This window comes from Numenius arquata, chromosome 24, assembly GCF_964106895.1.
Source record: "Numenius arquata chromosome 24, bNumArq3.hap1.1, whole genome shotgun sequence".
Taxonomy (NCBI): Eukaryota; Metazoa; Chordata; class Aves; order Charadriiformes; family Scolopacidae; genus Numenius; species Numenius arquata.
Genome location: NC_133599.1, coordinates 7156193 through 7225264, shown reverse-complemented (window position 1 = coordinate 7225264; position 69072 = coordinate 7156193). Strand labels below are relative to the sequence as shown.

The following is a 69072-nucleotide window of genomic DNA, read 5'->3' as shown; positions in this document are numbered from 1 at the left end:
AGGGGCGGTAAAGCGGGGACACCTGCTCATTTGCCAGGTAAATTCCCCAGGGAGCAGAGCACAACCGAGGGCCAGAGGCCAACCTCTCTGCTTGGCCCCGCAAAGCTGTTGTCGTCAGCAGGGTGTGGTATGTGGGGGCCCCATCTCCACGCCACCCCCCTGCTCCCTTTCCCCACCATGCTCCAGCAGAGCTATCTCTAGGCAACCTAGCCCCAGCAGGGAGCGTATCTCCCCTGCCGAGCCTGGTGTGCTTGTGCTGGCACATACCTCCCATACCTGGACGAAGGCATCACCAGGAACGCTAACCCTTTCCTACTCTCCAGACAGCAACGCCCACCTGGACGCTGGCCTCCCATGGTTGCTGCTGACCTCCTGACCCAGTCTCAGCACCCTGAGGATCCAACACTGTGTAGGCACCGCTGGCACCCATCTGGGGAAGGAGCCAAGAGCCTCCATGGTGCCAAAACTCGTGCTTCCCTGCCTCTGCATGTGTCATTGCTGCCTGAGAGCTGCTTTACTCCATAAGCAAGCTGGAGGGCAACTTGCCTTGTTTAAACCCTGCTGCCCATAAGCTGCTACAACCCCTCTTGCACTTTGATTGCACCTCCTTCTGGCAGTCCCTGAGGCAAGGATGCTCCCAGTTGCCCCAGCAAAACAGAAGTCAAAGGGTCTACTGCAGGTGGGGGATTTCGCAGTGGCTGTTTGCCTCCCCTAGGCAGCGCTGAGGTGGATCAAACTGGATCCCTGCATATCTCCAGGAATCTCAAAGGTCCACCACGCTCCCTGCAGCATCTTCCACTTACACCTGCAGCCTGACCAGATATGCACTGGCTTCTGGTGGCTGCTCCCAGCCAGTATCCACCCTGTGCTCAGGCCATGGTGATGATATATGTCCTGCACTCAAACCTGGTACATGCAGAGGTGTTAGGAAGGGAGCCTGGGGACAAATCAACTCATGCCGTATGTACCGGTTTGCACTGGGTAATTGCTCTTCTGGTTCAGTAAAGATGTCCCAGTCCACACTTCACATGAAACATCCCTGGAGGAGGAGGGTGTCTCTTCCACTGGTGGCTGAGACCATGTCAGAACAGACATGAAGCTGTCCATGCATGTCGGGCACTGCAGCTGCTGTGTGCCCATTTTGGCATGCATGTGAATGTGTGTGCCTTAATGGGTGGGAGTCTGCATGCAGCTGGGGCCCCAAGTTGCCTGCAGGTGTTTGCATGTTCTCCTGCCTCTGTGTGCTCTCTGCAGGGATGCGTGCATGGAGAAGGGGATTAGCTTATGCCTGCCCAGGAGCTGCAAGTCCTACTCTCTCCATAGGTTCTCATCGCAAGGATTCACAAGATCTCCTCACTCTTCTCTCTGCCAGGTGTTGCTTAACCCACCCTAAGAGCTCCTTCTGGATTATCCTTCAGTCTGCTGGCTTCAGGCAGCAGCCCATGCTACAGGGTCTGAGACCTGGATGTATCAGATAGCCTGGGACTGGCTGAAGTAAATCTCTCCCCTGAACCAGCCTGCCTATCCTGACCATGTCCAGAGACTCACATAATCCAGATCCAAGCTCCCAAGAGCCCTCTATCTTGCCAAAGGCCAAAGTTCACAGAGGTGTGTGAACAGGACACCCTCAGCTGCCCAGCCTCTCTGCTGCAGGTCCAACTCCCTACAGACCTGCACAGCCCACGGTGGAGCAGGACATCTACAGAATGGGGAAAAATCATGAGCAGGATTTTTTTTGTGCCTGAGACCAGGGAAGCTTATGCCTCCATGGCCCCAAGGAGGGACATTTGAGCAATGTATTAGAAGTAGATGAAGCATGGAAGAGCACAGAGACAGCCTGAGCAATGCCATCAGGACACACGTGGCTGTTAGGGATGCTGGGGTTGCACTCATAGTATGAACAGTGTCGTTTTTGAAGGTCCAGCAAGTGGTCCAAAGAAGAAGAGGGGCAGACCAACCTTGAAGTGTGGCATGAGATCATGCAGGTGTCTCTGGAAGACACTAAGGGCGATCTATAGGTACAGGCAGTACCTGGTGTACGCTGTACTCCAGGCCCTTTGCTAGGCAGAAGAGTGGGATGGAGTCTAAGCTGCCCAGGGGCATCAGGAAATTTTTGACTGTTTCCTGGAGAGGTGGGTCCTAGAAGACTTGAGGGACTGTTAGCCCAGGCTCTCTTTGGCTGTAGGTACTGACCACTGACCCTGTAGCCCAAGAGGCTCTACCAGGTGCTAGCTTTGCCAACCTGAGCACAGCTATCCACTACTGGCACCCTCCAGCTGGTGGTTATTTTGCAGATGATTAATGCTAAGTGCCCAGATTACAGGGTTGGCACTGGTCCCTGAGGGCAAGCTGAGTTGGCTTGAGCTGGGGATGCAGCTCTGAGTGCCAGAGCTCTGCTGCAGTGCTGAGTCCAGAGACCATGGCACAGAGGCAAGCAGGGAAAGACAGGCAGGGAGCTCAGGGCACCTGGAGAAGTGCTGGATCTGGCACCTTTGCTATGTTTCCGTCTCCCCAGATGTTATTGCTGTTCCAGTATTGCGAGCTCCTGAGTGAGAGGAGTTTATGGAAATCCTTACTTGGTGTTGAGACCATATTTAGGTCTTGTGGCTGATGAAGGAAGCCTGCTCCAGGGCACCTTCCAGCACCAAGCACCCAGTCTGGAGCAGGTTTCCAAGCCAACAGGTGTCTTGTTCAGTCCCAGGCAGCACTGTTCATGCTCAGCAAGGCTGCTCACGGCCACAGGACAGCCCCACACTGGAAAAAGCGGTGGGTGAAAGTGCCCAGGATGATACACACCAGCATGTGCAGAGCATGGCTGCACACCACAGCTGGCCTGTGGTGTGCTAGCCAAGGACTGGGGGGATCCCCATGGCAAGCAAACCAAGCAGAGGAGGACAGGGCTTCGTGGGGTTTACCTGCCTGAGACAGAACCTCCCAGCAGCCTGGGAGCTGAGCCTGCCCATCACCTCCAGCTCTCCAATCTTGGGGTGCGCCTTGACCAGCTCTGGGCACGCGGGAGTGAGCCGGTAGCTCTCCCCAGCCCCACTCCCCTAACATGGGTGGTGGGGTGAGCCAGGAGGGAGCCCTCCTGCTGCCTTTGGAGGCTGTTCATGCCTTCCCCCCTAAACCCGGCGCTGGCCTCCTGTACCATGCTGCACGCAGGACACTGGCCCAGGAGTTGCACAACGGGCAGGGCTGAGCCCCAGCACCTGCTCCACAGCCACCAGCTCAGGGGAGACAGCCGAGACCCCCATCAGCCCCTGCCTCTTCACCTGCCCAGGGGTTCTGGGGAGCAGTGCCATGGCTGGGGTCTTGGAGCAGCCCAGGCTGGGACAGTTTTGTGGACCTCCCCAAGTGCTTGCAGCCAGCCCAGTGCCCTGTGCCGTGAGTCCTGGTGTCACGCTGCACCAGATGGGTGGCAGCACAGTTGTGGCACACTGCCATGGTGGCTTGTTTCTATACCAGGGAACGGCATCACTTCACAGGAAGGAGCTAAAGTCCTCCCTTGCATGACCTTGGCACAGCTGGCTCTTCTCAGAGGTAATGAAAGGTGTAGAAATTGCCTTGGCGGTCTACCAGCACCAGTCCTAGCCTGGACCCCTGTGATGAAGGAGCAGGGGGACCAGCTGAGCACTGCTGTGAGGGAGACAGTGCCTGCTGGCTCAAAGAGGCAGAGCCAAACTCTCCAGGGCAGAGCAGGCAGCGTGCCTGCATTTTTTTCCTCCCTGCATTGCTTTGCGAGCTGCATCTGCACCGTGCTTTGGTAAGAGGCATTTCAATTCCCCAGCAGCTTTGTCTGGGTGCACATCCTGGGGGTACCCAGGAGGAGCGTACTGCCGACTCTTTGCAGGATGGAGGAACCAGCTCGGAGACCCCTCTGGGAAGCTGCCCATCCGACAGGGTGTAGTGAGTGATGTGCTGGGCCCTGCAGAGGATGTGTCTGATGTGTCTGCCCTCTCGCAGGCTGCTGGTAAACTGAGTCAACTGCCTCCTACCTGGGAGACATTATAACATGGGTGGGGAATCTGAGGCAGGATAGAGGTGGTGACTGACTCCCATCTTCAGGTGGTGCTGTGGAGGAGCCAGGACCCCGCACCATGCTCCGTTGCCCACAGGAGGAGGGGACCCCCCTTGGTGCCACCATGCAGAGGAGAGGGCAGGCTGGTGAGCGGGACAGCGAAGGGAGTAGCCTGGAGCATGGGATGACTCAGCTGCAATGTGGGGGGTGAGGCTCAGGCTCTGCCAAACCCAGCCTTTCGCAATGTGTTTACCAGGACCGGGCTAGCCGGTGCCTTCCAGGATGGGCAGCCCATCCTCCTCAGCCCTGAACCTGCTTGCCAGGCTCAGCCAGGCAGAGGAGGGACCGTATCCCCACCCTGACCTCGCTGTCTCATGGCAGGGAGCTGGGCAAGGAGCCTCTGGACAGGTCTCCGCTCCAGTGCTGGTGCTGGCACCCTCCCCCTGCCCGAGGGGAAAGTGATGTCCCACAGTGAGGTTGGGAGCGTGCTCTGAGGGCAGCTGAAAACTGCTGGGTGCACTGAAACATGGCCCCAACCCAAATGTAGGTGGTGGCACATCAGAGCATTTATATCCACATGATGTCATGTGGGAAAGAGACAGAAGTTCCCCTGCTTTCCTTACACCGTCTGCTAATTGCTGTCCCAACCAACCGGCCACCTTCTGACAGCTACCAGGTTACGTGTCCTGAGTGGGCAGGACGCAGATAGAGATGGGCAAGTCCCTTTTTATGGATGCTTTTAGAGAAAAATATGCTGTTTTGAAAAACTTCCTTAGAGGAAAGCCAAGGACAACAGATCCAAATTATGACTTTTTTCATTTCAGCTTCTTGTGAAGTTTGAGACGGGAAATGCTGGTCAGAAGCAGAAACACCAATATTTCTTTCTGCAATGAGCTGGAATCACAGAATGGTTTGGGTTGGAATGGACCTTCAAAGACCATCCAGTGCCACCCCCTGCCCTGGGCAGGGACACCTCCCACCACACCAGGTTGCTCCAAGCCCCCTCCAACCTGGCCTTGAACCCCTCCAGGGATGGGGCAGCCACAGCTTCTCTGGGCAACCTGGGCCAGGCTCTCACCACCCTCACAGCAAAAAATTTCTTCTTAATATCTAATCTAAATCTATCCTCTTTCAGTTTAAAACTGTTACCCCTCATCCTATCAATCGATTTCCCCACTTTCTTCTGTGGGTGAACTAAGCTTTGCTGCTGCCACCACTGCTGGAGATCAACGCCCAACAGTGCCACTGCAACCCACTGCAACTGGAAATGCCTGCTGTACCACGGGAAGGAGTGCCTGGCACATGGAGGCCCCCAGAATAGAAGCCCTGGAGCCATCAGTGGAGACCTCTGGTGTTTTCAACAGGTCCATGTTGATCCCTGCCACACTGGGTACAGGACATTGCAGAGTGATGCCATCATCTCCTGAATGCTGCTTGCACCTGGCCAGCCGGGACCTTTTGTCACGCCATGCAAATGAACAGTTTTCAGCAGTTAACCTCAAAACGCAGTTCCCAGGTAAGCCAGTTTGGCTCTGGGCAAGGCTGGGCCCTCCAGAGAAAACCACGTGTGGGCCTGTCTCCTGCTGGCCTCTTTTCTGGCTGGTTTCCATTGTGTTGATTCACGTCAGTTCCCAGCGCCAACGGCTGGGAAGGGACCTCTGTCATTGCATTGTCCCTGGGATATTTATTGCTTGATTACCGCGCTAGGCTCAGGCTGGCAGGAGCTCACACTACAGGCAGAAACTGGTGTCCACAGCCTGGCAGGAGCGGTGACAGGGGCAAGGCGGGCACCTGGGCAGCGCTTGCGGCTGCCGGAGAACTGGCTTCTCCAGCACCGTGGGGCCATGGGGACGGCTGTGCAGTGCCACAGCTGGGCATCGCTCTCGGTGCCCGCTCTGGCTGTCCGGGGAGGGCTCAGCCCCCCTCACTGCCCTTGGGGCTCCTGCTGGGCTCCTGCTCTTCCCCGCCGGTGCCCGAGCCTTCACCCCGGCTGCTCTGCTGCCCCAGCTCCACAGCAGGAACATCAGAGAGGGCAGGGCCTGCACATGAAAGAGAAATGTCTTTACCCACCCCATGCCAGGAATATCTGCCCACAGGGTGTGTGCACCCATGGGCATGGCAGGTTTTACACCTGCTGCTTCTCAGGGACAGGTCCCCAAATGTGCATCCAGCCCAGCCTGATGCCCCTTCCCCTCCCAGGACCAGCCCGCAGCATCTTGCCCTCGGCTCTGCCTTGGCTTGGGCTGACCTGCAGCCTGCCCGCGGCAGCAGGACCTGGCAGGCTTCCCAATCCTGCAAGATATAAAGCTCTTGCCCCCATCCTGGGGTAAGAGGGTGTCCAGGGAGGTGGGGGAGGTGTTGCACGGCACATCCAGAGGCCACCCATGCCTGTAAATCAGTAACAAAGCCAGCAGGTCCTTTGCTGCTCCTGTTTTCCCACTCATGTGACTCTCCTGTCTGTGGCCTCTCCCCTGGGATGGCGGTCAGGAACGGTGTCAGTGTGACTGTGACTGCCATGCACCCCCAGGCTGCCACCACCGTGCAGTGCGGTGGCACTGGGGCATGCGCCCATGTATGAGGAGCGGGGCATGGGATGGGATGGGCTCCTTTCCTACAGGGGACCATCCTACCCCATGCTCCCAACGTTGAGTAGCAGATGGCCATGGCAGGGCACGCTAGGGTCTGGGACACAGACCTGAGCCTCTTCTCCTTCTTGCAGTCCTCATTTTGCGGTGCCCCTCATTCAGTACCTGCTCTTCCCTGACCACTTCTCACCACCCTGTGAGTACCTGGCGTGAACCCAGCTGGTCAGCAGCACCTCAGGGGTCTCTGGCACATGGCACCCCCTGGGATACATCCATCCCTCCAGCAAGCTCCAAGGTCTGAACTAGAGTTTTATTTCAATTATCGTATCCATAACAGTGAGGGACAGAGGGGGGAAAAAATGCCCAGTTTCTATGGCAACCAGGAATAATCTCCTTGGAGACAGTGCCATGTCAATCTCCAGTGCAGACCCCGGTGATATCTCAGTTCCCTCATACCGGAGACAGTATGGTACTTTGGCCACACAAACCAATTGAAAAGTCTTATGAGATCTGAAGCAGAGGTTGCAAACAGCTGGGTCTCTCATCCGGGGATGCGGAGCCCTCCCATCCCCGAAATGCCTTCCCTCCTCTCTGTACCAGCTCTCTTTGCTCGCTGTCTTGTCATGCTCTGCAAAAGCCAGAGCCAGGAGGAATTTCTGTAGTTTCACAGCTGGGGGAGGGGGACAGGGACCTGCCCTCTCTCAGCTGGTGAGTCAGCAACCAAGCCTGCACCACCACCAGCTCTTTGCTGCAGACGAGTGGTCCTCACCTGCAGTCTCACCCCAGCTCAGGAGAGCCTCTGCCTTGTCCTGAGCCTCTCCAAGCTCTGATGGTGGATGATGGAGCACCATTCACCCTGACGCACAGTGGCAGGGGTGTTCCTGCATGGAGATCTCACTGGGGCGTGCTGGCAGACCACGACTTCTGGGAGAAGGCAGCATGTGCTGCACTGTCTCATACCTACATGGGGCAAGTCAACATGGGGATGCATAGGGGTCCACCACCCATCCCTGGAGCAGCCAGAGACTTAACGGCTCTGAGGCAGCTCATGGCACTGTGTGGCACAAAGCCCTCCATGCCCACAACCACAGAAAACCCTGGAAGGGGTTACCCAGAGAAGTTGTGGAGACATCATCTGGGCACAGTCCTGAGCAACCTCTTTTAGCTGACCCTGCTCTGAGCAGGCGTGTTGGACCAAGTGACCTCCAGAGGTGTCTCCAACCTCAGTCTTCCTCTGATGTCTCGTGAGGAACCTTAGGGCTCTCTGAGGGGAGCCACCCATGGGAGGTGTCCCCCTGCATTCCCATGTCCAGGGCCACAGGGTCCCAGCAGAGGTGGGGCCAGGCTGGGGAGGAGATGACCAGACACCCTCCAGGTGTGTCACAGGTCAATCGTTTCAGTTTCAGCTATTCTCACATCATTTTTTTCCAGCAACAGGAAATTCTGATCCCCAAGCATTAGTACCCTTTATTAGTAGTCACTTCTGATTGGCTCCAGTGCAGCACAAGGTGGCTCCCAGGGCCAATCAGAACACAGCTGCTGCTCCCACAGGTGTGGCCATGAGAGGCAGTCTCTGATTGGCTGTTTGCATCTCTCCTGAGGGTTCATTGCTGAGAGCTTGGCTCTGATTGGCTGCTGGTGCCCCTCCTGGAGGCTGATTGGTTCTCACCACTGGTTTCTTGCTGGCTGCCCTGTCGCCCCTGGGTGCCCCAGTCGAGCCCCCCGCCCAGCCCCTGGCCCCGCTCTCGGTGGCCCCGTCCCAGCAGCTCCTGGGCCTACCCCTTGCACAGCCCCGGCCCCTGCCCGTGGGGTGGGGACAGCACCACTGGGGCTGCCCCGGTGCCCTGTGCTCGGCCAGTGGGGCACGGGGCAGTGGGTCTCCATGGGGCCAGCTCCTGGGGCGAGGGCAGAGCCTTCCCTCGGCTCGCTCCATGGGTGCACTCCATCAGAGCAAGCCCAGGAACAAACATCGCCCGTGCAGGAGCTGGTGTCACACCTTGAGGATGTCCCTGCTTCCTTCCTGGGGATCGCTGTCTGCTGGGAAGGGCCACCAAAATTTCAAGCATCAGTTCCCTGTCCTTCCTGCTCCACTCTGTGATCTCGGACCGAGCCCCAGAGCCTGAGAAAACACAGCAGTACGGGTGGAAAATTCCCAGCTCCAGTCCTGAGAGCTTTAAACAATATCTCTGATTCCTCAGGAGAACGGTGGAAGGGAGCAGCTCCACAGAGCTCCAGCAGAGCATGGAGCAGGTCATAAAGCACATAGGTAGGCAGAGGCACTGGACAAAGTCAGAGGAAATGGGCATGAGGCATCACTTGTGCTCCTTACCTCTCTGTTGTTGAATCTCCCTTTGTAGCACTAGGTCAGCTGGCGTAGCACATGATAGCAGAAAGGTCCTTTCCTACTCCATCATACCCGCACTGGGGGTTTCCTGAGAAGCTCTGTCTTTGTCATTATCAGATATGTACTGACTTAATCAGCAATGATTTGTCACCATAAGGTCATTCTGTAGCTTTTAATGCCATCAGCAGCACTGGCTCCAGAAAGGATTCCCCCTGAGACTCAGCTGGTGAGCTCAATCTTTAGAGAGCATTTCACTGCCAAAATCACTCTGACTCTTCCCCATAATGTACTGCTCACCACATGCCGTGGATCCCCTGCTAGTCAGCAGCACCACCAGAGTTCCCCAAGCCTCTGTGTGAAGACATTTTTCTGCATGAAGGCCTTGGCATTTTTTCTCTCCATTCATGTAAACTAACATGTTCTGAAATTTTCTTCTACCACCATCCCCATTTGAGGGACCTCATCTAACTTCTTCACTGTGAAGAAAGAGTCCAGCCTGGGAAACCCCTGGGTGCCTCTGCTGGGAAAACAATGTGAAGGATTCATCTCACTTCTCTTTACAGCTTATCTTCCATGAGTGTTCCTGTTGTACTCCATCGTTTGTTAACTCCAGCCTCTTTGGCAGGCAACCACCTTTTGTGTACTTAAAAAACATGTTTGAAAGTTAGTTGTTATGCCTTTAGCAAGTTGTTTCTCAAAAAAAAAAAAAATTGGCTTGTCTTACTGTGGTTTTACATTTCACTTGCCCAGATTTACACTCTTTGCTGTTTGCCTTGTTTGGACATGGCTATGGCTTATTCAAAGATATCACTTTACTTCCAACAGGCTCCCATACTTGCTTTTTAAAAACATTTGCTATAATACAGCTAGAACCTCTTTGGCAGACGGTGTATATTTACTCTGTCCCTTCAGTATCATATTTACATAATGCCCATGCTATTGGTAAATATATTACTCTTTTGGCTGCCTTTAATTTCTTAATTCCCCTTTTTGCTTAGTTTCTTAATTTTAAGATAGTCCCTCTTCTTGCACATAACTATTGCTGCAGGCTTTATGCTGCTAATTTTCCTGTCCAAGACATTGCTATGGTCATCAGAATAACGTTTTGGACCAGGTTTGTTGTCCTGCTTGTTGAGTTATGTAACAGATATACTGAGACTGGCATGGAGAAAGTGTGTGTGGGAATGTCTGGGTGTGAAAGCACCGGAAGAAACCCTAAAGAGGAAATTATGAGAATGGCCTACACTGATAACCAGGGGCACAATCAACATCAGGCAGATGCTGAGAAATCTGGTGTTTGCATCAGCCCAGATCATAGAATCATAGAATTGTTCAGGTCAGAAGGGACCTTAAAGATGGATATCCATCACCAGACCAGGTTGCTCAAAGCCCCCTCCAACCTGGCCTTGAACCCCTCCAGGGATGGGGCAGCCACAGCTTCTCTGGGCAGCCTGGGCCAGAGTCTCACCACCCTCACAGCAAAGAATTTCTTCCTGAGATCTTATCTAAATCTATCCTCTTTCAGTTTAAAACTGTTCCCCCTCATCCTATCACTCCACTAATGGCTGTGCTTTGATAAGGCCTGGGTGTAGAGGACTCGCCAGCAGAAGACTTGTGCTTTGATAGCAGGAAGATGGCAACAAGCTGCAAGCACATCCGTTACATCTTCTGCCTCCCTCAACACCATGATGGCACCTGTTGCCAGAAAAAGGGCAACAGCCCTGCCTGAAGCTCTTGGAGGGTGATGTGAGCAAGGATCAGAGGCTAAAGATGCTGCCATGAAAATGGTTGATTCCTAAAGGGTTTTAAAGACCTGTCCTCACCAGTTTGCTGGAGCCAATAAATAGGATCCCATGAGATACATTGAAGACCCATCTGCTACCATCCCTCATCCTAGGTGCCACACACTGATAACCTGACCAGACCCCTTCTGTGGGTTAGTGGGGGCATAAGCCAAACTGGGAGAGTGGCAACATGAGAGAACAAGTCAGTTTGGTTTAAAACCAAAATCCCCTTCCCCAAGGACAATGTGCTTGGCCCAAAGGCTGGGTACTGCTTGAGTGGAAGTCCCAGCCTGCATCCCATTGGCATGGCCTTGGAGGGCTTTCCTGGGGCTGGTCCATACCCAGGTTGTGTGGGGCTGAGATGCCTTGGTGTCTGTGGGTATTCAGTCTCTGCAACACCACCTGGTGACTTGGCTGGGTGTATTCCTGGAATTGAGGTGCATTCACTCAGCACTGTTGTTTGGGAGCTGAGAGAGTTGAAGGTGTGCTGGCCAGGCTGATGATGCTGCTTCTAGCAGCAGCTAGGGACACAGTCTTGGAGGGTAAGGTTGGATCCTACCACAGCAGGACCCTTTTGAAGTCCTGGAGAGCCGCAAAGAGCCACCACAGCGGCTGCCAGCTGGAAATTGTGCTGCAGAAGGCAATGGCTGGTGCTGTGCAGTGCTCAAATCTACCCAGACAGATGGAGGTCTTGGAAAGGGGGTCTCCTGAGGGCAGTGTAGCTGCATCGGCTGGGGTTCCTCCCTGCCAGACAGCATTGCTTCTGCATCATAGAGCCCAGGAGTGCCCTCCTTACCCAGCACTTGCTCTCCTTACCCTGTCTCCAACACTGCAAGAAGAGGATAATGCTTGAGAGAGGATCCATGCTGCCAAACACACTAATTCTGCTGAAACCCAGCACATCTCTGGCTGGAGAGGCTCACACAGGAGAATATCCCTGCTGTGTCATCCCCACTGCAGGGAGCTGTGGTTTGTAGGGAAAGGGGTTGTACAAGGGTACACATCGGCAGAGGTGGTGTGTGTGTTCACAGCAAGGTGCAGGCGTGGGCAGGAGGGCTTCTGACCATCCCCCACAGACTCAGGGCTCCCCCGGCACAGTGCATATTTGTCCTTCCACTGCCACTCCATCCCGACTGCATTCCTGCAACCTGACTCACAGGTTTGCAGATACCACCTACAGATACCACCTACGCCTGCCCAGCAACCCGGGAGGGCTCAGCTCCTCCTTCTGGCACAGCAGGTTGGCAGCATTCTGACATCCAAGGTCAGAAATTTTGGGATTAGGGAAAGAGGGAGAGAGAAGAAGGCTTGGAGCTACAGTGGGTGCATCTTGCAGGGCTCCTTGCTCCTCTGGGAGGAGGAGAATATTTCCCCTCTGTGTCTGGGCACTGCTTTTTCCTCTTGCAGTTCCCCCAGAGTTTATCTGCTACCAGGCTGCTCTCATGTGAATGCCCTGAGTGTTGTGCCACTGTGCTGACCTTGGGCTGGCTGGGCACATGGCTATTGAGACCTGGTTCCCCCTGCAGTGACTGGTCAGGTGCTGGCACCCAGTAGTTAACGGCCTTGTCACTTCCCACTCACGGAGTGGGAAAAGACCAGTGGGTACAGAAGGGTCCATCCATCCTCCAGGCTGAGCTCAGAAAACTTCAGCATCCTCAAAAGAATGACAGGAACAAAAGTGAGAGAACTGTGATAGGGAAAAAAGTCATTTCAGCAAACAGAGTGCCATTTCAACAAACCTCATTAAAAAAATGCCCAAAGATACGTTCGAGTTAGGGACCAGCAGTATCTCTGCCAGTGGCAGAGGAGATGAGATGGACAGAGAAAGGCATCATAGACTAAAAACTATGTTGGACAGTGAAAATCACAGACTTGTCCCCAGGTGCCAGGAACTATTTGGGACTGAAACTCTACCTCAAAGCAGAAATTGTCTCCAATGAACTACTGACCTCCTAACCAGGACTGCAGCACTGATCAAACTGGAGATCTGAGCAGAAACACAGGAGAAGCAGTGACTTACTTTTGAGCATCTAACAACACTCAGTGCCAGAACCTGGTGATGGGGGATTTCTATTTTAAACAAACCTGACTCAGTCTTTCACTCTTCTTGCTGGTCTCTCCCACCCCAATGTGTTTGCACAAGGGGTATGGCCAGGCCTTCAGGAGTCAAGTCCTCTCTGCATGGGATCCTCTCAACTGGAGATGACAAACTAGGTTTTGGGCAGGTTTTGGACAGGCATCAACAGTTATTATGGCAGGATCTTTCACCTCCAAACCTTGCTCACTTTGTCCTCTGCAAGAGTCAGGCAGAGCTGCTTTTTGTCAGTTCATCCTCATTTTGGGTGTCTTTTTTGGCTGCTGTCTGTCAAAGTGGTGGGATAGGAGGAAGCCACAGGGTATCTGCTGGCATCATCCTCCTGTTACAAGAGTACAGGCCTCCTGAGCTCAGTATGAACACTGCGTTTCTCAGTGTTTATCAGTTTGCCTGTGGTCACTTCCACTGCTGGTTATTGATACAAGCCATTCGCAAAATCCCTGGTGTTTTTTCAGGTTCTTTCACATTAGGATGTTTCCATCCATACTTCAGCCAATTTTATCTTTTTGGTTACAGTCTACACTATGATCCTGCCAAGACCCTTGCTTTGTGCTCGCCCATACTAGCTTCAACCTGGGATCCACTGAAACCCATCTGAGTAGTGTTGCCATTTGATAAAGGAGCATTTGCATTACTACAAGGCATAAGAGGGCCACTCTGCAAAAAAAGCAGCACATTTAAGAAGGCTAGATCCGGTCCAAGGGTTTGTTGAGTGCCCAGCAAATTAGCAAAAAATTCTTCAAGTGAGGTTTGGTAGTTTAGGTTGAAGAGATGGGAGCTGGTTTGACCAGGTGGGGTTTTAAGACCTTTTTAAGCACAATTCTAGGTTAAAAGTTATTTGAACGATGTCCTTCCTTACTACTTTTGGAAAATGTCCTATTAAAATCTTCCAACTACTTTCCTCAACATGTTATTTCTAAACCCAGCACATTTGGTGAAATAGGCTGCTGCCCTGTCCCAGTGAAGACAGAGCCCTGCGTGCCCCATGTAAAGGGAAAGGACATCCTCACACAGCTTTTCCCACAAAAGTCTGACGAGTTGGTGCCACGATCTGCTGGCAGGAGTGTCCTTGCACCGCCTGGCAGCGTCACCATCTGCCTGGCAGCCGGCCCTTCCACTGGCCCCGGAGCCTGGCATGGTGCTAGCTCAAATACCTGCCCGCGGCAGCTTATCTGCCAGTCTGTAGCAAGTGCTGGGAGTAGGGACACGACCCCAGATATTCCCACATTTCATGGGTTTTCCACACCCACAACCATGAGCTTGCAGGACCCAGGCATGCAGGGCAGGAACGGCCTGGCTGTGCCCTGCTGGCTCTGCTCAGCGCTGGCTCTCTGCTCCCCCCTCCTTTCTTTGGGGGCTCACTCAGCACCCCACAGGTAAAGGGATGCCAGGTCCTGAGGTGCTGGAAATCATCCAGTGCTTTGCCACACATGATGCTCATGGGGTATCACCATTTGCATCCCACTCTCTCTCTTGCCCCCTCCGCCTTTGGTCTCTGCTGGCAGCCCCAGGGTTGCCCCCATACAGTGAGATGATCAGATCTTCTGCAGTTTGGAGATGGAGATGTCAGGTTTTTCAAGGAAAAGAAACAGCATCTCTAGTTTTAGGCCAATGGGCCTATGGCTGTCCAGCACCAAGTGGCCAGGTCCCCAGTGGGAGACATGCCTGTGGCACGCTTCCCTTCAGCCTGAACGTGCCCTCTCTGCCTGTACAGCATCTACCAGGAACCACCTTGTCTGTAAGTGCTCACCAGCAACAGAAAAAGTCAAAGCATGTCCCAGGGACTCTTTCTCCCCATCCTGAATGTGCGACATGGTTTAGTGATGGGTTTTGTCAGTGTTAGGTAGATGGTTGGACTCAATGGAGGAAAGGAAAGGTCCCTTCCAACCTAGACAATTCTATGATTCTATGCTTGCAGCATTCCACTGCTGTATTTGGTGTATCCCCAATCTGGGGGCTCCAGGATCCCATGGCTTGGTGCTGTGGCCTTGGGGAGCACAGCTCTTCACTGCTCACAGGGATGCAGGGTCCGGGGCTGGCTCTGTTACCAGCTGGTGCATCTGCCTCAGTGGAGCAGGCGGGGAAGCTCCCAGCATGACAATCAGTACATGGCAGCCAGCAGAACGTGTCCATGGCCACGCTGTCAGGGACAGGGGGATGAGGAGTCTGCTTCAGGCACGAGCCTCAGACAGCACCAAAAGGGTTCTTTGGAGATCGACAGCTTCTCCCAGGTCCAAATGGTCCAAATCCTGGGAGACTTGTGACATCTGCCAGCCAAGCAGTCTGTCTTACCAGCTCCACAACAATTCCCCAAAGCTGTGAGTAGCAGAAAGATATCCCCCACCTACAGTGACAAGTGCCATCGGCAGCAGGCTGCAATTACTACTGCATCACCATGTCCTCTGTGCTCGTGAGCCAGCTGGCCTCACGTCACCTGTTGAGCTGCCACACCTGGGAGATACCAGCTGGAGTGGCTGTGTCACCTGGTGACTCAGGGCCACTGGCTTCAGTGTGAAGCTGGAGCTACTGCCCTGAATCTAGGGGAGAACATCTTACAAGCTCTTGGCTCCTGCCTTACTGCAGTGTTGAGAAGATCCAGCCCTTTGTGGGCTGCTGACTGGTGGCCGTGTGGGTCATTGTCTCAGTGCTGAGCAATTCACTGCGTGAGACTGAGTCACAAGGAGAGCGGGGAAAACTTCACAGGGAGCCTGGGGTTTTCTCCATCCCTGGGGAGAGGACAATCTCTCCCTCTTGCTGGCCAGCTGCCACGGCCATGGCTGACACCTCTGACCACAGGCAGCAGGGCTTGGAGCTTTAGATGGACCATGCCAGTGGCCTCAGGAATACTGTTTCACTGAATTTCACTGAATTTCACTGAATTTTTAGAGTTGGAAGGGACCATAGAGATCATCTAGTCCAACTCCCCTGCTACAGCAGGATTGCCTAGAGTATGTCAGAGCATGTTACTCAGGACTGCATCCAGGCGGGTCTTGAAAATCTCCAGAGAAGGGGACTCCACACCCTCCCTGGGCAGCCTGTTCCAGGGCTCTGCCACCCTCACCGTGAAGAAGTTTTTTCTCATATTTGAGTGGAACCTCCTATGTTCCAACTTGTGCCCGTTGCCCCTCGTCCTCCCACTGGGAACCACTGAAAAGAGTCCGGCTCCCTCCTCCTTCAACCCACCCTTGAGATACTTATAAGCATTGATAAGGTCTCCCCTCAGCCTTCTCTTCTCCAGGCTAAAGACTCCCAGCTCTCTCAGCCTTTCTCCATAAGGGAGATGCTCCAATCCTTGAACCATCCTTGTTGCCCTTTGCTGACTCTTTCCAGTAGTTCCCTGTCCCTCTTGAACTGGAGAGCCCAGAACTGGATGCAATATTCCAGTTGTGGTCTCACCAGTGCAGAGTAGAGGGGGAGAATGACTTCCCTCGACCTACTGGCCACACTCTTCCCTACGCAGCCCAGGATTCCATTGGCCTTCCTGGCCACAAGAGCACACTGCTTGCTCATTGTCATTTTGCTGTCTACCAGGCCCCCCAGATCTTTCTCTTCGGAACTTGACTCCAGCAGGTCCACGCCTAACGTTCTTCTTCCCCAGGTGCAGGACCCTACACTTTTCCCTGTTGAACCTCGTGAGGTTCTTCCTTGCTCAGCTCTCCAGCCTGTCCAGGTCACACTGGATGGTGCCACAGCCCTCTGGAGTGTCGTCCAGCCCTCCCAGTTTGGTATCATCAGCAAACTTGCTGAGGACACACTCTGTCCCCTCGCCCAGGTCATTGATGAATATGTTGAACAAGACTGGACCGAGTATTGACCCCTGGGGGACACCGCTGGTTACAGGACTGTAACGGTGTAACCAGTGTAACAGTGTAACCAGTGTAACGGTGTAACCAGTGTTACACTGTTTGCACCTCTGTGCTTCTGGATGGCCTTGCTAATGCTGCTGGTGTTGGGGTAAAGCAGCTCCAACATCGATGGAGCCCATCTCACCAGCCCGTGGCTGTGTCCTTGTGGCTATAACTTGGGCATCCCAAGATGCAGGGAGTCCAGTTCCTCCTCCGCAGGATAACAAGCTTGGTAGGAAGGTTTTTCCCTCCCTGCATTATCCATCGTCCTGCAGACATCCCAGGCAGTAGTGCAGCCCTGGAAAACAGGACTTGTAACGCAAAGGCTTAGGTGATTCCCTTCCCATGCTCTGCCCTCTCCTGAGCCTGCTCTGTAGATACCTTCAGAGCGTGCAGTGCTGATTGTGTACATCTCTGGGTCCTGCCCACCCCATCATCAGATGAGGCCTGGCCACACAACATCAGCACAACCCCAGCACCACGTTGCCCAGCACTTTGCAGTGGGCACAGGTACCAATCCTGCATGACACAGCACAGACAGATGCCCGTCCCTCCCCAGGAGCTCCTCCCTCCCAGTCCCTGGGCACTGTCTTCTGCCCCACTTCCTTGGCCACAGCGATGAGGATGTGACCAGCTCCACGGGACACCCATGGTCCTTGGGGTCTTGGTTTGGCCCTGCCTGTTTGTGTCTCCAGCGAAGGATCCTCTGGCCCCAGAGAGTAGGTCTGTCAGGAGGGGGTGTCTGTCTGGCAGGGCATGGGCACAGCCCACCCAGATGTATGGACAGGCTGTGGGCAGTGTGTGCTGCCCTGGGGACACAGCCATGCCTTGTGACCAGGACATCTCCAGGGTGGAGGACAGGTTTCAGGGCATCTGGTCTGCCATGATGGTGGCCTGGGTGGGGGCAGCACCGGGAGCCCCCAGCCCTGCTGCGGCTTGGAGAAGGAAGGGGAGTTGCAGGGGGCACAGGGTCCCCAGCCCCAGCCCTCATTTGCATGAGCAGAGCAGGGAATTTCCCCATTTTTCCTGTCAGCGAACAGCCGAACTTTCTGCACGGTGACCTTCATCCCCACCCAGGGTGGGGCGCCCACAGCAGCTGCCAAGTGTCACTGCAGTGCCCCACTCCCCACCGGCAGGCTGGGGACCAGTCTCTCTGGGAGGGGGGGCAGCAACACTGCGTAAGCTGTGGGCAGCCAGAGGGGGCAAAGACGAGGTGTCTGGACCCTGCCCCTGGCACCCACACACTGCTGGCTCCGTGCACAAAAAGCAGGGAAACCGCCCCTGCCAGCCCCCCCAGCATGCCCCCCAGGGAGGGAAGGGTCCCCCGGTCCCCAGCCAGGCATCGGTGGGGTCGGTGCCCAGACAGTCCCCGCTGCCCACCCTGCTGCCAGCCCCGGGTGCTGACACCTCACCCCACAGGAATGGGCAAGCAGTGGCACCAGCTCCGCAGTGTCTGATGGCCAATGTTGGCACAGATGAACATTTCTGGGGGTGCTCAGGACCTCACAGCATCAGGCCTGGCCGCTGTGGCCAGGTGCTGCCCATGGATGCAAGAAAGGGCAGCACCTGGTCAGGATGGCGAGGATGAACTGTCTGGTTTGAAGGCGGGGGGGGGGCACCAGGAGAGGCCACTCAGGAGACCGAGTCCAGATGTGGGGTGGGGCAGGACGTCTCTGACTGGCACCCCTGCAGCATGGAAACACTGCAGATGTGGCCATCCCTCCCCAGGAGTTCAAGCCCTGCCAGGCTGCTCCCTGCAGGCAGGACTGCCTGCACACCAGGTCTCCCTGGATGCACCATAGCTCTCACAAAGCTCCCAGCCCATCTGTGCCCAGTGCTGGGCACAGACTCCCTCCCGCAGGAGCTGTGCCACTGGACCACCCTGCTGCCAGCCTCGAAGCCCAGCAGCCCTCAGGGGGGTCCATCGCCCCTGCCCAGGGGCACCCGTCGTCCTGAGCAGCGCACCCAGGCACAGACTGACAACAGGCCAGCTCCCTCCTCGCTGCTTTCCAGGGAGACAAACCGTGGTATTCCCTGTAAGCACAAATCATCCTGACTTTTGCTTGGAGACCTTGAATGGTTCAGGCAGGGCATGGATGGAGGCCAGCACTGTGCCTTGCTCAGGACTGCTCGGCATCCGTCCTGCTGCAGGCAGGTTATTTTCCACCAGTGTTTCCCCAGCGCCCGTGTTTTGGCAGGCCAGGTGGGTTGCAGTCACAGGTCACCCAATCTGCCTCTCCCTCTGCCGACACAAGTGGGGATGGCAGCCCCAGCACAAGCCACCTAACACAGGCTCTCTGCCCTCGAAGCTCCCCCAGACCTTCCTCCTGCTCACCTGGAGCCCCAGCTGTGCTCTGAGAGCAGTCAGGGATGCGAAGCACCCTGAAAGTGACCCTAGGAAACAGGAGGTGACAAGCCCACAACCCTGCCCCATGGTGGTTTTCACCAGTTCTCCAGCTGTCGTCCCCCAGAACTTAGAGGGGATGCTGCAATAGTCCCTGTGTAACTGTCACCCCAAACCCAAGCTCTATATGGCTCTGAAGCCCCAGCTGCAGGGGGCCAGAGCAGGGGGACACAGCAGTGAAGGAGCATGAGGTTGACCCCAAAGCAGGGAAAAATGGAGGAGTTATTACTAGAGCTGGAGGGCCTGCATTGAGGCAAGTGGAGAAAACAAATATGGCGTCCCCCCCAAAAGAAGAAGGTGATGGACTTGAAAATGGTTTATTTTCTACATTAAACTTTTGAGTGGTTTTGCTCCAAGTTGCATTTTTGCATTTGTGAGTCCTCGTGCATTTAAAGGGAACTTGAGGGTGAATCATCAAATGGGATCCAACAAAGGGGCCAAGCTCAAGGCCTCTCCAAACGGCCTCTTGCTGCTCCCAGACCATCGCTCATTTTATTCCATGGGAAAATACTGCCTTGCCCTGACCTGAACTTGACTTGGGTTCTTGGTTCCTCCCCCTGAACACAGTTTGACTGCCCTGTCGCAAATGGAAATGCAGCCCCTGCTCACACGAGCCGTTAACACTTCCCTGCACAGACATGGCTGCATCCGGCACCGCGGCAGCGACCCACAGAGAGCCCGGATGTCCCCGCGGTGGCCCGTGTGAGGAAGCCCCGGGAACTCGCCTCCTACTGTGGCTCAAGGAAAATACCTCCGTCATTTTGGTTTCCTGGTTGCAAAATGGGGTTGAGTGTCCATGTCCTGGTTAAAACCCAGTGACTACCGGAAACCTGCTGGCAGGGAGCAGAGCCAGCATCCCGCAAGTGACTGGGGAGGCCACGGGGAGCGAGTTTGCTCCCGCAGTGCTGGCTGTGGAGAGCGCAGCATGATGTGTCTGTGGTCGGACCAGAGAGGCTCCTCACGAGCTCTGGGAAGGAGAGGTGGGAGCAGGGGAGGGGGAGCCACAGGCTCCGGAACCTTTCAAGGCTCCTGGGTGGAGCTTGGTGACACCGTGGTGGGCTGGGAACAGCTGGTCAAACATCACAGCCTTCACCCCCAAAACCCCCAAAGTCTGGGCTGAGCCATTGCATACCACCCCTGCAGAAGACAGCAGCTCGCAGGATCGGTGCCATCGGGACACTGATGGGAACTCCAAGCACCACTGTAAAGCACTGAGTGAAGCAGGGTCAGCCCACCACACTGGGAGGTAATTTTGAGACACAGGAGCCGGGATGAATGCAGATGCTGGGCTGGTCGGGAACACAGGATGGGGGGAGAGAGCATTATCAGTGGGAGTGTTTCATCATCCTGTCCCAGGGCATGAAAATCACACAGGAGCATCTTCACTGAGGATGAGGGGTGATAGCAGTGGTGGGGAGCCCCTCACTTGTGCCCACCTGGCACAGCCCTGCCCTCAGAGCAGGAGCTGCCTGGGCACTGGTTTGCCCGCACCAGCCGTCCCTGTTTACCACGTCCCCTCCCTGCCCTCTCCCCCCTTTCCAAGGAACCACAGAGATCACTAACAGCACAGGGCAAACAGGCGTGTACCAGCCCTGTTATTGCTTTGCTCCCGCACAGCCCGGACTGTTTGCTGGAAACAAAAGCCAGCCATTTTCTTCCTCTCATTGGGTATTTGGGTCTCGTCTGCCTCTAGTCTCTCTAGCAACATGGACGTGCAAGATGCCACAGGGCGAGGGGCACCCGTGGTGACACGGTGGGGGTTGGGGGTCTGGAGCAGCTCGCCCTGCCATGTCTGCAAGGCAGCCTGGGCAGACCCACTTCTGCTCTGTGCTGTCAGATAGCTTGTGGTAGCCCTGAGGAGTTCATCAAAGCTCACCAGAAGGCAGGCTGAAGCCTCAGGGGGGGTTTCTGGCATTTATACTGATTTAAGAAAAAGAGTGTTTTCATCAAGGGAGCAAAATGGGGGTTGAAATTGAGTCTGAGCATGCCCGCTCTTCAGCCACTTCAGCCCGTTTGTAGTTACAGGGGGCTATCCCCCACTTGCAAGGCTCTGGAAGAGGTGAGCTGCGCTGGATCTGAACTCCCTCTTGGCATCTGAGGAGGGCCACGCTCCTGCTGAGAGCAGGCAACAAGGTGGATGGCTTTGGCATCTCCCAGAGCCCTTGGTGAGGATGGTCTGTAACACCCCGACTTGGCAGGGCACAGACCTGCCAAGCTGGAGGTGCAGAGCAGCACGAGCAGGGCCGTGCAGAGGAACAGAGCTGCCGGAGGTCATGGACCTTGGCCTCAGTGCCAGGGTGCCAGGGAGGCGCATCCCATGGGGAACAGGGCAGGTTGTCCCTGCCACCCTGCTTTCCCAGCCTGCCTGCAGACTCAGCTCAGCACCACTGGTGCTGTCACCTCCTAGCAAAAATGTTTCTCATCCCATACACAGACAGTCCCAGGTCCCTGCAGACAGCACCCGTCCAACTGTCCATCTCAGCACACGGCATTATGCTCATGGGTACAGCTATCTTACTGCTGCCCAGGCTTTCAAGCTTCCTACACCTCAGCCATGCCCCTGTGCACAATGGAAAGCTCTGACTCTGATAAAGTACCTCCAAGGAGATGTCTGCAAAGCCCAGACACACACTCATCTCCTGAGAAACAGTCTCAATCTGTCTGTGAATTTGGGCTGGGGAAGATAAATGCACGGTTCCCAAATAGTCTCCAGGGCTGCTGTCTGGCTCCCAGTTTGAGGTCAGCCAGGGACCCATGCTGACCGGGAGCTGCTGGATAGAAAGGGAAGGAAAAGGAGCATCTCAAAGAGATTGCTTGGGCAGTGATTCCCTGAATGACAGAGCCCACCCGAGGTCACTCCCGTGCCACCTAAGTGTCACCTTGCCCCAGTGAACTCTGCTGTTGTCTTCAGGCAGCTCCGTGACACACCTGGCCGTTGTGCAACAGCCATGAAACGAAACTAAAAATAGCTCCCTCTCCTTACAGGGAAACAACCGGCTGCCCTGCACCGGGAGGGTGCTGGGTGCCAGCACCCTGCGAGCAGCCACATCCCTCCTGGCAGGCAAGGAGCGCACCGAGGGCTCCCTCCTCTGAGCCGATGTGGGCACTGAGGAAAGCCCTCATCCTCCTTCTCTGTCCTCCTGCCCCAAGCCCTGCCTTTCTGTTCTTCATTCCTCGCTCAGCTCTGTCACCAGGCAGCGTGCTTTTCCTCTGAGCCTCACCAAGGTGCAATGGCATCACTCCCTGAGCTGCAAGTGGGGACTGATGCCACCATCTCTCTTTCATGGCCTTTGTAGAGGGAGCTCGGATCAGCAATGTGGGTTCACTGGGGAGCAAGCTCATGTTATCCGTCCTTCAGTTAATCAAACTTAATTAAAATGCTGGCAGTGCCTGGCTGGACAAGTTGCCCATGCCCTGGCTTTGCTGGCATCCCCACATCTGGGCACAACACTGTGCCCCTGTGCAAACTGGACACAGTTCAGCTCTTTTCGGGCTTGTTCTCCACTAAGAATAACAGTTGGTTCATTTTAGGTATGGGATGGTGGGCCAAGGCCAGAGCAGTCATGAACCCTGGGGTTGGTCCCCTGATCTTTCACAGATCCCCTTGTGTCCTTGCAGCCAGAGCACCTGAAGCCGTTGGCAGTGCACAGCAGTCCTGCGTGATCCTCGGGTTGTCACTGCACTCAGGCTCAGTCATTCTTCCTCTGAAGTTTGGTGGGCTCCACTAACATCAGGCCAGTGATCACTTTGAGTCACCGGTCCCTCTGCACCCAGGACAGACCTCAGGCATTGCCACTGCTCCTGTAGAACCCTGCTTCTGTAGAGCTGAAATCCTCCTTTCCCCCTTGGAAATATCCAAATGATGTTCAAAAATCATAGCATTGTTGAGAGTCAAAGAGTAGCACCTGGCTGCAGAAGAAGTGTTGTGGGAGAGCAGAGCAGCCCGACACCTCTGCCAGCTCCTGCTGCGGGGCCCTGGGCCCACCAGAGGTTGGGACTTCAAACGAAAGCACCCGGCTGCTGGTGTGCCTCTGACTCCTGTGGCCTCTGCCGGCCAGCACTGTCACACACAACGGCTCCACCGCAGGAGGGACTAAGTGCTTCCACTTGGCTGAGCCAAATTATTTTGGGGCAGAGACTCCTCCTGCCCCACCATGGAGGGGTGTGGGACAACAAGAGTCTCCGCCAGCCCAGCTGCGGTGGCTGAGCACCGAGGAGCACCGAGGAGCACCAGGGCCAGCTGAGTACAATGTGATTTTGAGTGGAGCAGGAGCATCGCACCGCTGAAACCTATGTCAGTCAATGTCCTGCTAGCTCACCTGGAACACGCAGCCTCTGAGCTCTGGGACTCAGTTTCCCAGCGCTGGCTCCACTGCCATCAGCTCCCCAGCTCGCAGTGATGCAGCAAGAGGCCCACGTCCCCCTCAGCGCTCCGGGACGTCAGCCCAGAGGCCCTTCTGGCTCGGGGAAGAGCAGGCATGGGGCCAGATGGAAACTGCAGGGGGGTCCCAGCTAGGGGGAAGCTGCTGTTTGCTGGCTGCAATGGATTGAGGCGTCCCAGCCCCTGCCACTGCTCTGTGCAGGAGAGGGACAGACTCCTCGAGCTCCCCAGGTCTGGGGTAGCCCCATTGCTTCAAGCCTGGCATTGCTTCCCCATGGGCTGCCTACATGCCACAGGGCATGTCCCTCAAGGGGCCGTGGTCCCTCCAGTCCTACAGTCATGGAGAAGAGGTGACAGCACAGGGAAAGATAACAGGTAGGGGAAGAGGAGACTGGACAGAGGAGAGGTGGTGGGTATGGGGAGAGGTGATGGAAAGGGGGAAAGATGATGGGTGTGAAGGAGAGGTGATGGATATGGGGAGAAGTCATAGATACAGGGGATCAGGAGCCACAGTTCTGTTCAAACCCCTGCCCCAGGTGGGAAGGCAGTAGGGAAAGCAGCAAGAAACCTTGGGAGAACTGGGCCAGCAGATCTGACACCCTGATGTGACCTGAGGCCAGCCAGTCCTTCCTCTCACCCTCCCGCCAAGGGCAGCCCTGTCAACCCTCCAGCCCCGGGGAGGTGGTCTATTGTTCGAGGGCATCCTGAGTCCAGTCTGAGTGTACAGAAGACACGCCACATGGTGCCCAGTGCCAGACCTCACCTTGGGCATCCTTAGTGCCATCTGCTCGGGGGGAGGGTTTGGGAGACCTGGGGTGGGAAGAGCTGAGATGTTGGGAGATGCTGGGGGGATGTTGAGGGGTGTTGGGGGGATGTTGGGGTGATGTCGAGGGATGTTGGGAGGTGCTGGGGAGATGTTGGGGATTGTTGGGGGAGATGTATGTCAGGGGATGCTGGGTGTGGATGTTGAGAGGGATGCCGGGGGATGCCGAGCTGCCTGGCCTGAGCGCTGGCACATCTCTGAGAGCTTGGCAGCCTCCCTGGGAGCGGGTGGGTGACCAGCAGAGGGCCTGGCTCTGCTGCTCCCCAGCGCGGCTTTTATTCTGTCCAGAGCTCTCCGGAGAGCCCAGAGCAGCGGCCGGAGCCAGACAGACCGGCTGCTCCTCCGGATCACTCCCTCGCTGCCTGCAGCCCCGAGGTCCCTGCGCTCGGGGCTGCTCTGTCTCCCACCACACGCTTTCTCCAGAAGGTGCAGAGGCGACCATGCCTTCTCTGCTGCCACTTGTCCTCCTGCTACTGATGCTCCTGATGCCGAGGGCTGCAGCGATGCAGGGCAGGGCTGTGGAAGGCAGCACCCATCATGGCCAGGGTGCAGATGGAGTTAGGACTCTGCCGATGATTTCCCGGGACAGTCCAGAGGTCCAGGTGAAGAAGGAGAGGCTGCGCCGGGGGACAGAGGAGGACTCCAAGTCAGTGCAGCACTACGTGCCGGGGGTGCGGGTGGAGTTCCCACGGCCCCTCAACTCCGCCAGCCTGCACCCAACCAAGGCCCTGCTGCCATCCAGCACAGACCCATCTGAGCAGCAGCAAGGAGTCCCCACAGACAGCGAGGGGGCAGAGCCCCGAGCCAATCTCACCACTGTGTCTGACAAACGGTTGCAAATCCAGAACCCCTTGTACCCGGTGACAGAGAACTCCTACAGCGCCTATGCTGTGATGTTCCTGTCCCTCATCGTCTTCGCCGTGGGCATCATCGGAAACCTCTCCGTGATGTGCATTGTGTGGCACAACTACTACATGAAGAGTGCCTGGAACTCCATCCTGGCCAGCCTGGCTTTCTGGGACTTCCTCATTCTCTTTTTCTGTCTGCCTGTAGTCATCTTCAACGAGATCACCAAGAAGAGGCTGTTGGGGGATGTGTCCTGTCGCATCGTTCCCTTCATGGAGGTAAGGGGCTGCACAGGGCTCTGGAGGGTTCAAGGACTCGTCTCCACTCTCCCGTTGTGCTTTGGGGGCAGTTCATGCTGCCCATGGCCTGGCACAAGGGCTGTGTGCCCCAGAGACCCCTACTGTAGGGCACAGCAAGGAGCTGAAGGACAATCCCAGTACTGACCTTCCCTTTGCCTCTGTGCTGGGCTCTGCAGCCAGCAGCAACACTGCCAGGGCTGGGGAGAGCCTATGAAACCCTCCTTTGTCCAGCCAGCATGGGGGCTTCTGTCCATGGGGTCCCTCTGTCTGTCTGTCCCTGTCCTGCTGTCTGACAGCCCCCAGCCTGTGGGCTCAGTCCCACAGCATGCTGGCCCGGCACTGGCCGTGGTGGGCTGCTGAGGATGTCCCCAGGGCAGGAGGCTGCAGGTGGGGCAGTGTTGAGCAGCAGTGGGGTGGGAGAGACCAGGGATTATGTTTGGGAACCTGAGTTCTTTGCTTGTCCTCAAGCAATGCATGATTGTTTGGCCACATTCAGGGTGAACTGGGGACCCACTGAGAAGGCTGAAGGGACTGTGGTGGCAGGGGAAGGCAGAATGACTAAAACCACCCCAGATAGCATGGTTTTGCATGGTTCTGCTCTTGCATTGAAAACAAATCCGCATTTGTGGGGCATCTCCCCATCCTGCAGGGATGGCTGGGGTCAGGCTGCTCCCCTCCATGTCCGTGTACAACAGACAGACCCCGCCTGCCCGTGTGTGTTTTCTGGGGCTCCAGAGCCCGGTTTATCAAAGAAAGGTGCAAACAAATGATTGGAAGTGATCAGAGAAGGTTGAAAGAGTGCCAGGTCCCTGAAGACCCTCTCAGGCTTGGTCAGGCCAGATAGGGTTCAAAACCTGCCCATCCCACTGAGGTCCTACTCCCATGGTCAGTGCCCGCAACAACGTATGAAAACCAGATGCAAGCTGAGGCCATGGCATGTTCCCGAGGACCCCAGGGCTGCCGCCCTCGCTGTCCCCAAACCTGATTGGGTTGTGTGGGACCACTGGCACCTCTCAGCACCCGTGCCCAGGCCAGCCCTGCTCCTCCCAGGGTTGTTACCATGCTGGGTTGGGACCTGGCCATCTCTCATCGCCAGACTTGTCTGTGCAGCAGGGCTCAAGCCTGCTCAGAGAAATAACAGCTAGAGGCGACAGAGCGCAGTCGTTGGCATTCAGAGAGAGAAAGCTTGTGGCTGCCAGGAGCTCAGTCACTGCGGGCAAAGAAAGGGCCCTGAGACATTGACTTGTCCCATCACAAACCCCTCCCAAACATCCCCCTCCCCAGTCCAGGTTTTGCTGGGACCCACAGGGCTCTCGGGTGCAGGACCTGGCTGTATCCCACTCCCTGGGTGGCTGGGCTGTCCTCTCCTGCTTCACCCAACAGCAGTTGTGCATTGGGGTGACTCCAGCATGGGCTTGGGGGGGTAGATGGGCTGGCACGCCCCCCACTAGCAGGGCTGTGAGGTGAGCAAGTCTGAGGCCACCACTGCCCACCAGTGGTCCTGCTCTGTCCCGCTGCTCCATCACCCCGGCACTGTGACAGTCAGCTCCCGGGTGTCTGTGCCTTTGTGCAGAGTCTGCAGAGGTGTGGGGGCCCCTGGATGCTGCCGAATGGCTTGGCTGTGCACACCCCCAGCAGGGGACCTCAGCGATGCCTCCAGGTCCTTTGGGCACAGGCCTGGGGTGATGGACCTGCATGCAGGATGGCCTGCCAGGCACAGCCCGAAACCTGCCCGCGGCAGCCCAGCACAACAATGTGGTGTTTGCTGGAGGAGATGGAGATGGGCAGCCCCCACCTCTCTGCACTCTCTCCCCTGCTCCGCAAGCAGGAGCTACTCATTTCTGGAGGTCTCCCAACCCAGCCTCTATTAAATGAAGTGCTTGCCCCATCCTTGTCCTCCACCTCAGGCCCCTGACATCGCGGCCAGGTGGAAGGAGGACTCAGAGAGGGGCAGGAATATGGACCCGTGTTTGCCCAGCCAGGCAGACTCAGTGCCCCAACTGGGGATGGGAAGGAAAGGGTGATGTCCCCAGACCAGACCCCTTTCTGAGGAGGGTCTGCCATGGCTTGTCTCTGAGCTGCCCATGGGCTCCTTGGCCATGTCCCTGTGTGGGATCCTTGGGGGTGGCACCTCCAGGTGCAGTGATTCAGCAGCACTGAGGTGCCCCTGGGACAGGTCAGTCCCCAAAGGAGGCAGGAAGGTCGATGGGGTGTTGGGGCTGCTGAAGGATGGGCATGGCACAGCCCCGTGGGGAACACGGTCCTGGTGTGGTCCACCCAGGAGGCTATTCCCGCTCTGCCACCCCAACTGCCAATCCTGCCCTGTGCTCCTGCCTTTGGGCCCCAGAGCAAGGGCTGAAAGGGGCTTCAGGGCTTCTCTGTTCACCTGGGACCCAGCACCATGGACCCTTCAGCCTGAGTGGGAGGGCACGGCCAGACCAGAGCTAAATCCAAAGCAAAGAGTCAGCCATGAGAGAGGACTCGGTTTGCAGCCCAGTAGTTAATGGGGCTGCCTTTCTGTATGGGGCTGTGCAAGCGTTCTGGGCTGCTGGATGAACTCTGTAAGGAGCACATATTCTGTCCACTTTGTAGATAATCAGATCCTCTGAGAGGCGGGGGGGGGAGAAGAGGGGTTGCCGGGAGAGGGAAGGGGGCCACAAAGCCATGTTTTTGGAGGAGAGCTGGCTACATGGGCTCCTGGTGCCAGGCAGTGTGCAGGGATGTGCCTGGGGTGACCAGTGGCACCAGTGCCTGCTAGGGCACTGGGGAAGAAGGATGCTCTGCTCTGTCTGAATTGCATGCTAGGACCAAGGGGACCAGGAGAGAGAGAAGAGCCCACGGGAGGGTGTAGGGGGAGAGGAGAGGCAGCAGGGCAGCAGTGCTGGGGGGGCTGCAGGTGCTAACCAGGGAGCTGGGCAAGTGCGATGGGTGTGCTGGCTGTGGGCCAGAGCGAGGGTGCTGGTGGCTCTAGGCGTTGGGTAGAGGAGCTGGGACACGAGCAGCATTGTTGGGCGGTGGTGCTGGGTGCAGCATGATGACACTGGGCTACTGCCCTGATGTGTCTGGGGGGCTGCTGCTGTGCGTAACTGAATGGTGACGCTGGGTGTTTGGCATCAGTGCTGGTCACGGGCTCCTGCGCTCTGCATCGATGAAGGGGCTGACCCAGGACCACTGGAAAAGGCTGGGGGTTGTAGGAGGATGGTGCCAGACGTGTTCAGGGCTCCTGCCCAGGCATCATACAGAGCCCTGCATGATGGTTTTCTGAGTGCTGAGAAGGCCCTTCAGTACAGGGTGACGTTTGATGGCTTCTTGAGACCAGAAATGGCTACAGGGCTGGGGGGCACCAGCATGTGACTGCCGTTTTCCTGGTCGAGGGCTGTGGGACTTGGCTCCGAGCAAAGCTGCAGCTCTGGAGCCGGGACCACGACTGCTGATTGTGACCCTCGGTGTCTTGCCAGCCCTCCCAGAGCCACCGCAATTCCCCTCTCTCCTTTGGCCTCTTCCCTTTGGCAAACAGGATGTTTTTCCTGCAGTTCTCAATGCAGCGGAAATTGCCCCAAGCTGATTTGTGAACACGGCGCCTTCAACTCGTTTGTCCTGTCCGGGAAGCAGGCGGCAGCTCAGCAGAGCAGGGCAGGAACAAGCCAGCCTGGGGCACCTGGGGGGCCTTGGGGACCCTGGGAAGGTGCTGGCGGGTGTGATGGTCTTTGCTTTTCCTCTCCAAGTGCTACCCAGAATAGAGGAAGAGCCTGAGGGACAATCTTGCTATTCCCGCCCTGGCTGGACAGACAGACAGACATCCAGCAAAACCTCTCCCTTCTGCAGAAAAGGGAGCTGGGCAGGGACAAATGGGTCAAGGGACATTTTTATTCACTGCCATTTCAGGAGTCACAGAAAGCTGTCTCCAGCCCTGGGATGCAGCCACAGGCCGTGACGCCTCTAAAACATTGGAGGGTCCTGGGCTGTGGTCTTGGGTAGCCAGGGGTTTGCCATCAGCTCGGTAAAGCCAAGCCCTCCGTGATGTCTCTGCAGCACGGCCCACTTGTTCTGCCGTCCCTTTCACCAGGTATCATCGCTGGGAGTCACCACCTTCAGCCTCTGTGCCCTGGGCATCGACAGGTTCCACGCGGCCACCAGCCCCCAGGCCAGTGCCCGGCCCATCGAGCAGTGCCAGTCTATCATCGCCAAGCTGGCCGTCATCTGGGTGGGCTCCATGACGCTGTCGGTGCCAGAGATCCTGCTCTGGCAGCTGGCGCAGGACACATCGCCCGTGTCTGGCGTGGTGACAGAGTATTGCACCATGAAACCCTCGTCCAACCTGCCCGAGTCTGTCTACTCACTGGTGCTCACCTACCAAAATGCTCGGATGTGGTGGTACTTCGGTTGCTACTTCTGCTTGCCCATTCTCTTCACTGTGAGCTGCCAGCTGGTGACCCGGAGGATCAGTGGCACCGAGAAGACTGAGTGCCGAGGGACCAAGCACAGTCAGTGCGAGAGTCACTTGAACTGCACCATCATCGGGCTGACTATTATCTATGGGCTCTGCACCACTCCTGAGAACGTCTGCAACATCGTGGTGGCCTACATGTCCCCTGACATGTCCAAGCAGACCTTGGACCTCCTCAACCTCATCAACCAGTTCTTCCTATTCTTCAAGTGCTCAGTAACGCCCGTCCTGCTCCTGTGCCTCTGCAGACCCCTGGGCCAGGCCTTCATGGACTGCTGCTGCTGCTGCTGTGAGGGCTGCAGCCCCGACGCTGCTTCCAGCGAGGGTAGTGCTGACAGCAAGCTCAAAACAGAGATGTCCTCCTCCATCTTCTTTGACAAGCCCCGGGAGTCCCCTCCACCCCTTCTGGCCCTCGGCACACCTTGCTAAGCGCCACCAGGGAGCTGTAGAGATCAATCCACCACCTCCTCCCAAGACCAAACGTTTTGCCATTAGTGCCCATATCTGGACGTGGAGCAAGCAGAAGAGACAGCTCAGGGGGCTATGCCATGGGCTTCAAACCCCACATCGGGCAAGTGGGACTTGAAACCCCAGTCCCCGTGGCTGCGCTGGCGGCCTTCTTGCCTCTGCCCAAAGGCCAGCAAGGACATCAGCACCTCCCATCCTGGCTGCCCAACCAGGCTCAGAGGGGTTGCTGCTCTGGAGATGGAGTTGCGCTGGAAAGGTCCCATCTGAAACTACGGAGGGTTTCCATGGTGGCTTGCAGAGGACACAGCAAACACAAACTGCCCTCGTCTCCTGTCCCGTCTGCTCCTGCCAGCCCCCTCCCACAGTAGGAGAAGGTCCCAGTGACCACATCCCACCAGATCCAAGCAGTGCCCCGTAAGAGCTCAATAAACCAGTAACCTAGAGCACGTCGCACACGCGGCTGTCTGGCTCCGCCGAGCAGAGATCTGGAGAGCCAGTACTTGGACGGCTCTTCCCTAAAACCTGGGGGCTCTGGGGTGGGCATGGGCAGCAGGGGGCAGGAAAGCAGCGGCAACAGGTCAGGCAGCACCAAAGGGCAATGGGGAAAGGCCCCTCTGCCCTCCTCCCTCTGGGGTGAAGCTGGTGCCAAGCCAGCCCCTGGGAGCATCCCCTCCAAAGCACCAGGCTTGGGGTGGTTCGTAGGACTCAAACTGGTCCCAGTAAAGCCCAGCCAGCACAGCACTGGACTGAAGTGCCCCGCAGCCTACAAGGCACCCGGTTTCTCACCACACTGTACAGGACCAAGGTGCTGCTGCTGCACAGTGCTGCCATGAAGTGCAGGGGGGGGGTCATGTGGGACCACCACCCCCAGCACACCTTGGGGACCCGAGGGGGTGAGCACATCTCATCCCCTGTGCAGGGCTCCTGGCCTTCATCCGCCTGCCCATCGTGGGGACAAAATTATACCAGGATGGTTTGAGGGCATCAGGGTTTCCAAGCCCCACATTCACCCCCTGCCCAAGACTCCTGCACCCAGGGGCGGTCCTGGGGAGCAGGCGGGGTGGTGGGATCGGGCTGAGGACAGGCTGGCCACACCAGCCCTGTCTGCCGGAGCTGTTAAAGCTCCTTGTCCTGCTGCTGGCACCGACCCCAGCCTGCGAAATGCCAGGGCGAGGGAGACGGTTGCCATGGCCGGCTGAATGCGAGGGGCTCACTGTGGGCTTTGTGCGGCATCAACACCCACCGGGCTTTGCTTTCGCAGCCCTGTTTCCAGGGAAACAAAAGCCCCAGTTTTCTTCCGAGAGCACAAAACTGGGTTTTTCCTTTCCTTCCCCCCAACCCCCCTGCCAGTGCTGGGCCCTGCAGTTTGGGATCAGCCAGGGAGAAGAGGGGGTCTCGTCCTGGCAAGGCATGACGGGGGGGTGCAGAGCCCAGGCTGCCCACCATGCCCTGACACTCTTGCATACCCATGGGGTGAGCGGGGTCCCCTGGGGGGAGGGGGGTGGTTCGGTGGCAGTGGGAGGATGGGAGGGAGGGCAGCTCTCATGCGCTTGGTCCGTGCTGCTCCGTCCTGAGCCCGGGCCAAGGGCGAACAAAGCCAGGCTTGTTGCTGCGGCCCCACGGGGCTGGGTGTGTGGGGAGGAGAGCTGGGGGGGGGTGCAGGGAGGGCACAGGCAGCACCATCTGCAGGCAACATACGGCCCCATTGCAGGCAGAATACCCCACGGGCGGGGGTTCACCACCGGTGGTCCCAGCCCCAGTGCCCAGGTACCCAGGCAGGCCGCCACAAGGCAGAAAGCACAACCAGGGGGCCACTGCCCAGAGGACATGGGGCAGGGGTGGCCCCACCAGCAGTGGCCACAGACCCCCAGAAGGGAGCTGGTGTGGGCGAGGGGAGAGGGCGAGGGTGCAGGAGCCCTGAAGCAGCTCCGCTCCAAACCCAGCATTGGAGCAGGGCCCTGCACTGCCCTGGGACACGATGTGGGGGCAGAGGAAGGTCTGGCAGCTGGAGGTCTCCGAGCTCATCTTTGCACCCAGACCAAGAAAATGAGGCACCCAGAGCAGTCAGAGCTGGCTATGGCACCTCTTGGGTGAGCACAACCACGCAGGTGTCCGGTGCTCCTGGGGGACAGGGACCCTCGCCCTACGCTCAGCACCGAGGAGGGAGAGGTGGCAGCGACAGCGAGGCAGTAATGTGACTGCAACCACACCCCCAACGCAAAATTGTTAATTTATTATTATTAGGAGGCAAAAAAATTGTACAGTTACAAGAATCATTTCCCAACAGAGGTCATATCTGAGCCAAAATATCTCTTAAAAAAAAAAAAAGGGGGATAGGGGGTGACAACACTTTACAATTCATTAAATAAAAAAAAAAAAAAGAAAAAAAAAAAGAAAAAGGAAACCTCTCTTTGTGCAATTCTGCAAAAACGAGAACAGAAGAGAAACCCCGGCCTCACCGCCCCAGAGCTGAGCAGGGGAAGGGGCAGCAGGAGGGGCCTCGCAGCCCCCGCCCCTGGGCCACTGCCACCCTCTCCCAAGCCATGAGCTGGGGACAGGCAGCTGCCTCCCCGCTGTGCCGCTGTCCTGACCCTGACCCCCCTATTCACCCACCCTCCCGATGCCAGCGCGTCCCCCCCAGACTGGCTCCCAACAACCTGGCCGGGCCCCCCAGGCTGTGTCTGCAGAGACTCAACAACTCATCACACGGCACAGATGGGCACAGCCTTCCTGACCTCCCCCAAATTTCCTCTCGCCCTCTCCCCACCTGCAGACAAGGACCAAACCGTGTTCCCCCCCTCCTCAGCCCCACCGCCCCTGCCCCACTGCTCCACACGTCCCCCCCCCAGCCAGGGCAGCAGAGCTGGGGGCCAGCACAGGGCGCAGGGCACGGGCGCAGGGCAAGCAGAGCATCCCCCTGCCCGATGGGCAGCTCTGCAGGAGCACAGGGCGCTCACAGCCCCCCGCACGTCTCCATGTGTCCCCCTCTCCCCAGGCCCCCTGTGCCATGTCCTCAGCTGGGGCAGAGCCAGCAGCCCTCAGCCAGGTGCAGGCAATGCCTTTTGGCACATGGGGAGCCAGCGTGGCGCCCCCCAAGAGACTAACTGGGGCCGAACACCTCTGGCAACAGCTGGGACAGGCAGGGGGGCCACCGGCATCATTGCCCCCCCCCCACTGGCACTGGCCCCTCGGATCGCAGCCCCAGCACAGCAGAGCAGCAGGACTGGGCAGTGGGGCAGGATTCGGCCCAGGCACGAGGACCGGGGACACACGGGGCAGTGGGACAAGCGGCTCAGGGCAGTGAGGGGTTGGGGCAGTGGCCACGGCAGCTGGAGGTGATGGGGGAGAGGGGAGGCTGATGGCAGCGGGTCATGACTATTCCCTGTCACCCTGAAGGGGTGAGGAGCCCAAGGGGGTGGCATCGCCTCCCCCCAACACCCTGCCCATGGGGCTGAAGCCCAAGAAAGGGCAAGGTGGGGATGGTCCCAATCCCCTCGGGATGCTCCCGGCCTGGGGGTACAGGCAGGACACCCAGGGAAGGGATGAGGGAGCCCCAGGGGACCTGCCCACAGCCTGGCACAGCCCCATCCCCAAGGGGTTGCCTTCTGCCACCACTCTCATCTTCCTCCCAGTGCTGGCCCTTGGCCAGCCTCGGGGAGCCCACAGCCTTCCTACCACTCACAGGGCCCAGTTTAGCAACAGCGCTATCACTTAAATTAAAAAATTAAAATATATATACATATATATATATACTGTATACACAGACAACAACAGAATAGTGCCAAAATGGGAGGAAGAGACAGAGAGAGGAGAGGAGGGCAGAGTCGGACATTTTCTTTACAATAAAAACAAAGGCTCCACCTCAATGCGAGTGGAGTCTGGGGTCCCCTAAAAATACCCATCTAGAGAGAGAGCTGGAGGGACAGAGCAGGAGAAAGAAGGGGCATGGGCTTGTACAATGGCATCTTCCCGATCCAAGCCGCGGTCCACGGGTTCTCAGCTTCTCCTAGACTTTGAGTGCTGGATAAGCCACTGTAGGGTGATGTCTGTGAAAGCAAGGGGACACTTACAGCCTCTCCCTCCGGCTGTCACCCCCTCTTGTACTCAGGCAAACAGGATGGGCACGGGCTGCCCCCCCAGCGCCGCACCCCCAGCCTCACTACTCACCGATGTTGTCCTTTTCTTTGCAGGAGATTGAGTAGCAACAAATCTCTCGGTCCTGGATGGCGGAGAGGTTCCTGCAGGAGAGGAACAAGCTCTGGCTGCAGACCCCCAGGGCTACGCATTGGCAGCGACAGCAGGTGCCTCCTGGCAGCCTTTTCTAAGGGTCCCTTTGGACCCCAACTCCGAGACAGGGGCACTTTGCAGGGGCAACATCTCCCCAGGCTCCTGAAGACCTGCATGTGGGTTGGGCGAGGACACCAGCACACTGTGCCCATGACTGATGGCCACGTGTGGTCTGTGGGGGTGACACGATGGGACAGGAGGGAGTCGACCCCAAGGAGAGCCTGGCGATGAAATCACACAGCTTCCCTCCCTACACCTGGGCTGCACGGCCCTGTGGTGAGACAGGGCAGGCAGGGTTTGGCACAGGGCTGGCAGGACGGAAGCTGCATAGGTGCTCACCAGGAGATCCCTGAGGGGTGGCCGGGGGAGAGCAGAGATGCCGCAAGTCAGCACAGTGTCCCAGACCTCCAGCTGCAGGGGAGGGAATTGCTGCCGGCAGCGTGGAGGTGGGCAGGGGGCAGCACCAGCTGCAAGGAGGCCATGCATCAACACGGCAATGGGTGGCAAAGTGAGGGAGAGGTACATGGTGGTGTCACCCACTGGAGCAGGATCCAACCTCCAAGCACAGAGGGCTGCCAGGGGTACAGGGCAGAGCTGCTCTCCAGAGGGTGACAGGAGCAGCACCGCACGGAGCCCAGCTCCACCACCCAGCGTCGGGCCGTGCCGGGCCCCAACGCCACCGTGTGGCACATGAGACCCAGCCGTGGCACTGGCGGCCATGGGTCCCAGCTCCTCCCCATCCCCACTAACGTCACCTCTGCCAGCCACTGCCTCAGGATGTCCCCAGTCACCCGTTCTGCCAGCCCACCCCAGGCACCGTGATGCCACCCTGGCTGGGGAAGGAGTAGCAGCAGAACGTGGCAGGGTGACCCTGCCGGCGGGGACATGACAGGAACAGGGGGGTCACACTGTGTCACACTGCAGCTGCTCAGGCCACCAGCACACTTACATCTTCTCAATGAGCTCCTTCTCATCCAAGGCACCGGGCAGGTCTCGCTTGTTCCCCAGGACTAGGACCTGCAGGAGAGGAGAGGGGATACCTGAAGCTCCTGGCCACCACACCAGGCGGGAACCTGCTTCTGTCACCCAGAAGCACACCCTGCTTGAGATGCAAGACAGTCCTGGCTACTTCACCAGGGTGTGCCCAGATGAAGAAAATCCCTTCAGTTGGCAATCAGGGGGCACGTCAATTAACAGCCTTAATTAGCCCATAGACAGCATGTCCTGTGTACTCTCCAGTCCCAGTGAGAAGCTGGCCCCACAGCACATCCTTCCTGAAAGGCACCAGCATCTCTCGTGCCATCTAGGACGTTCTCCTAGGAGCCTCTTGCTGTCTTTGAGCAAAAAATCAAGTGAAATGGCTAAAACTGACATTATCAGAAAGGAGTGAGATGCAGATGCCGTGCAGAACCTGCTCTCCGCAGGAAGCCAGTCCAAAAAAGCAACGGCTGTTTGCATCATGCACTGTTCTCTCCTTACTTCAAGGCTTTTCACATCCACAAAGGCATCCTCAGACTATGCAAGGAAAATAATCACCCGGCAGGATTCGTTCATGCCTCTGGAGTGTGCCATGCGACTGTCATCTGACAAGGACAGCACTGAGGCTGCAGCTGCTTTCCCGGGGTGAGCCGGGGCCTCTGCAGCAGCACAGTAACGCAGCATCCCCCAATTTAAATTTGAAGATTTGCTCTCAAAAAAGAGCACTCAGAAGGGCAGCAAATGCAGCACGTTATGTTGGGAGCTTAATTTAGTTGGCAGCGAATGTTTGGGATCTGAGCAAGATCCCCAATTAGCTCTTTTCAAAGGGTGCCGATTTTGGATGCTCCATGAGCATCCCGCCCCGGCACATGCAGCATGCCCCGTGCCACCTCCTGCAAATGCCACAGCACAGCAGCCACTCTCCCAGGAGATGAGACCTTAATGTCCCACCATAAATAAGGTGCAAATTCATGCGAGAGGACAGATCTCACAAATCGAGGGTTTTTTTTGGTCTCTTCTCAAGCTCGAGCTCTGGTTGGCCCAGCCCTGGGCTAGAAAGCATCATTGCCCCAGCTCCCGCAGAAGTGGAGGGGGGAAGGAACCACTCCTCCCCAAGGAAGGTGTTCCCCCACCTCAAATCTGCTCTGCAAGATGCAAGCCCCTGGCTGCAACTCCTGGCAGGCAGCAGCCCGGGGACCGCGAGCAGCTGGGGGGGACCTATCCAGACAACAGCTCACCGGGATGCCCTGGAGCTGCGGCTTGTCGAGCAGGTTGTGGAGTTCATTCTTGGAGGCCTCTATCTTCTCCTGGTCGGCAGCATCCACCATGTACCTGCAAGGGAAGGGACACTCCTGAGCACAGGCACCGAAGTCCCTGTGCCCCGGTGCTGTGCTGAGGTCCATGCCACCACCAAACCTTGCTCACGCAGCAGCTGCATTGCCTCCTCCAGCTTCTGAGCCAGTGCATGGAGGTGATGGATAACAGGATCCTTCCCCCAGGACCCCTCTTCCCAAGGAAGGCTGTGGGGCTGAGAGCCCCTCATGTTTCCAAGGGAAATGGGGGACCTCCCTGTCCCTATCTCCACAGGGCTCCACCCCTGTTCACAGCAGGGACACAGCGGGCAAGGAGAGCCCAGGTACTGCCTGGAAAGAAGAAGCTGCAAAACACATGTTGTCCCCAAGTGCCCAAGTAAGGCTCATCACAGAATCACAGAATGGCAGGGGTTGGAAGGGACCTTCAGAGATCATCTAGTCCAACCACCTGCCAAAGCAGGGTCACCTCGTGAACACATGGCAGCTCCTTATGGAGACACCCAGAACAGAGGACAACAAAATGTCGACCCAAGATCCTGGCAGGCGGAAGGACCTGTTCATCCTCTCTAAGGGAGCAATCCTGGGCATGGGACATAGAGCAAAGGACACATGAAGCCAGCAGTCAGCAACGCTTGCTCTGAGCAGACAGGGGAGATTTAGGGAAGGATTTAGATCTTACAGGTGGACACTCGTCCTGCAAAGGACATAAGTGAAGCCAAAACTGGGGAGAGGAACTGATCAAATCAGCCTCTATTTTAAAGATCAAGAAGCTGGGAGAGAAGTGAGAACCAACATCAAGCTTCATCAGGCCTTGTGGGGTTTATTAAATATAGGCTCTTCAGCTACAGAAGCGCTGAACACAGGAAAATGTATGGCTGTACCAAGAGGGAGAAGGAAAAGTACCACCCAGGCACTGACCTGAGCCTTCGGCACGCTAGACGGGGGGGAGAGCTGAAGGCAACATAAAAAGGATGTGACGCAGCTCGAGGTGAGGAAGGCAGACAGGACCATGACCTGGATGGCCACCGGTCCTTTCGTTTCCTCTCAACCAGATGGGCCACTTTGGAACAATGATGAAATTATGGAAGGAGGCAGTAAAAGGAGTGGAAAAAACAGCATTTTTTCATTTCCAGCAAAGCTCACTGTAAGAAAAAGTGTCAAGGACATGTCCCAACATGGTGACAATCAGCAAGGGTTGTCCCAACAAGCAGGACAAGTGGTCCCTCACTCCTCCTCACCAACAGTCGGGAGGGGCAGTACAGAAACCCAGCCCTCCAGAGTCTCAGGGCATTGTCAGATGGTGAAGATCACATAAATCTGATTTTCTAATTGGGTTTAAGCAACACCGATGTGGTCTTCTAGGGTAAATTCTTGTCTTCAGGAGCAGGCAGCCTGCTCCCCATGAGCATCTTGCCAGTCTCATCCCCAGCCTGGACTGCACTTACTGGAAAGTTTGCAAGCAGGGGACATGCAGGGACACTCGAGACTTGCTGACAGTCAGCAGCAGGCATTGCAGCAAAGGCACTGGCAGCTTCCAGGGCTCAGCGCTGCCCAGCACCCTTGTGTGGGGCAACAGGACCGTGCCCCCACCCGCTGGCGGGGCTCAGCATTGGCGCATGAGTGACGGGGTTCTCGGCTCCCAGGGATACTCACACAATGGCACTCACTCCGCGGCAGTACCGTTCCCACATGCTGCGAAACCGTGGCTGGCCACCGATGTCCCAGAGCTGTTACAGGGAGAAGGCGGTGTTACCACACTGTCTTGTCCATGACCCTTCCCCACACGGCCACCCAGACAGAGCACCAGGTGTGCACCAAACCCACCCCAACCCCTCCTCTTCGGCTCAAACCAAACGAGGAGGCTCGTGACTCAATAAAGAAAGGAGACGTTTCAAGAAGGGCAGCTGGAGGCTGTTGAACACCTCGTGCGATGTGCCTCGGCTGGCACAGGAGGAACCCCCGGCCCAAGCTGGGGGGCTCCTCCCCATGCCCACTGCACCTCCTGGCCTTTCACCAGTGCATTTGCCATTTCAAAACACACATTATGGTCTCAGAAACGTTTCTGCAGCAGGCAGAGATCCCCAATCAGCTTTTCAAGCCCTTCCTACTGTTCCTTCCCAGTCCAACCTGGAGCCTTTGAAAGATCCAGGAGGGGTAGGACCCTCCTCTCCCTTTGCTCTTGAGGCAGAGACCACCACTGCAAGCCACGACTGTTTTTCCTGGCGCTCCCACTTTCAGCAAGGTGACCACATCCTTGAGTCCCTGCCAGCAAGCCAGAGGTATAAGAAAACCTCCAGCTTTGCAGCCTGGACTGGCTCTTACTGTGGAGGTCTGGATCTCCTACATCCCTTCCCACCACCCCCTCTGGTAGGTACCTGCAGAAACCTAACAGGGCAGATCTTCCCAACTGCAGCTGGGGCTGCTGACATCTTTCAGCCTCCAGTGGAAGTCCCACCAGTCTCCCTTCACCCCACCTTTCATCCCAAGAGCCCACATTGGCAATAACATCTGCACTTTACCTTTATGGTAACGTTCCCCTTGGTGATCTTCCTCATGTTAAAGCCCACTGTTGGGATCATGTCTTCATTGAACTGTCCTGACTGCAAGGAACAAGGTGAAACAGCGTTAGGAGGCACGGGAACTCCGCCAGCCTGCCCCGAGCAGGGCAGCGAGGCTGCCTAAAGTAACACCAAACGCTCTGCCAGCCCTGCAGCAGGCGCAGCGCGACCCTCCTGCTGCACACCAGGAGCAAAATTAGAGCCAAGGAGATAAAATACCCGCAGGAGGGAAATGCTGCTGCGGCTGCTGCAGCTGCAGGGGATGCAGGGTGCCATGGGTGCCCCAGGGAAGTCCCCAGCCCCACAGTGAGCTGCTGCCTCCAGCACCAGCCCCACAGTGAGCTGCTGCCATCTCGGTGGGGTGGCAGAGGCTCACCCAACCCATCCCTTTCCAGGTGGGATTCCCAAACCCTTTGCGGTAGGATGCAGAGACCTTTGCCTGCTGCAGTGACCTCAGGTCAGCCATGCCAGGTCCAAACCTCTCCTGCAAAACCCGCCGGCAGCCCCGCAAGGATCGGGGTGCAGGCAGGCAGCCAGGCTTCCTGCCTGGGGAGCCACCTCCTGCAGTGGCTCCTTCCTGGCTGCAAGTCCCGGGGGCTCTGGCACATTTCCTGCTTCGAGTCATTTAATGGCCCAGTACAAACCAGACTGACTTCTGCTTTCCTGCATGCATGCTGCCTGCCTGCACCCTGCCCATCACGAGAGCCGGGTGCTCATGCTGGGTGATGTTGGGGGGATCTCCCTCTCCCCAGAAGCTGCCACCACGTGTCCTCCAGCAGCGCAGCTCCGAGTCACGTCAGGCATGAAATGCAGATTTACAACATTTACACTGTGAAACTAGGTTAGTCTTGTCAGAGTAGTGAGCAGAAGCGGTCTCTCTGCCACCGTGGGGAGATGCCAGCTCACCAGCTAACATGCCTGGCACCGCACCAGAGGGACAGGATGGTGCTGGTCTGTTAAAGCCCACTCCACCTCCCAGTTTTCTGCTCAAATCCCAGTGCCGTGAGATGGTCCTGGGCTGAGCAGCAAAGAGGGATGGTCCAAGCCGCCCCGGCAGCAACCCTGAGGCAGGGGGCAGGAATTGCCACAGCCCTTCACCCTCTGCCTCTAGCAGCCTCCCACCTCCAGGCATCCTCCCCGGGACTCAAAACAGGATAACCTTCTTTGCTTTTTAAATGCATCCTTGTGGAAGACCTTGCTGTGGGATGCCAGGGAAGCTGATGGGAAAGAGGGTTTGATAACCAGGATAACATGTTGCTAGGACTTTTGGCCAGCATTGCCAGAAACCTGCAGGAACCACCAACCACAGCCAAACTCATCTCAGCAGCTCTTTACTGGCTTAAAATCTGGGTTTCTTTAGGACTTTTCTGGGTTTTCTTTCAGTTAACACAAACCTCAAAAAGGGAAGGCAATTTATCTGTGTTCTGATAAGCAGAATTTTGTGCCTTGTTGAGCCAATGGCTTCTCCAGACCTACATCAGCAAGTCCCCAGGGTTTTCCTGACCTCGTCCAACGGTGCTGCAACTGTACCGCTTCCCTTTTTCATTTCCCTTTTGCATTCATCAGCAAAGCCTGGCAGCCAAGGGATCTCTGAGCCACAGTGCACCCAGAAACCACACCAGGGACTGGCGGGGAAGGACCCAGGGGAGAGGAGAGGAAGCAGACAGGAATCCCTCTACCACTGGTCGCCACAGGGAATGTCTCCTGTGGATTGAAGTTCAACACACAATTTGGCTTTATGGACCAAGTCTTAAGGAATTATCAGGCTTTGATCAGAAGACGTGGAGAGAAATCACTGAAGAGCTCTCGGAAGCTGCATGCACCTCCATTGGGGATCCCAGACCACACCACAGGAACTGCTGGCTGTGCAAAAGCCACCTGAGACACAATTCAGGAGCGATGGCTCTTCTAGGAAAGGATGGGCTGCAGGAGCCAGGAGTCACCTCCGCTTTCCTCCAGTAGAGATGGGAGCAAGCACACAAGGAAAGCACGGCCTTGCTCCCTGCCCCAAATCCTTCCCCCACCGCGGCACCTGCCTCCAGGCTGCCCACAGCCGAGGGGCCAAAACAAAACCACATGTGCTGTCCAAAGCTGGGCTGAGAACGTGACACATTGTGGTCCATGATGGCTGGCACGTGGTCCCTGCTGTCCTGGCGCCCACGGCAGCATCTTCAATGTGCTGCAATGTGTTCAGCTCCTTCTGCATCAGCTGCTCTCTGAAAGCAACTTTGAACAGTGGAAGCATGACGTCCTCTCTTCCCTCTCCAACTGCCCTAGATGCTGATGCCTTCGCCACATCTTCAACTTCCAGCAATCTCCAACTCCACTGCCAGGGAGAGTGGAGACCAGCCCAGCTGCAGGCATGCAAAAGCTTTGCTGGACACATCTTTCCTCCAAATTTTGGTTACACAATGGACAGCATCGGCGCTGACCCCGGAGATCAGGCCCAGCCGCACCAATCGCTTGGGAATGGGATTTCTCCAGGAGGCACAAAAATCCTTGTAGACAAGATGGATTTTGTGGCTACAGTGGGTGGATCAGGTCTTTGCAGGCTCTAGTTCATTGCTGGTTTTGCCAGGGCCCCCTCAGCACCCTGGCCAAATCACCCTGCCTCAGTGCCCTGGCTGGAAGACAAATGACCTTTCTGCCCAGCCCCACCACTTTCCAGTTGAGTTACTGGGAGAGGTGGCCAGGATCCAGCTTTTGCGAGAGTGAGTGGTACCCTCAGCTCACTCTTGAGCCACATCCTCTGCCACATGCACATGGATACCATGTCACCTGCCACTTCAGCCATCATCCCCTGCTCGGCCAGCACCCAGGACCTCAGCTCACTGGCACACACAAAGAATGAACCTCAGCCTCCACACCACAGCCACCAGCTCTGGCAAGCAGCATGCGGAGCCAAGGTGGCCAGGCCCTGCTCCTCACCACGGCCAGGCAGCTGTCACCCTCTCCTAGCACAGGATGACACTGCTTTGATGCGACCTGCTCTCAATAAATCACTGCTGGCTGGTTTGCAGCCCCATATCCCCAGGTGCTCACAAACAAGCCATTCCCTGGGGTCCGGAGATGGTAGCACTGAAAGCCTGGCCCCTGGTCATCTAAAGTCACATCTCCACCAGAACATGGTCCTCCGTGGGACAGAGGCAGATGTCCAAAGTGTCCTTGGCTGGATGGCTCCCACCAGCACCTGGACTATGCCCAGAATCACCCAGCCTCATGCTCCTGCAGGCATCTCCTGCTGTGTGGCATGGCGCCAAACTCTGTCCAAGCTCCAACACAGAGAGAAATGCCGGGGGTTTAATTTCTCACGTGGAATCTCCCCGACCAGCTTTGTGCACAGCGCAGGGCAGGAGCGCCTGGCAGCCAGGAGCTTCACTTGCAAAGCTGCCGCTCTTCCAGGAGTTAAAAAAGTTACTCCGAAACAGTTAAAAAAGACCAGTGGCCACTGCACAGGCTCGTTCCAGCCCTCAGCACGTCGCATTGCCAAGCAGAGCTGTCACAGCCCCACAGATGGATGCTTGACTCCAAGTACCCCACTTGGATGGGAAAAAGGCAAATTCAAGCCAAGCCTTTGCAACGCTTTTTCAACAGCAGGTCATACAACGTACAGCTCCTTGGAGCTCTGAGCACCGCAGGGCACCTACAGCATGAAGCCCTGTGTCCCCTGCAGAGCATGCACTGGAGGGGACAGGGCTGTCCCCGAGCGCAGCACAGCCTTCCCTGGGAACCCAGAGACCCAGGAAGGGGGGCTGCCACTCCGAGCCAGGCAGGACAGAGCTATCCCAGGGCCAGCAGCAAGAAGGAAGAACTACGCAGGTCTGAGAATGAGACAATCCTGACTTTCGCCCCAAATCCTCAGCATGCTTTGGTCTCAAATCCCTCTGTGCAGAGGGATTGTGCTGAAGGGACTCGTGTCAGCTAGACACCACCACCGTGGGCAGGCTGCTGCTGGCCCAGGCTTTGCGGTGCTGGATGCATACAGCCCCCACCAGCATCAGCACTACTTGATGGCAGCACAGGGTCTGTTACAGAAACTCTGGAGAAAAGCAAAAGCCTCTGGATGTAAGCAAAGCACTGAAAAGGTGCCCTCCTGCAAGTGCAGGGAACAATGTGGGACAGGACCAAAGCAGAGCTGCTCTCCACCACATATCCCAAGGCAACGCTGCAACACGGGGGCAGCAGGCAACACCTTCGGAGGACTACAGGTCCTTTGGGACAAGGTGAAGGTCACAGCTTTGCCCTTTCCCTCTTGAAGGAAACAGAAGCGGCCTCTCTGCTATTCAGTGTGCATCTTCAAACACAATGGACCCACACAAGCTGGCTACATGGTACCTGCCACCCTTGGGTCTGGCTACCCTGCTGGGCCCGACAGATGGCCCCAGCAACAGAACCTTGAAGACATGGTGGTCAATCCATCCCCAACCCATAATGTCTCCATGCCCATGCTCTGTCACTGCCAGCGTCCATCTGTCTTCTCCCCATGGTCCAACCCAGCTCATACAAACTCAGCACTGGAACAGCTTGGCCCAACTCTTGCTGCTGAGATTGTTCAGTCTCCCTTGGTCTTCTACTGAACTACAATACTGAGGTTTTCCTCTCTTCTTCAATCATTGCTCCGGCTCCTTGGAGACCTCCAGCCATTGCCCTGTTCTCAACTGGATCTTCTCCCATCCCACTCCTTCCTCCCCCAAGCACAGCATCCCAAACCAGCCATGACGCCCCAGTCAAGGCAGGGGCAATCAGCAGCAGGGCTGGGGGTTCTTGCACCGTGCAGGACACTTGATGTCCCTGAGGGCACAGCACTACCGGTAGCTGTGCTGTAGGTCTGCAGCCTGGCCAGGACACAGGTGGCACCTCATGAAGACGCCTTGTGCTCTCCTTCCTGAGCTGGGTTTAATCACGGGGAAGCTGCAGGGAATCTCCTAGATGAGTCTGGCAGAGGTAATTATTAATTTCTGAGATAAAAAGCTCACCTGCACACACACAAAGGAGCACAAAGAGGCAAGAACAGGTGGACAAACCCAAAAAAACCCTGGTCAAGCTACTCTCAGCACAGGAGAGATAGAGCAGGTTCCTCTACCCACAGACACAACAGCAGGTGGGGAACCTGAAGTACGGCAGGGGAGAAGCACCTTGGTATTACACGAGAATTCTTCTGAGATGTCTATGGGAACAAACATGGGAAAACAGAGGGATAAGGGGACAAAAAGGGTTAACAGGCTGCTGGTCAGGATCTTTGGCCATGCCTCGTGCTCAGCCAGCATGGTCTGTCCTGTCTTCTTACCAAACTGCAGTCCCCTGGGTAAGGGTCTCTGTCTTCTGTGTTCATGTGTGTGTTTGGGGGTCTGAGCACCAGCAACTGGTCTCCAAACCAGGGTTCAGAGGCCCCTTGTCCCTTGCACAGCAACTGGAGAGAGCACGGGTAAGTGTGCAGTCACTGTCGAGCAGGTGGAGCAGCCCAGGAGCCAGAGGGTGGGTGTCCCCAGGGGCGAGACCGTAGGACAAGGTGGGCTGCTGGAGGCGCAGGACAACTACCAGAGCAACTGTAGGGTCTGACGGTCAACTCTGTGTGTGTGTGTCTGTGTGTGTGTGTGTATGTTAAGGCGGGCAGAGCTGGCAGCCACTGGTAAAACTGAATTTAAGTGAAATCCTTACTTTCTTCAAAAGGAGACAAAAGTAAATCTTTCAGCAGTGCCCATAGAAACCAACTCTTTCACCTGCTGAAGCTGCTGCTCCTGAGAAGTAAACCATGAGAGAAAATCTGCATAATGGCAATAATTAAAAAGCAGGCATAATGAAGCCCGGAACTAGAGCAATGTTGATACATTCTCCACTTTTAGCGGAAATGAGGACTGCGTTTGTTTTTTCCATTGGAAAAAAAAAAAAAGCAGAACAAGAAAAATGGAGAACCAAGCAGTAGGTGCAGGCTGTGGAAAGAGAGGAGAAAGCTGAGGACAAGGACAAACCTGTCAGGAGGCTGTAGCTGGTGGACTTTTCACTGAAAGGCCTGAGAAAATGCAGGAGATTGCTCCTTGGCCACCTGTCCACAGCTCTGAGCCTGCACAGCCATCGGCTCCCGATGCACATGTTGTTTGTCCCTCTATGGCAGCGAGCATCCATCAGGCACAGGCGCCAGGTTTTGAGATCCTACCTGGCCTGACTCTGCCCATTCCCACCAGGCCCTTGGGCACCAGCTCCTCCCTCAGACCTCTGCAAAGCACACAAGGACACTGAGTCCCACCACATCTTCTCAAGCAGTACCTAGCTTCGCTGCAGGGGTAAAGGCTGATCGCTGAAGGGTTAACAAAACAGTGATACATCCATATGGGACCTCTCAGGCGAGGGGCACCAGAGCAGAGACCGGCAGTTGCTATAAGGACCAGGCAGAGAAACAAAGCCTCCGCTGAGCCTGGTAGACCATGGTTATTCAAAGCTGGATCAATCTCCAAGGCTGCCCTGCTTTGAAAAATCAGAGATCTCCAACCCAGGCTGCTCAAGGCTCATGCTGCTCTTTAACTTCACAGTCTTACTGGTGTTTATATTCTTCTGAGGCTGCCTTTTAACTTCATGCTAATTAAAAAAAAAAAAAAAATAAAAAAAAATTACAACACTCCTTAGCAGGTTTTTGCTATGTCCGGACCTCGGGTGATGCTGAGGGGGAATTCAAGGACTACGCTTGGGTTTTCCAGGATGCACCGGTGCTCTCGCCCAGTGGACGGCACTCACTCCACAGGACAAGTGTGGCTGGGCAGATGCCTCCACACCCGCTCAGCCCCGACACCTGCACACGCCTGTGCCCAGGAAAGCCCAGCAACGGACACAGAAGCCCCAAATCCCATCACCTGGGTGCAGCGTGATGCTGGTGCGCACCAGCCCCGGCATGGGAGAGTTGCTCTTCTCACCTGTGCCCTGGCAAGGACACTTCAATGAGCCCTAAGCACGGTTGTCCTCTGCACCAGGGACAAGGGGCCTCTGAACCCTGGTTTGGAGACCAGTTGCTGGTGCTCAGACCCCCGAACACACACATGAACACAGAAGACAGAGACCCTTACCCAGGGAAATAGAAATGCAGTTTGATACAATAGGACAGACTGTGCTGGCTGAGCACAGGGCACAGCCAGACAAAGGCACTGACCAGCAGCCTGTTGACATGCAATGGGCCCTTTTTATTCCCTTATCGCTCTATTTTCTCACGTTTGTTCTCACAAACGTCCCAGAAGTCTTGTGAAATACCAAGGTGCTTCTCCCTTGCTGTACTTGGGGTTCTCCACCATGCCTCCGAGGAATGGCTTGGAGACGTGCCACAATAGTGTTTTGTTTTCTTCAAGGCAGCCTGAGCACGGCACAGAGCATCCCACCAGGCTCACTCCCTCTCCGAGCATCCCCAGAACCCCTCACGGTGCACAGCAGGTCCTGCAAACCCTCATTCCGAGCTGGGCAGCAATACAGCCACGGCTCTTCTGGCAAAACCCAGAGCACAGGCAAGAGCCTCGTATCCCCGATACACGGGGACTATGCTCGGAGCAAGCCAAGTGGCTTTACTCACCTGGGCTGCACAGAGCATCTCTGGATTGAGTGGCACTGCGGTAAGCTGAGGGCTGGTGCCGAGGATGCCGGGTTGGGTAGACGGTAGATCTGGTAGATCCAGCTGCAGGCCGGATCCTGGAGCACCCGAGGGGACCAGCTCAAGGCTCTGCAGCATGCTGCGCTGCAGGGCAAGCAGATGGGCTTGTTTGGGGTTTCTTGCCAAGCAGGACAGAGATGCTGCCACTGCCCACCTGAAGGACTCTGGTCAAGCCCTTCAACCTGCTTACATTTCTGGTCTGGACAACGTGACCCACGCTCAGGCATCACTTGTCCACACTGGGACCAGTACTGTTTAACATCTTTGATGACATGGATTGCAGGATGGAGTGCACCCTCAGCGAGTTTGCTGATGACACCAAGCTGAGTGGTGCGGTTGACAAGCCTGAGGGATGAGATGCCATCCAGAGGGACCTGGACAGGCTAGAGAAGTGGACCCATGTGAATCTCATGAGGTTCATCAAGGCCAAGTGCAGGATCCTGAAGCTGGGTCGGGGCAAGCTCTGGTATCAATACAGGGTAGGGGGTGGAGAGCAACTCTGCCAAGAAGGACTTGGGGGTGTTGGTTGATGAAAAGCTGGCCATGAGCCAGCAACATGCACTGGCAGCCCAGAAAGCCCCCCACACCCTGGGCTGCATCCCCAGCAGCATGGAGGGGGGGGGGGATTCTGCCCTTCTGCTCCGCTCTGGGGAAATCCCCCCCCCAGTGCTGCCTCCAGCTCTGGGGCCACCAACATCAGAAGGACAGGAACCTGTTGGAGTGGGTCCAGACAAGGCCATGAAGACGGTCCAAGGGCTGGAGCCCCTCTGCTGTGAGGACAGGCTGAGAGAGTTGGGGGGTTTCAGCCTGGAGAAGAGAAGGTGCAGAGGAGACCTTGTAGTGGCCTTCCAGCACTTAAAGGGGGCTTATAAGAAAGACCTTTAAGTAGGGCCTATTGCAATAGGACAAAAGGTAACAGTTTTAAACTAAAAGAGTAGATTTAGACCAGATATAAGGAAGAAATCTTTTATGCTGAGGGTGGTGAGACACCGGCCCAGGTTGCCCAGAGAGGTGGCAGATGCCCTATCCCTGGAAGCGTTCAAGGTCAGGTTGGATGGAGCTTTGCACAACCTGATCTAGTTGAAGATGTCCCTGCTCATCGCAGGAGTGTTGGACTTGATGGCCTTTAAAAATCCCTTCCAACCCAATCCATGACTCTATGATCCCAGAAAAAAAGCACTGTCCATTTTTTCTTAGTTCATGCTGACAGAGCTTGCAGCAGCAAGGGAAGACAGTGCCCCAGCCAGCTCCTTCTCCTCTTCCAGAAACATGGAGAAGCCTCCCCCAAAAAAACCTACCACCTTCTGTGTTAGGAAGTTCAGGTGCAATGGAAGCAGCTGTTGAGGGCTCAGACTCTGCATCTCAAGGCAGAACGAGCACCCAGCAGGACCCACATCCACCTCCCACCCCATCCTGGCTCTGCCAGCCCCTACACAAGGGGCGCACCCAGAGTTACTGGGAGAGGTCGGTGCCAGACTGACTGGTGAAAATGCATCAGAATAAGATCTCCTTGCTTCTCCCTCAGCGTCTCCATGAGCATCTCTCTTCTCTACCTCCCCAGCAATCCCTGCAGACCTTGCAGGACCTCCCCTCCCAGGCTCAGACACCCAAGCGCACCCTGCAGAGATGGGTCAGCAGAGGGGGACGGTGGCTCTCTGGGAACAGGTGGGAGCAGTCACTGAGTTCTGCGGTCCTCCAAGCTGCTGTCGGGACATGCCTCCACCAGCAGCGCTGTTGGAGAGCTGGCCAGCTGCCACAGCATCCATCATCCTACCTGATGCCATGAGGCTGACGTGGTTTCCTCTTGCAGCATTGATTTGAATCAGTTTCTAAGTGGAGTACAAGTGCAGGATGCTGCCCCAGTTCCCCCACCATGCAGGTCCGACACCCCAGCACCCAATCTCTGTGGCTTTGCTCCCTTGCAAGGTTCTCTAGCGCAGGCGGAACACATGCAATGTTGAATCAAAAGCAGCAAATCAGTCACTTTTTCTAAACACGTCCTGCACTGACAGGTTTTGAGCCCCAGCATCCGTTGAGGGGCTTTCAGCGCCCTCAAGTCTTGCCCTCATCAATCCTAGACTGGGGAAAAGGCAACTAAAAGCCCTCCAGCTTCAGGTTAAAACTAAGACCAGGTGTGTTTTACAGCCTTTCAACTCCTCCTTGCACACAGGACTTCAAGCTTCAGCTCCCAACAGCCAGAGAAAGGAAAAACAAGCCCTAAAACATAAAAACCCCAGCCAGGTGACCCAGAAGGAGTCATCCTCTCCAATGGTGGCTGCCTTCAGCCAAGCCTTTGCCCAGCGCAGTCACGGCTCTGGGCTGCTGTAGGAAACCACCCAATCTTCCAAGCAACCGGATTCCATTTTTCAGGTGCAGCTAAAAATCCTGGAAGATGAGGACAGTGCCAACACAGAACAGCTCCAGCTCCAGTGCCCGTATCGCTCTGCAGGCTGGGGAGCATCACCTGCACCTGCAGAGATTTCTTGGGAGATCTCTCCAACAATTCCAAAATCTGATACCTTTCAGTTCAGGTTTTTCCCCTCCCCAAAGCCCAAATCACAGCTATTTCCCCTTCTCAAAGGTCAGCACCTCTTTTTGGTGTGCATCTGCCACAAAATCTGAACTTTTCAAATAAATTCACATACAGAAGCAAAACTGCAGCAGAGTCTGAGCTCCTTGTTCAGCACCCTGAGCCTGACTCTCTGCAAGGCTGTTGAACACTCCACCACAGATCTCCTGATGCACCACCAGACCACGAAGCCAGCTTCAGCCCATGCACGGAGAGCTTCCCTCGAGAGCTGCTCTACGTCCTGGATGTCACTTTTCCTTCCACAAGCAATCTGGCTAAGTGGAAAGAGCCCTGGTGCATGGGTCTTGCGAGCTGGATCTTGCACATAGCAAAACTGCCAGGTAGGAAGCATTTACTTGCAGAAGCAGGACCCCCCGACGCCCATGCTAGACCTGTCTGCTGCAGACATGGCTGGGAGAGGAGGAGACACATGGAGATAGGGAAGCCGGGCTGGCAAAAGAGCCGTTGCAAGAGGATAAGGACCATCCCCAGTGATTTCCCGCCCTGTTCAGGAAAAACAGCCCAGCAGGTTTGGGATAAAGCTCCATTACCCTTTAAAGCTTATCCAGTTATTTAAAAAGGTGTTAAATTACTTTTCCATTTTTAATGCAGCCTGTGTTGCTATTAACAGGCTAGCAGTGTATGGTGGGTCCAGAGCAGGACCTGTCCACGTGTGTCACAGCCGTGTCCCACCCCAACATGGAACTGTAAAAAAGGACTATTAAACACGCAAATGGTGGGGACACAGTCAGCCCAAAAAAGGACTGGTGCTCGTGGTCACTGTCTCAGAGCCACAAAGCTGCCTGTCCCCTGAGGCTGGCATGGGTCTGCTGGGAGAACCACACGAGACCTGAGCACCGAGTGGTGACTGCCAGCAAAACAGCTCGAGAGCAGGAGCTCCATAGTCTCTGGGGTAAAAAGCATTTTAGGGTGTCCTCCCTCTGCCCCTGGGCACTTCAAGAAGGACGTTTCCGTCCCTGTAGCACCCGGCACCAAGGGAAACCCTCCCGGGGAGCACAAGTGCAGTGCAATGAAGCCTCCAAATTAGCTGCAAAATCACCTTTGACAGCCCAGCAGCTTCCAGTGCCCCGAGCAAGCAGAAATAACTCGCTGGGCTTTGGAACCGAGGCACCGAGTGAAGTAACGTGCACGGACGCGGGGGGCGACGGGGGAGCCAGCAGAGCCAGAAGATCTGCATCCGCCTCCCTCCCTGAACCCCCCCGGGAGCGACAGCCCAAACCTGCCCCTTCCCTCGCAGCGTTGTGTCTGGAGAGGGCGAGAACAACCCAAAAAGCAAGAGAGGAGACTCCAGTCGACCACCCCCATGGGTGAAACTCCACCCTGGGCTTCGGGATCCAGGGCCCCCCATCTCCTGCTCTTCCGCCAGATCCAGGGACCCCGTAGAGGAGGCCGGGGCTGAAGGGTCCCTGGGGCGGGTGTTGCTGCCCCGTCGGGGCACCCACGAAACGCTGCAGCTGGTGGGTGCTGGCCGAGGAAGGGACGGAGGTCGCAAGGCAAAGAACCTCCTACACCGGCCACCAAGCAAAAAACCCTGGCGGCACCGAGCCCGGCGGGGTCCTCCGTGGCGGCTGGGCCCAGCCATGACAAAGCGCCCGCTGTGGAGGGGAGAAGGACAGGAGCTTCCCCGGCTCCCGGGGCCGGGGCCCCCGCGACGCCGGGCGGCAGCAGCCACCCAGGGACCGGCGGCGGCCAGCGGCGGAGTCCCGGCCGGGAAGGGCAGGCGGGGGCCGGGATCCCGCCGGGGCCTGCTCCGCCGGCGGCCCCCGGGGATGCGAGGAGGAGAGGTTTGCCTGGGCCCTGCCGGTGCTGCCGGGCCTGCACCGCTCCCCGCAACCTGCACCCACAGCCCGACCCCGCACCCCCCGTTTCCTCCTGCGTGTCTGGGCTGGGGTGCAATAGGGTAGAGTAACCCTGGGGACAACCGGGGGGTGCGTGGCGGGGGTGCGGCGGGGGGGGGTGCACGGTGGGTGCAACGGGGTGTGCAGGGAGCCAGGGTTCCGCCCGGGGGTAGGCGCGGAGCCGAGCCGCTGCCCGGGGAGGCTGGGGGAGGGGGGCAGGCGGGGCTCACCGCGATCACGTTGACGAAGGTGGTCTTGCCCGAGTACTGCAGCCCCACCAGGGTCAGCTCCATCTCCTCCTTCCAGAACAGCGCCCGGAACCAGTCCAGCAGCTTGTTGAAGAGCGCCAGCATGGTGCCAGGCCGGGCCGGGCCGAGCGGGGCCGAGCAGGTCCGGGCCGAGCCGAGCAGGGCCGAGCGGGGCCGATCGAGGCCGAGCCGAGCGGGGCCGGGCCGCGCCGAGCGAGGCCGAGCTTGTCCGGGCCGTTCGCGGCCGATCGAGGCCGGGCCGAGCCGCTGCCTCCGCCCCGGTATTGTCCGCGCGCCGCGCGCCCTCCTGCCGCACCGCCGCGCACCGCCCCGCGCACCGCGCGCGCCGGGTGGGGCCCGCGCGCCACCCGCCGCCACCGCCGCCCCCTGCCGGATGGGAGGACCCACCGCACCGGCACCGTGCCTGCGGTACAGCCTGGCCCGGCACCCCGCACCCCGGGCAGCCGGCACCCCGCACCCCTACACCCCCGACACCCTGCACCCCCACACCCCGCACCCTGCACCCCCGGAACCCCTACACCCCCTGCGCCCCCACACCCGGCACCCGGCATCCCTACACCCCCGACACCCTGCACCCCCACACCCCGCACCCTGCACCCCCGGCACCCCCACCCCCGGCACCCCCACACCCGGCACCCTGCACCCCCGACACCCTGCACCCCCACACCCCGCACCCTGCACCCCCGCACCCCGGGCACCCGGCACCCTGCTCCCCGGAGAGCCTGCACCCTGCACCCCCTGCACCCCCACATCCAGCACCCCCACACCCTGCTCCCCGGACACTCTGCACCCCCAGTACCCTGCACTTCTGCACCCCTGCATCCAGCAACCCCAGCACCCTTGAACCCCTACACCTGCACCCCACACCCCCTGCACCACTGGCATGCTGCACCCCCAGCACCCCTGCATGCCCCCACGCTGCATGCTGACACCAGGCACCCCCATACACCCTGCACCCAGCACCTCTGTGCCCCCTGCGCCCCCTGCGCCCCCAGCACCCCTGCAGCTTGCACCCCCAGTTCCTCTGCAGTGATCACCCCCTACACCCTGCCCACCAGGACTTTTGCAGCCCCAACAGCACAGCAGGCTGGGCTCCTGCACCATGCACCCCTGAACACCCATGCCCTGTGACCCCCCCAACCCTGCACCCCCTTTACCCCTGCAGCCCGCACCCAAACCATCCCTGCACTCAGCACCCCAGCACTCCCAGCACCCCCAATACCCCCGCACCCACCACCTCTGCACCCCGGACACCTACCACATCCTGCACCCCGCACCCCGGTACCCTGCACCCCCAACACCCTGCACCCCCAGCACTCCCACCACCCTGCACCCCCACCACCCCTACACCTGGGAGCCTTGGCGTCTTCTTGATTCCTACACCCTCTGCACCCAGTGCACCCAGACCCCCATCACCCCCTGTGCCCTTTTCCACCCAGTGTCCTCTGCCCCTGGCACGTCCTGCACCCTGGGACAGAGCCTCTGCAGCAGCCGGCACCTGCCCGCTCCAGCCACACCAGCTGGGCAGACCCCCAGTCCTGCACCCTTACATGTCTCCTCGCTTGGACCCCAGCTCCCCCAGGCACCTAGAGGGTCCCTCAGGGCACCCAGCACCCTCAGCTGGGCCAGCCTGTGGGGAGGGCAGGCTGCGGCCCCTCCACCGTCCCACTGTTGTGACCTGCCTGAGATATGGCCATGGCAGGGGCCAAAGCGGCTTGGGTGGCGCAGCAGGAGCCACCCCTCTGCCACATGTGCCCCTTCCTCAGGGCTGGTGAAAGTAGCCATATCGAAGTGCTGGATGCTGCGGAAGGAAGATGTGGCAGTGTGACACCAGCGGTGGCGTGGGTGAGGTCCCAGCTCCCGAGCCTCAGCAGACACTAACGGGTGAGATGAGGGTGACCTGGAGGTCACTGTGGTGTGAGGCAACCTCATGGGCACAAAGGGGACGACGGTCACCTGCTGGGTTTTTTTCAGTCATGGGACAGTCACTGGTGGTGTAGATCTGGAGGCTGTGCTTTGACCTGGCCCATTGCCCTCAGGCCTCAGTTTTCCCAGGCAATGGGCTGCACACGCTTTTGTACTTTTACCCTTTGATTTCTCAAGCCCTCTGCAGAGCCAGGAGCCCAGAGCAATGTCACAAGAGCTGATGAGCAATTTTCCACATGCAGAACGAGACGCAACCCAAAGTCACAACTTCCTCCAGGCATGTTTCTATAAGACCAGGGATGTTTCCAGGGATGATCCCTATAAGACAGGGATGTTTCTACAGGACCAGAGGAAATGGTCTGAAGTTGGGGCAGGGGAGGATTACATTAGGTATTAGGAAGAATTACTTTACTGAGAGAGTGGTCAGGCACTGGAACAGCCTGCCCAGGGAGGTGGTGGAGTCGCCATCCCTGGAGGTATTTAAGAAACGTGTAGACGTGGCACTTCAGGGCATGCTCTAGTGCCCGAGATTGTTGGGTTGGGTTTTGGTTTTTTTGTGTGTGTGTGTATGGTTGGACTCGATCTCAAAGGTCCTTTCCAACCATGAAGATTCTGTGATTCTATGAAGATATTCATACAACGTGCTGCAACACCAGCCTTTAGAGATCAGGTTGGGCCCTGCAGCCTCAAAACCCCCTCATTTTCCCCCAGCTAAGCTCTGCTGGGTTGCATGGGATGCTAAGCTGCTCCTGCACTTGAAATACATGTGCTGGCTGTGCTTTTGCTCTGCTTTGCCCTTTCATGTTGATGCTGAGTGTCCAGGGAGCCCTGGCTGGCTCTGCAATGCCAACAAGGCTGGGTGACATCCAGGCTGGATTTGAGCCAGCCCCAAAGTTGCAGCAGTTGTTGGGGAGAGCCTGCGTGCAGAAGAGGTTGCTCAGGCTCCCACAAGAGGAGGATGCTGAATTCGCTGCTGGGGCTGCCTGAGACTAACGCACGCGCACAGGAAATAAAGAAGTTGAACTGGAGTTGGATCTGCCTCACAGTGGGTATTGCAGAGCCCATGACAATTAATGGTGGGGAAGAGTTTCCATCAACTGCTGTAAGTCACTGGGAAGCTGCCTTGTTTTCAGAGACAGAAACCATTTTGTTTTCAGAGCTGCTGCATCCTGCTAAAGATCCCCATGCTCTAAAAGGGAGGCCTAAGGAAGCAGGAATATCGTTGCTTTCTGTAATTACTCCATTGTAGCTCCTCCTCATATCAGTAAAAAATTACACCGTCTTGCATGTAATTTCTGCCTGAAGATGTTGGGTTTTTTAACAGATTCCAGCCCAGGGAATGTCCCTACACCACTTTGGGGCTTCCCACCCAAAATGCCTGTGGCACTCGAGTTGTTAGCAGAGATTTCCTCCTGATAGCAGGTGTTACTGCAACCCCTGCCAGAGAAATTGTCCATCCAGTGCTCAAACAAAACACACCCCTCACAGCAGAGATGGGAGCTGGATGAGTCCATCCCCACGCTGGGAGAGACATGAGTGAATGAGCAAAAAAACCCCTTTTCACTTACTGGTTCCCCCCTGCCCATCCCCATTTCCCTTATTCCCAGCAAGGGAAGGGTCTCACACCAGCCGTGGCAGGTTTGGAGGTATCTGGCTGTTCCCAAGCTCTGCTCCCTGCAGAGGAGCCATGGAAGCACACGTGGGGATGCATAAGCTGGATCTGGTCCCTGCAGCTGTACCTCTGCAGTGCTGTCCCCCCATGGCCTCCATGCCAGGAGTGTGGGACTGGGCAGAGCATCTTGAGTAAGAGCTATTACCACTCCAGGACCTCCCCAGACAAGAGCATACTTGAAATTCCCAGAAGGCTTTGATGTGGTTGCTCATCCAAGTTCCTTAAAGAAACTGAATTGTCAGGGCTGTGCTCCATGTTACTGTGGGGTAATGGATGGCTTATTCTCCATGTTCTTCTGTCTCACTGTTTAACCACCGAGTTTCCAAAGACCAGCACGAACAGGTGTCACTCCCATGCCCCACAGTGTCCCTGATGCTCCCAGTCACCAGGTCAACCTGTCCATCTGGTGCTGGGTGAGGGCTCATCCTCTGTGGGGCCCCACCTGCTGCTGGTGCTCTCATGGACCCTCCATGAGCTCCTGGGACCCCAGTGCTGCCCTTGCAGCATCCTTGTTCCCCAAGTGCTGCCTTGAAATTTCTCCTTCCTGGGTGATGGCTTGGTCATTGATTACTTGAAGTCTATGAGGATGCTGTTGGAGATTTGCCTGTAGTTACATTGCTTGCCTGAGTGAAGAACTGTTATTGAATACCCAAAATGCTGTATTTGGGCACATCATACCCCAGTGCCCTGCTCTTCCAAGAAACTGGCTGAAGCGGTGCCCTGTGGCAGCCTGCAGTGGTGTGCGCTGTGTTTGATGGGGATGCCACTGGCGCTCTCCGCAGCTGCAGTGAATTTGGACCACCTTGGGTCTCCCCGCCACCAGCAATGCCTGTGTGTGCCACTAAAGCGATGCGCAGCATGTGGCCACCATGTTCTTTTCTCCCATCCTAGGCAACCTACAGCCTGGCCAGTTGTCACAAGGGTAGGAAATGAATTACCAGCCTGGGAAACCCAGGCCAAAATTACAGTCATGTGGAGAAAGGGCTTTTTCTGAACCCTGGGGATGACCTGGCCTGCCAGGGACATGATTCACAGGAGTCTGCAGCCCAGGGCCCCCAGTACCAGCTCCCTGCCCACTGGGTGGGAATGTCTGAGTTGCACATCCAGCAAAGCACAGAAATGCCATGAGAAGGAAAAACACAGCTGGGTCCATGCCAGGGTTTTAAGGGAGGGGAAAGAGGAACAGGAGCAACCTCAGCCCTGCTGAAACCCCTGGCCAAGCTTACGGGCTTAATCTCAGCCCAGGGCATGGGGGGACATGAGATTTTGGAGTGATTCCTTTCCTTTGCCTGCTGGGCACCCCATGGTCCTTATGGGCAGGGTGAAGCAGTTTCCCAGGACACAGGTATAAGCCTGACACAGCCAGATCAGGTCAAACACCAGGTGAGCCTCGGGATGGGGTTTTGCAATAATGCAAGCAATAGACCAGCACAGCCCTAGGGAGGACTTGGGAAATAAATACAGGGAGGATGGAGAGATACTCAGATAGTGCAGTGGTAATGGCCTGATGAGTTTCATGAATAGATAGAGCTGGTAGAAATCAAGATTGAAAGACAGGTGTCTGGTTTGAAGTAAAACAGAACCAACTTTCTGTTTAGCAATTTTACATTTTAGCTAGGCCTCCTCTAACTTTCTGAAATTAACGGCATATTGTGGAGAAAACTGCTCGTTCAGGAACGGTGTGCAGAGAGGCCCTTGCTTATACTTATTGCTATAACAACCAAGGGCAGCCAATTTCGTTATTTGCCCCCTTAGAGGGTCGGAAACAGAAAAGCGTAGAGGGGTCACATCGGTGGGGAGGAGGGGACAGGAGATGTGACCCAAACCTGACCAACTGGGGTATTCCATCCCATCTGCCCCATGCTCAGTATAAAAGCTGAGAGATCAAAGGGTCAACTCTCTTTCTTCAATGGCCAACGTCCGAAGAGGACTCTGTTCATCTGCCTTTGATCCTGATCCATGTGTTCCTGACTCCAGAGCTGGAACCCAGTTCCCATCCATCGCTGACTCCAGTCTGGGACTTCCCCAGTGCCTGCCGGTGACATCATCCTGGAAGCTTGATATGGTTTTGTATATATTGTATCTATTTCATTATTTTCTTCTTTTTGATTTTAATATTAAATTTCTTCATTAAAGTAGTTTAGTTCATTCTAAACTTCTAAATCTCTATCTCTTCCTCTCCTCTCTTTTAGGGGGAGGGGAGGGGAAGGGCCATCCATCAGTCTGGTTTTGGTAAATTTGGCTGAAACCACAACAACAGGAAAACTGCTGAACTGATTGTAATCTGCATCAGACAACTGAACTGCAAGACTCCCAGCACCCAAAGGGAGATCTGAAAGGGGGTGACAACACTCCCTACCCAGCCACCAGTCCCAGCACTGCTCCTTGAGTGTCTTGTGAGACCCTCAATGCAGCTCCTGCTGCAAGTCTGCCCTAAGAGCTCTCCTCTTGAGCTGAAAGAATAAGAAAAATGGTGCATGTCCAGGAAGTGTGGGGAAAGACTATGCCTTGGAGCATCTAACAGGGTCTTCAAGTTCCCCTGCCTGATGGCAATGTGGGGAGGAAAGACTTGGAAAACAGGATGCTGTGGGTCAGCTGAATAAGCCTGTCTCAGAAGAGCTGAAAACTTCCATTGGTGCCTTCAGAGACACCATCAAAAGCAACATTAACAGAGAAGGCAAAGTCTTGAGCCAAGCTTTGACCTTCAAGGGGCTTGTGGAGGCTCTGTGGTCTCTTCAAGAGCTCAGGCACCAGGCAGGAGCCCTGCAGAGACCAAGATCCCCCAGCAGTGCCTGGCTGGGCAGGCTCAGTGGCACAAGAAAGGGTTGACCTGGCAGCTGGTACAGGGAGATTGCACGGGCAATCCAGACATGGCAGGTTGAAGGACATTATTTCAAATCTGGGGGATTTCCTGCTGCAGAACCATGGAGTGGTTTTGTTCCTGGTGCTGTGGGAGGGGGCTGTGCTAGCAGAGGGTCTCCCACTGTCTGTCACTCTTCCATACACTCTCTGAGACATTTCTCCAGAAGGATTTTCTCCTTGGAGTGAGCAGATGCTTCAACATGGCTTTATTGTGCTGTTGGAAGTGCCCTGGCAAGTATTCTATCTGTAGAGTCTGAAAACACATTGAAAAACACTAATAAGGACTACTAGAGCTCAGTAATACATGAAAATTTCCGTAATATTGGGTATTTTCACACAGTGGGACATACCTCGTCTGCCACTGGGTTTGCTTCTTATGGCCAGTGAGATTAGGGAGAAGATGCCGACTTCGGCTCACTACCTGTCCCTGGACAAGGCTGCTTCACTTGTTCATTTACAGCTTCTATAGAGCGTAAATGGAGAGGGGCAGGAGAGGAGCAAGGAGAGGAGCAGTGAGGATGGGATACTGGGTGGGGGACAATGACACAGGACTGAGGACCCCCGGCTTCCTGGACTGACGACAAGTCAGGAGAACTGCAGAGTTAAGGATGAAACTTCTCTTTTTATTCCATCATTTCTCCTCCCAAGAGAGCCACAGAGCCTGAATAACAGGCACTAGGGCAAAACCATTGGCAGCCATTCAACTGCATTTTGGGGAACCTCAGAGAGGTGGAGGGGGGTCCACGCACACAGCCTTGATCTGGGGGATGCTCCAGGAGACGAGGCAAGCTCAGACTCTCTCAGCAAGAGGATTGACCCTTTTTTTCCCTGGATCTCACCCACCAAGTGGGCCACCTCAGGGCTTTGGGGGGCAGTCAGGCACAGGCGGCCCCCAGCTCTTTATCAGTCCTCACTGCCCAACAGCCTGTGCAACACCCACCAGCTGAAGGCCAGCTTTGTATAGCTTTAAAATATTTTACAGAATATTTCCTTCTCCATGCTTTGTGCCAAAATGTTTCTCTCTCGTCTTCCTTTTTTCCCCTGAATTTATCAGTGAAAAAATAGTCTAACAAAATCCAAAATTTACCTTGTTCTGATTTCAGAAAAAATCCAAGAATGCAAAACCCCCACCATCACGTAACAAAAGGGAATACAGAGCATGCAAAACTGCAGCCGCACTTAGGAATCTCCCCTACTTTAAGGCCGTTGAGAAGGTGTTGGCCAAAGTTGGAGAGGAAAACAAAGCCACATACCAAAGGCAATCAACTGTGCACTTATTGTGCTAAATCATCAAGGTGTATCTTTAGCAAGGAAAGCATCTTGGCACGTGTCAGGAGCAAGCCCAGCCCTGCATGCAGCACAGCCTCTGCCCACAGATGATATGAAATCAGGAGAGGGGCTCTGTTTATTTGCAGGGTAATTGTACCAGCTTCGCGTCTAACGGGCTAAACGTTTCTCTGCAGCTATAAGGCAAACTGTGCTCCCAGCTCCAGTTCTTCCGCACAGCTTGCTTTTCTGGTTGAGGATATAATGTTGCACATTTCAAAAGCCAAAGCTTCTTTCCAGGGGTGAAATCTGCCTTGAGCCAGCAGCAACAGCCACCTCGAGCACCCACCTGTGAACCCACCAAACCCTGCTCATCCCCAGGGTCGCAAGGCTGTAATCCCCGTGGGTTTGCTCAGCTGTGCTCATCCTGGGATACTTGTGCTGCTGCTCTGTGGCCTGGCAGCAGCAGGAGGGTTTGTGGTGGAGGTGTCCCCGCAGTTGGCGCAGGAGAGGTCGGAGCGGGGAGACTGGCGGGAGCCCTGCGCTAGTGGTCTCCTGCCTCCAGCAGCTGGGAGGCGTAGAGAGCTAGTGTGTGATGGAGGAACTGGTACTGCTCGCTTGTCTGGATCATCCCGCCTCTGCAAGGGAAAGGCAAGTCCTGCTGACACCTCGCCAAAGCCCACGGCCCCATCCCCGACTCCCTGCTCCTGGGGCACAAATATTCCTGCTTCACCCAGCACATCCAGGTACATCTGAAATAGGCACCAGACCTGCCTAAAATGTATTTGGGTGCAGAAGCATTTCTTGGCTGTTCAAAATGCAGATTAGCAACTGATTTGCCTCTAATTTTTACCAGTACTTCTCCTTGAAAAGTGGCAAAATTGAATGTTTCTGAATTTAGTGGCTGAGCTGGAAGAAGCAGACCCGCTGCCAGGTTCAAAGCCGCTCTCCTCTCCCTCACATCCACAGGTCCCCAAAGCTACAATAGACCTGACAGCAAAACCAGCCCGGCACTGGGCAATCGTTTGCTGTCACCACATCTGTATCTTTCAGCAACCCTTCTGGTTTTCCATCAAAAATTGTCCCCATGCCCCCTCGTGTTGCCCATCCCCACGTCCCTCCCACATCCCTCCTCCCCAGCTTGGCAGCCAGCAGGACCTTCTGAGGAGCAACCTGCTCTGAGCACCCACCTGTCTATGCGGAGGCGGCACACAATTCCCAAGATATCCACCTCCCCCTTGTTCTTCAGCTGCTGACAACCCATCCTGGTGGCGATAAAGCAGCCCGTCCGGCCAATCCCTGCGCTGCGGGACAGAGACAGCCGTGCTGAGCACCAACAACATCCACTGCCTGGGCCTTAATCTGTCTGAGCTGCACATACCCCTGGATTGGTTTGTTGCCATTTCTTCCTAGAGGGATGCTGGGGTCCTGGTCCCAGACCAACTGGGGACCAACTTTCTCAGGCAGGGACCAAAAGATGGGGGCTGGCGTCATTCTGCCATGGCAAGGGGGTCTTGCCATGTTGGCACAGCCCAGATGAGGTGGCTCTGGAAGCACCAATCCAGTCTGTCCCCATCCCTGCACGGTGCAGGGGTCTCTGCACCCCCCTCCCAGCTCTAACCCCAGGCACCCAGCGGTTTGCCCTGGGGTGGGCCAGCCTGTGGCATCATATGCCACGTGTTTTGCATAGGGACGACTCGGCTCTCTGCTCCACTGTCCCTAAATTCACTTAGCAGTGAGAGAAAATACACAGAGGCCACCTCCTCCAGGAGGACTGCCCCGAAAAAGTGTCATAGCTGAGCCACGGGCCATGCTCAGTGGCAGAGAAAGCAGGAGCCTGAGCTGTGGGTCTGGTGGCTGGGTCTCAACCCTGCAGAGTTCTCCTGCTCCCACCTTGACATCTGCAGACCCAGGTGCAAAGCAGATTTCTTTTCGGGCCAGTATGTACCATGCTAATGCCACCATCCAGATGCCAGGACAGGATTTGCTGTTTGAATACCTCTGCTATGGGGACACTGTGCCTTGGGACTTCTGCACCACAGCGCAACCGACTCATAAGCTGGTGGGATTTTCCCCTCCAGCATTTGCAGGCTGACCCCAAGGTGAAGGACACACAGGGGCTCGGGTGAGGGGAAACCTCTTACCTGCAGTGCACAATGATGGGCCCTGGGCTGGCTGCAGCCTGCAGAGTCTCTTCCACCTTGGCCACCAAGTGCAGCAGGGGCTTGGCTGACTCGGGCGTCTGCTGGTCCGGCCAGGAAGGGAAGAGGATGTGTTTGACCTGGCGACATTCACCTTCAAACTTTTCCAGCACAGAAGAAAGAGAAATCAGGATGTGGGAGCACAGATTCGCTGGACTGGGCCAAATGAAGGCATGAAGTCCAGCTCAAGCAGAGGCCAGGCAGCCTGCGACCATCTCGTCTGCTCTCCTCCCAAACTACTCTTTGGGCCTCTGCCAAACACCCAGGAGAGATTCCAGGGACACTGGGAAATGTCCCATCCCAGAAGATAGGAACAGAGTGTCCCAATACTGATCCCACAGTCCAGGCAAAGCCAGCAAGATCCTTTTGGCTAGTGTCAGCCCAGGGTGACTACAGAGAGCCCATGGGGCAGAGTCCAATGGCACAGTGCAAACAGCAAAGGGCTAATAAAGAAGCTGGGGGGTCCCCAGCTGACCCCCTCACCTCTCCCCTCCAGGGCTGGGTCCTGCTCCCTCTCAGCCTTCTTGGGCAGGCAGGAGCTCTGCAGACTCCTCCTCTGGCAGGGGGTTCATAAGACCCAGCTCTCCAAGCCATGAGCCCTCTGCTCTCCTGTCACACAATGTTGCCGTCTCACTAGAGAACCGGGGGTGTTGGGGGCACTGCCAGGCCCTGCTGGGCTCCCCCGCTCGACCCCAGGATGGAGCTCAAACCCACCTGGATGGAGAGATCCCGGAGCACGTACTCCACGCACTCGCTCACACCCTGCACGCAGATGGTGAAGGGGCCATAGGTGCCCTCCTTCTCGGGCCAGTAGTGGACACATTTCTGAAAGAACAAGGCAGGGTTTGTGGCTGTGCAGGTGCTCAAGGCACGCACTGGATGTTTGAGCTATGCTTTGCTCAGTGCTCTTGGGAAGGGGCATCACCTGGGGAGGTGTGGGGGAGTGGGGAAACTGGATGTGGAGTGACAGAGAACACAGGCTACAGATGGGATAGATCCCTCTCCCTATGTCTGCTCCCCCTGCACCCTTTTCCATATGGCTTTCAGACCCCGGGGTGCGCAGCAATCCCCAGCCCCACAGGAGCTGTGCCTGGGCCAGTCCATGCCCTGCCAGACCCAGGAGGTCCCAGCCTGGCTGGTGGAGGGCCCAGGGATGCTGCACCAGATGGGGAGAGAAGGGAGGAAGGACATGGCCAGGAAGGACAGGGTGATTTCCCAAGCCAGTGCTCTTTGGATGTAGAGCCAGGGATGCCAAGTGAGGCACAGGGCAGCTGCCACGCAGGGCACAGCACTGCCAGCTCCTGTCCCAGCCTGGATCCACCAGCTGAGAGCTCCCAGCCCAGGAGGAGAGCTGCTCAGCGCTGGAGAGACACTGCAGACCGCTGCCTCTGCTCCCTCTCCCAGGAGTTGCCTTAATCTCTTTATCCTATTATCCAGCTGGCAAAGCGTGCCCAGAGCATGAGAGGCCACGTGAGAAGGAGAGGCTTTCCTAGATGGGGCCAAGACTGCAGCCCTGGGGCTCTCCTTCTCTGAGTGTGATCTGTCAGGGTCCCCTCTGAGAGCAAAGCAGAGAAAGGAAGCGGGTGCTCAGACCCCACGTTTATCTCGCATAACTCTGCTGTTATTACTCCCCTCCACCCTTTGCTGGGTGTGCTGGCCCTGGGGAGGGACAACGGTACCTCTTTGCCCTCCTGGAGCTTGGTTATCATGACGATGAGAGGCGCCTCCTCCTGCCACACCATCTCCCAGAAGTCGGTCACGGTGTTCAGCATGGGTCCCTGGGTGGCAATGTACTCCCGGGGCCGCCCCGCGTAGCCCTGCCAAGCACATGGTCACAGGTGGCGCTGGAGGACACCCTGATGTGTGAGGAGAGCCTGTCTCCGGGCCACCCCAAGTTTCATGGTGCTTGTCTTCTGCTACAGGTGAGAGGCTGAGCCACACAGGCTGTTTAGAACCACAGAATCACAGAATAGTTCGGGTTGGAAGGGACCTTAAAAGGTCATCTAGTCCAAACCCCCTGCCATAAGCAGGGACATCTTCAACTAGATCAGGTTGCTCAGAGCCCTGTCCAACCTGACCTTGAATGTTTCCAGGGATGGACATAGTCTACCTCTCTGGGCGACCTGTTCAACTATTTCCTACTAGCCCTGTCCTCAAAATGCTTTTATAGACCTGATCAGGAACTACCAGACATCGTCCCCATCCTCCTGGTCCCACAAGCCAGGAGCAAGCCTATGCAGCAAGCCATGTGTACCCAAGCTCCTTGCAGGCATCCCCAGTTTATTGATGTGACAACAGCCAGCATGAGGGGGCATTGGCAAGCCAGAGCTCACGTACAGAGGGCACTTCTCACCAGAGGCATTTCCCCAAAGACAATCAGAAGTCATCGAGTCCTGCTCTGGCTGGGAGCTGGGATGGTCCCAGCTGGGTCCCAGCAGTCCTCCCTCCCTGCCAAGCTCGGGAGGGGACGTGGCAGCACCCAGCAGTGGGAAGGTTGGGTCTGAGGACACCTGGAGGGGTGGTCAGCACAGGCCCCTGCCCTGCCCTTGCTCCAGGTTCTGTTTCACAACTCTAAGCATCCTCTGCCTCTATGGTCACTTCCTCCCCCAGTATAAAATTGCCAAAGAAATAGAAAACCTTGGAGAAGTTCTGAGTCCTGTGCAGCTCCTGCTCCACACCTTGGCCTCATGGGCAGCGCTGCTGGCCCAGCAGAGGGGAGAGCGTGCCGTGGCAGCAGGCAGGAGCTGGAGGGCAGCACAGGCAGAGGGGTGGGAAAGCCTTCTCCCAGGGTCAGTAATATGTTACTCCAGCTCCCAGCTGGAGATGCAATTTGGCGATACAGCAAGGAGTCACGGATTCAGCTGAGGATGCCCTGGGGATGCTGGGGGAGGCACCCACAGTACCCGCAACATTTGGCAAAGTGAGCACACAGCACTCTGGGCAGAGCTTTATGGCTTCGTCAAAAAAGATCTCAGTTAAAAATGCATCCAGACCCCTGTGATTTAATTCAGGTCTTTCCAGCAATCCTGTTAACAGCTTTGGTCCCACAAGAAAATGCACTGGCCCAGCCAATGGGCAGGACCATTTTCAGGAACATTTTGTATACCCCTTTTCTCATGCCTCAAAATTATTATCTTTTTCCTAGGAAACATGATTTTCCGTTCAGAAGGAGATTTGCAGTAAGACCTGGAGGTGTCAACACTGGGAATTTACTCCCACCTGCTCCTTGTGCTCAAAAACATTTCATGGGATATGGTCTGCAGGAAAAACATTCAGTCCCAGGTGTGGGCTGATGTGATCAAACACCTGCAGAGCTCTTCCAGACTCACTGTGCCTTCCAAGTATGCCAGAGGCAGGCTGGGTGGCTAATTTGCCAATATGGCCATAAATTCCTGCACCATGGCACCCTTGGAGAGGTAAGTAGAAGGAAGGGGTCAGGAAATACCAGCTCCACACAGGGACATGTAGACACTTGTGTGCTCAGGTGTGTGCACATATATGTGCATGTGTGTGTGAGACAGGGATGGGCAGTGTTTGTACACTTTCATTAGCACTTGTGGGAGACAGAGAAGATGCCACGTGCTCATGTACACCCTGATGTGTGTGGACAGGGTGATGGTGTCACCCAATGAGAAGCTGCATGGTGCCAGGCTGCTTCAGGAAGACTACTCTAAAAGTAGTCCTCTGCTGCCTGTGTTCAGACCCTCATTGGGACCAGCCAGTCTCCCCAGCAGTTTTAGGCATGGTGCTCCTGTGTCCAAAGTCAGACTTTGACCCTCACCGCAGGATGCTGGCAGCTCACACTGCTGCTGTCTTGTTGGATCATGCCTATGAGCACCATCGGAAAAGAAATGCTAATAAATGCCCTCCAGCTCCAACCTGCACCCTCAAACCACCTTCCAGAGGTCTCTCCATCCTACCAGAGGGCAATTTTGTGGGCTACTTTTCTGAGTCCCACAGTCCCACGCTCTCCTCGCTGCCACGCACCCAGAGTGTCTGTGGACCCACCTCTGCTTCCCAGCACCCCTGGCCTGTCCCAAGGGGAAGGATGCTGAAATGAGCTGAATTTCTCAGAAAGAAGCCTACCAGCCAGGCAAAGCTGGTATCTGGCTGACACAAGAGCCTGATTTAGGATGACGTATGGTTCAGCACAAGTATGACTGCAGCCTGGAAGGGGTCATTTGCAGAGGAGAATGATTATCATAAATCAGGCTGCCTGAAGTAACACCCTTGGGTCTGGGGATTTCTCAGTCTGTGGAAACGGACTCTACCAGGTGTCAAAGATAAACCATATGCATCCCTTCATTAGCTTTCTTCTTTGGAAATTGCAACAAACCCCCTGAGTGGAGAGGAAACTCCTGGATTGCGTTGAAGAGCACCAGGCTGCGATGCTCTGTTGACACGGCTAGCATCCTGTGGCCTTGCCAGACAACGGGCTAGCATGAGGAAGAGATGGAGAAACCACTGCGAGGGAGCCTGTATGGGTGTTCAACTCCCCCAAGCAGCGGGAGCTGAGAGCAGCCACCTCATGAGACTTTCCCATGAAAAGGACAGTGTGTCTGCCCTGCACAGGTGGAGCCACATCTCTGCAGCTCAGAAAGGGATGGCAAGTTTAGACTGCTACCCCTGGGCAGGCACAGGACAGCGGGTGACCGTCAGTGCCCTGGAATGCAGGTCCCAGCATGGCACCTACAGCACTGAGGAGTTTGCAGCCCAGTGCCCTGTGAGCTGTGGGCTGCAGAACAAGGGAGACCACCCGCTCTCCAACCAGGCAGGACACCCACCGTGATGTAGTTGGCGTTTATGTAGCTGTCTTCCTCCTGGTTCCCTGCTCTCCTGAGACAGACCCGGCTCTCAGGGTCTGAAAGACATAACAGCCATTACCCCAGGGACAGACTTTCAGAGCCTGACCCTGCCTATCGTCCCCACCTCAGCTCCAGTGGCTGGAGACTGAGTCCTCCCAGCTCCATGCCATGCTTAGAGCTGTTTGTGTCCTCCCCCAGGCTCTGTCTTGGCCCACTTCATCCTCACTACTATGGCAGGATACAGCCAACCATGCCCAAACCTGCCTGTACCGCAGCGGCCATGGGGGCGAACTCACCCACCAGGCAATGACTGCCCAGGGCCTTCCCACAGTGCCTGACTGGAGCCCAAACGACTCCTCCTACAATGTTCTCAGCCTTTCCACCCTCAGCAACATGCCCCTGGGACATGTAAGACCCACATGGTGGCAAGGAGCAACCCAGGCTGAGCTGTCACACGCTGCGTACCCTGGGAATACACCCAAGGAGTAGCTCCCCATAACACCCAATAACACAGTGTGCAGCCCCTGCAATACAGCCCCCAGCTCCTGCAACACAGGAGGGGAGCAGGAACAAGTATAACAGGAACACCCAGAGCACGCAGGAGTGCCCACCCTGCTGGCAGTCACCCCTCTCCCACACACAAACGCCCACGCACACCCATACACACACACACACACACACACCCCCCTCCTTTCCTTGCACGTGGCACCTGAGCAAATGCGAGGCAAAGGGATGCAGTGGCACATACTGGGGAGGATGGTTTTGTATCTGTCCTTGGAGGCACGTCCAGGGATCTCCAGCTCCTCTGAACTGACAAAGTTGGGTGGGATTTTCTGCAGGAGGAGAGAACAACTGTGAGGCAAACCTCATTGCTGCTGCTTGTGTCCCCTCGCCATGGCAGAGCTGGTCCCCCAGGCAATGCGAGGCTGACCCAGGGACCAAGCAGCATCACCAGAGATGTCAGCTCCTGGCATGAGCCCTGTCTTTACCCCAGATGTGGTGGGACACCTTCCGGACAGGCCACGGTGGGAGAAGAGCTTGGCATGGGAGGGCAGGGGTAGGCTTTCCAGGGACACAAGGAGGACTTGTGTGCACCAGGGAGCGGGCAGCCAGCAGACACCCAGGGCTCCCCTCACCCCTGTTTGCCCACATCACCTTCCCTGCCACCAGCACTGTGGAGCACGGCTGGGCTCGGAGCCTCCCTCAGAGATGTCCACCCCTGCCAGTCCCCCCACCGCCAGCCCCTGCCATTCCTCATGTGAGAAGGGAGAGAGGAGGGGAACATCACACCGAAAACTCGTCCTGGAGCTGTGTCAGGCTCTGGGCGCGTTGTTGGAGCTCCTCTCTCCTCAGCACGTGGCTGGACGTCCTCAGGAACTTCAGCGTGATGTCCCGAGGCGTACAGACAGGCTGGATGGGCTCCACGCTCCCCAGCGAGCTCATGTCCAGCATCAGTGACACATTGGAGCCCCTCCTGCAAGGCAAAGGGGTCCCTGCCTGACCCTCTGCCATCTCAGGACAGCAGGGCAGCCCGTCCCACCACATCATCCATTAAAATCACCCCACACCGAGCAAAAGCCAGGCACAGAATAACATAGGATGAAAAAAGGGGCAGGTAGATACATCAGAAGACTGGGTGGGTTGAGGAACAAGGAACTAACAGATCATTTGGCCTTTTTGCTGGAAAGCCCCCAAAGGATTTGGCCCAGGCTGGGCTGGGGAGGGACGGTCAGGGCTGCCTCCATGCTCAGACCTGGCATCTGCAAAAGTCAACAGGCAGCAGGCTGACAGGGCTGGGCTGGGGGAAGGAATTTTGTGGGAGCCCAAGGCCTGGGGATGAGCATTGCCTTGGGTACCCATCATCTGGACTGAGGTGGGCAGTGCAGGGTTGGGGCTGCAGGCACCACACTCACCTCTCCTGAAGACGCACATGCTTCTTGGCAGAGGGACTGGGCTTGTCTGTCTTGTCCATGTCTGCCCTGGCTGCCTGGGCTGTCAGGCTGCCGTTATGAACTCTGGAGCACACCAAGCAGGCCTGTACCATGCTGTGGCAGGCACGAAGCCCTCGTCCTGAAGCACGGGGAGTGGGCACAGGGGGACCTCAGCTCCTGGGGAATCAAGGAGCCATTGGAGGAGAAGCAGCTGGAAAAGACAAGGCAGATCTGAGAGGCTGGGTCTCTACCATCTAGGCAGATGGTCCCTAAGCAAGGAACAGTTTTTGGTTCCTCAGCTGCCCTGGAACCAGGATTCCCAGCCCGCCATCCAGGCAGGTGGCATAGGGAGAAATCCCAGCAGGTTCACCCTCCGGGATGCCCGCAGCACTGCGGCCCATACAGGCACCCACTGGTGACACTGGGCATGGCATCAATGACCATCTGCTTGCATGGAGTGCAGTCTGGTTTGGGGGAGCCCAAGGTCTCTCCATCTCCATGGGAAGCACACACTGCCATGCGTTTCTAGCCCTTTCCCGGCATGCCTGCTTCAGCCTGAGGACACGGTGGGGAGGAGGGAGAGTTGGGACCCGCACAAGCACAGCAGCAT

At 56.5% G+C, this 69072-nt stretch overlaps 3 protein-coding genes across 4 annotated transcripts; 1 reads left to right on the top strand and 2 right to left on the bottom strand.

The window, feature by feature from the left end:
- Positions 1–24719: 24719 nt before the first annotated feature.
- On the top strand, positions 24720–30300 carry GPR37L1 (G protein-coupled receptor 37 like 1). The gene is made up of 2 exons (XM_074163415.1): positions 24720–25403; positions 29491–30300. The coding sequence occupies exons 1-2, from the start codon at positions 24720–24722 to the stop codon at positions 30298–30300; spliced, it is 1494 nt and encodes a 497-aa protein (XP_074019516.1).
- Positions 30301–34159: 3859 nt separating this feature from the next.
- Positions 34160–54907, bottom strand: ARL8A (ARF like GTPase 8A). 2 transcript variants are annotated; one of them, XM_074163332.1, is made up of 8 exons: positions 54894–54907; positions 51761–51884; positions 39437–39517; positions 38571–38644; positions 36843–36936; positions 35576–35643; positions 34507–34577; positions 34336–34385 (listed from the first exon to the last, which is right to left on the bottom strand). In XM_074163332.1, exons 2-8 carry the CDS (start codon positions 51881–51883, stop codon positions 34336–34338), a joined length of 561 nt encoding a protein of 186 aa, XP_074019433.1. In that variant the 5' UTR covers position 51884; positions 54894–54907. The 2 variants fall into 2 exon arrangements, with proteins under 2 accessions (XP_074019432.1, XP_074019433.1); XM_074163331.1 differs by lacking the exon at positions 54894–54907 and having other exon boundaries at positions 34160–34385; positions 51761–52096.
- Positions 54908–60069: 5162 nt separating this feature from the next.
- Positions 60070–68575, bottom strand: PTPN7 (protein tyrosine phosphatase non-receptor type 7). The gene is made up of 9 exons (XM_074163376.1): positions 68445–68575; positions 67822–68005; positions 67280–67364; positions 66511–66587; positions 63406–63543; positions 62441–62551; positions 61670–61827; positions 60716–60829; positions 60070–60163 (listed from the first exon to the last, which is right to left on the bottom strand). The coding sequence occupies exons 1-9, from the start codon at positions 68573–68575 to the stop codon at positions 60070–60072; spliced, it is 1092 nt and encodes a 363-aa protein (XP_074019477.1).
- Positions 68576–69072: the final 497 nt, after the last annotated feature.

Coding starts and splice junctions, on each gene's coding strand:
- GPR37L1 (XM_074163415.1), top strand. CDS start 24,720: ATGCCTTCTCTGCTGCCACTTGTCCTCCTGCTACTGATGCTCCTGATG. Junction 25,404..29,490: donor GCATCGTTCCCTTCATGGAG/GTAAGGGGCTGC, acceptor CCCTTTCACCAG/GTATCATCGCTGGGAGTCAC.
- ARL8A (XM_074163332.1), bottom strand. CDS start 51,883: ATGCTGGCGCTCTTCAACAAGCTGCTGGACTGGTTCCGGGCGCTGTTC. Junction 39,518..51,760: donor CCTTCGTCAACGTGATCGCG/GTGAGCCCCGCC, acceptor TGTTCCTTGCAG/TCAGGACAGTTCAATGAAGA. Junction 36,937..38,570: donor CGCGGAGTGAGTGCCATTGT/GTGAGTATCCCT, acceptor CTTCCCTTGCAG/GTACATGGTGGATGCTGCCG.
- PTPN7 (XM_074163376.1), bottom strand. CDS start 68,575: ATGGTACAGGCCTGCTTGGTGTGCTCCAGAGTTCATAACGGCAGCCTG. Junction 62,552..63,405: donor AGCTCCAGGAGGGCAAAGAG/GTACCGTTGTCC, acceptor TTGTTCTTTCAG/AAATGTGTCCACTACTGGCC. Junction 60,830..61,669: donor CCCATCATTGTGCACTGCAG/GTAAGAGGTTTC, acceptor TCTGTCCCGCAG/CGCAGGGATTGGCCGGACGG.